This window comes from Vanellus vanellus (genome assembly GCF_965231255.1).
Source record: "Vanellus vanellus genome assembly, chromosome: Z".
Lineage (NCBI taxonomy): Eukaryota > Metazoa > Chordata > Aves > Charadriiformes > Charadriidae > Vanellus > Vanellus vanellus.
The window spans coordinates 24,001,876-24,072,481 of NC_138908.1; the positions used below are offsets into that span (position 1 = coordinate 24,001,876).

Genomic DNA, 70,606 nt, shown 5'->3' on the forward strand with positions numbered 1-70,606 from the left:
CCAATACAGATGAGCCTAAAGGTAAGGATTGGAAGCCCACGTGCTTATGTTGTAGTATCGGAGGCTTATTTGCAAGCCAAGATGAGTCCACACTTAATTCTGACAGCAGGATGAAATAGATCAGCCTTTCAAGGTCCACAGGCCACTTGCTGTGCTTGTTGGGGACGGCAAACACTCCTTCATTAATGAACGTGTACAGAGTTGGAAGTTTAATGCTGCTTTACAGTCTTACTCTTTTCCATGCTGCAAAAAGGAAAAAGCAGACCTCGAAATCAATGCGAGTTCCTCTTTTCCCCAAATTAATCCTCAGGCCTCCTCTTTTGAGAGTGAGGGGAACAGGTCTCTGAAGAGCAGCAACAGTGACACCCAGTGGCCACCTACAAATTAGACTTGAAACAGCCCTCAGGGCACAGGAGGTCCATGTTGTCTACCACTGAAAGTGAACAGCTCGAAAGAGTAGTTTAAAGTCACAACGTCCTGGGCAACCTGTTGTAGGTGACCCTGCTTGAGCAGAGGGTTGGAGTACGCAATGACCGGAGGTCTCTGCCAACCTCGGTCACTCTGGGATCTTGGATCCAAATTCTGAGATGTGATAATCAGCTGTGATCGAGTTTGCAATGTTTAGCACTGATGGCAAGTAGCCCAAACTGGTTTGTGACCACATAACAGTTATTTCCTAATAGAAAAAAAGAAAGATGAGTGTCTCTAGACCTACTTTACTTGACTGCCTTTGTCTCCCATTTATCTTGAAAACTTTATGCAATTTTCACATTGAAATAAGTAAATGAACTAATACTGTTGTTACCATTCCATAGTAAGAGAAAGCAACTCATCACAATTAATCAAACATGCATGGGTAGTCTGAATATACCCTACTAGAAAACTTGCATTTTCATTTCCTCAGACTGGCAGACTCACTTGAAAAAAAAAAAAAAAACAACCCAGAAAATTCCATGAGATGGAATTCAAGTAGGGCCACTGCAAGAGCACGGGGCCGGGTGCCATGGCACTGTGCTCAAGGGAAATGGGCCCTGCAAGAGCAGAGGGCCAAGACCCAGGGGGCTGTGCTCTGGGGAGAGATGCACTCTGAGAGTAACAGGGGAGTAACTACCCTGGGGTAGTCCAAGCAGGGTAACGAGGTTGTGCCAGACCAGAGGGGGAAGCCCCGTGCTGCTCTTCTAAGAACACAGAGAGGAAACAGCGGGTATAGCACCGGGAAAAGACAGCACGGGTGAGGATAGCAACGCCACCTGCATTGTTAGGAACACGGAGACTGTTTCTGGAGCTTTCGTGCCTTTATTCCTCTCTCTGATCACTACATCCAGACTACTAAGGAGAGGCTTCTGATCTTCCTGGGGGCTGGCACATGCCCCAGATGATGGCCCAGCCCTGGTTTCAGCAGCTCCTGGGTCGTTCTTCTAGCGTTGCTGGTGGGCTGGCCTCTTGCTGGGTGGTGAAGAGTCCTCAGGGCTGCCAGCCCTCCTCTTTGCGGGTCGCTGTGTCTCCCCAGGGGAGCGTTCCCTGCCCTGGCTGGAAGTGGAGGGACCTGGCGCAGTGTCCTCTGGCTCCTCCTGCGGCTCTTCTTGCTCCTCTGGGATGGGAATGGGGGCAGAGGCGGAGCTGCCGGCATCCCCAGCAAGGGCAGCTGTGGGGGTGCTGGGGAGCTGGCCCACGTTGTGTGTGGCAGGGCTTCCGGAGGGGGCTGGGCTGGGTGCAGGAGACCCTCCCCGGGAGGCAACAGGGCTGCCCTCCCACCCCCCAGGAGCATGGATGCCCTCCAGCTCCAGCACATGGTGGGCTGCCCCGGCTGCCCGAACCTGGCAGGGCCAGGGAAAACCAGAACCCATCGCTCAGTGATGTCACTGTCCCTTCCTCGGGGACATGGCAATGGGCTGTCCTTGCCCACGGCGCTTGCCCTGGCAGTGCCTCGGGGGTTACCGCAACGCCACTGCTCATTCCATCTGCCACCTCTGGTCCCGTGCTCAGCGTCAGTGTTTCATGCCAGTCAGTGAGGTCTTGGCTGTGTCTTCCCAGGGTCCCGTCAGGTTCCGGTGGCCGTGGTACATATCTCCAGGCACATACAGCAAGAGGGTTCATTTGATAATGTCCCATGCCTCCCTGGGAGGCTGCAGGACAACGTCCCACAGGCTGTCCACGTACTCCAGGACTGTTGGCCAGCCCTTTGGGCTCCCCTGCTTCCTCCCACAGCACATCGAAGAACCAGCGCCTAAGGACAAATAGAAAGAGGGGAAGAGGCCTCCAAAGGCTGTGCCTCTCGTCCTCTGCCTCACCTCCAGGAATTCTTTTCCAGACTGGGTGGAAAGACATGTTCAGCTGCTGAGAAATATGCGCCTATGACACCATACACGGGAATGGGTGAAATCAATTCTATTTTGAAATAAAAATCTTCCTCCCCGCCTTGCTTTGAACTTTGCAAAATTTTTGAGATTTGTTGCTCCTGTTTACAACAGAGGATTTTATCTGGGATGCCCTGAATACCCCAGGGAATGCTCACAAACTCTGCGTGGAGACCAGTGATGCAACCTGATCAAAACAATTCAAGGATAAGATTACTTACCATATTGCATGGCCCTTCTCCTCGCTCACAGTGCGGTTTAGGGGGCACATTGCTATTCAGGAGTTAAAATCATTCCATTTCTAAATGAATACAGTGTGCTATAGGGAGTCTGGAAGCAAAGCATGGCCTCTACCTGTTTCTATATCCCCAGGTTCTTTATTTGAGTCTGACATTCTAACATATGTTGCCTCACGTTCTAACGTGATATACGTTTCCGCATGGGGAAACATATAGAAAAAAGAGTGAATGCCTTGCACTATCAGAAGCTGTCCTCTAATTTGATGGTATAGTTATAACCTGCTGTGCACGTGGTCACAAAGCAACCAACAAAGACAAGAAAAACAAGCCAGCAAGCAAAGTCTCACAGTCTCTCCCCACGCTTCAGCACTGCTGGCCAGCCCTCTTGGGCTCCCCTGGTTCCCCCCACGGGGAGTCAGGGGCAGCACTTGGCTCTCTTGCAGGGAGTTTTTCCAATTTTTCTCCCCTAGCCAGAGGGCGCAAGGCTGATCACCTCTGCTCAGCACCCATCAGGCCTCATCTGGGCACTGCGTCTTGTTTGGGGTTCAGCAATGGGCCCACGTTTTCTCTAGTGCTTGAGAGAACAGACCGGTGAATGTAGCATTACAGCGTTGGTGGATAAGGGAAGAGCAACTATCACCTACCCGGAAAGGATTTGACGCTGTCACACACAACGTTCACGTCTCCCAGTTGGAGAGACATGGGTTCCACGGATGGACTACTCGGTGGAGAAGGAATTGGCTGGGTGGCTGCACTCAAAGAGTTGCGGTCAACTGATCAATGTCCAAGTGGAGACCAGTGGCGAGCGGCATTCTTCAGGCGTCGCTATTGGGACTGGCGCTGTTTAGCGTCTTTGCCGGTGACATGGGTGTTGGGATGGAGCGCACCCTCGGCAAGTTTGCCAATGGCACCCAGCTGCGTGTTGCAGTCGACACGCTGGAGGGAAGGGATGCCATCCAGAGGGACCTGGACAGGCTGGAGAGGCGGGCCCGTGCCGAGCTCGTGATGTACAACAAGGCCAAGTGCAAGGTCCTGCACGTGGATCAGGGCAATCCCATGCACAAATACAGGCTGGGTGGAGAATGGATTGAGAGCAGCCTCGCCGAGAAGGACTTGGGGGTGCTGGCTGGTGGGAACCTGCTTAGCATGAGGCGGCAATGTGCGCTCACAGCCCAGAAAGCCAACTGCCTCCTTCTGGTACCTTCCTCATCACCACCTACCTGAAATATCAATAGTGGGTAGTAAGCTGATGTCTTAACCAGGGAAGGGAGTTTTCTCTGTATGTCCTTAATTCTGGCGCCAGGCAGGCAGCTGACTTCCCTGTGGGATGGCTCCGGTCTACAGATAGGGCCCTCTGTTCCCCTCAGAAGGGAGTCACCTACTACAATTACCTTGCTTTCTTTCTTGGTTGAGGAAGTCCTGAGGTGTGGGGGTGGGTGCCCAGCACTGGGCATCTCACTGGAGGGATCATCCTTTCCATCCTCAATCGCCTGGTCCTCGATTTCCAAAGCCCCATACCTATTATGCAAGGGCAATTGGGATGGTGAGGGGGGCTGTGAGGGGTTTCGCTTGCCTCTCCGAGGAGGGATCTGACTCCACTCCCCCTTATCCCTTGAGTTCTCTCCTTCTGCAAACTGATGAGCAAACCGATGAGTTGAGCAAACTGATAAACTGTTTGATAAACTAACCAAGGTGGAGGAAAAACTCATTCTTTCCCTGCACAGACCCATGTTGCAGCTGCTAAGAAGAAACGCCCTCCTACTCAAGAGAAAAAACACCCTCTGACTCAAGAGAAATCAAACCCGATACAAGATATCCTGTGGTTTTGCCTCTGTGAATATGGAGAAGACATGAAGAAACGGGATGAAGAACCTACGTCAGCCCTACAGGCACGGGTGCTTGAGTTGCAAAATGAAGCAGATAGAAGAAAGGATTCTTACAGGAGGAAGGCTGCTCTGACCTACGGTAGGCGATCCTACGGACCAGGTAGGAACCGATCTGATAATCGTAGGTACTACGGTCAACGTTAGAGGTGCCCTGCCTCCGGCCAGGAGGAGGAGAGGGACAACCGAATTTATTGGACTGTGTGGATTCGATGGCCTGGCACATCAGAGCCACAAAAGTATAAAGCCCTGGTGGACACTGGTGCACAGTGTACCCTATTGCCCTTGAATCATAAAGGGGCAGAAACTGTCACCATGTCTGGAGTGACAGGCGGATCTCAAGAACTGACTGTATTAGAGGCTGAAGTGAGCCTACCTGGGAATAAATGGGAGAAACACCCCATTGTTACTGGTCCAGATGCTCCGTGCATCCTTGGCATAGACTACCTCAAGAGAGGGTGTTTTAAAGACCAAAAAGGGTATCGGTGGGCTTTTGGTATAGCAGCTGTAGACACTGAGGATGTTACACAGCTGTCTACCTTACCCGGTCTTTCAGATGACCCTTCTGTTGTGGGGCTGCTGAGGGTTGAAGATCAGCAGGTGCCAATTGCTACTGCCACGGTGCATCGACGACAGTATCGCACCAACCGAGACTCCCTGATTCCCATCCATCCCCTGATTCGCCGGCTAGAGAGCCAAGGAGTGATCAGCAAAACTCGCTCACCCTTTAACAGCCCTCTATGGCCAGTGCGAAAGTCTGACGGGGACTGGAGATTAACAGTAGACTGTTGTGGCCTGAATGAAGTCACACCACCACTGAGTGCTGCTGTGCCAGACATGCTACAACTTCAGTATGAACTGGAGTCAAAAGCAGCCCAATGGTATGCTACAATTGACATTGCTAATGCCTTTTTCTCTATTCCTTTAGCAGCAGAGTGCAGGCCACAGTTTGCTTTCACCTGGAGGGGTGTCCAGTACACCTGGAATCGACTGCCCCAGGGGTGGAAACACAGCCCTACTGTTTGCCATGGACTGATCCAGACCGCACTGGAGAAGGGTGGAGCTCCAGAACACCTATAATACATCGATGACATCATTGTGTGGGGTAATTCGGTGGAAGAAGTTTTCCACAAAGGTAGGAAAATAATTAAGATTCTTCTGAAAGCAGGTTTTGCCATTAAAGGAGGTAAGGTCAAGGGACCTGCACGAGAACTCCAGTTCTTGGGAATTAGGTGGCAAGATGGCCGTCACCAGATCCCAACGGATATGATTAACGGAATAACATCTATGTCCCCACCTACTAACAAAAAGGAAAGACAAGCCTTTTTAGGTGTTGTGGGTTTCTGGAGAATGCATATCCCAGGTTATAGCCAGATTGTGAAACCTCTCTATGAAGTGGCTCGAAAGAAAAATGAGTTTCTGTGGGGCCCTGAGCAATGACAAGCCTTTGAGCAAATTAAACAAGAGATTGTGCATGCAGTAGCCCTTGGAGCAGTCCAAACTGGACGGGACATTAGAAATGCGCTCTACACTGCAGCCGGGGACAATGGCCCTACCTGGAGCCTCTGGCAGAAAGCACCAGGGGAGACTCGAGGTCGACCCCTAGGATTCTGGAGTGGAGGATATAAAGGCTCCGAGGCCAACTATGCTCCAACTGAGAAAGAAATCTTGGCAGCATATGAAGGAGTTAGAGCTGCTTCAGAAGTAATTGGTACTGAGGCACAGCTCCTCCTGGCGCCCCGATTACAGTACTGGGCTGGATGTTCAAGGGTAAAGTTCCTTCTACTCATCATGCCGCCGATGCTACCTGGAGTAAGTGGGTTGCCTTAATCACGCAGTGAGCTCGAATAGGAAAGCCATATGGCCCAGGAATCGTAGAAGTCATCACAAATTAGCCCGAAGGCAAAGACTTGGGGAAGGCACTAGAGGAGGTGGTGACACGTGCTGAGGAAGCTGCACCATATAATGAACTCTCAGATAATGAGAAACAGTATGCCTTGTTTACTGATGGGTCTTGTCGTATTCTAGGAAAACATGGAAGGTGGAAAGCTGCTGTGTGGAGTCCTACACGACAAGTCACGGACGCTGCTGAAGGACAAGGTGAATCGAGTCAATTTGCAGAGGTAAAAGCCATCCAGCTGGCGTTAGATGTTGCTGAACGAGAAAAGTGTCCAATACTCTATCTCTATACTGACTCATGGATGGTGGCAAATGCTCTGTGGGGGTGGGTAAAGCAGTGGAAGCAGAGCAACTGGCAGCGCAGAGATAAACCCGTCTGGGCTGCTGAGCTGTGGCAAGACATTGCTGAGCGGCTAGCGAACCTAGTCGTAAAGGTACATCACGTAGATGCCCACGTACCCATGAGTCGGGCCACCGAGGAACATCAAAACAATCAGCAAGCGGATCAGGCTGCTCAAATTTTCCAGACAGACTTGGACTGGGAACATAAAGGTGAACTATTCTTAGCTCAGTGGGCCCGTGACACTTCCGGTCATCAAGGAAGGGATGCAACATATAAATGGGCCCATGACCGAGGGGTGGATTTAACCATGGACACTATTGCGCAGGTTATCCGCGACTGTGAAACATGCGCCGAAATCAAGCAAGCTAAATGGTTAAAACCTTTGTGGTATGGGGGACAGTGGATGAAATATAAGTATGGGGAGGCTTGGCAAACTGATTACATCACGCTCCCTCAAACTCGCCAGGGTAAGCGCTGTGTGCTTACAATGGTGGAAGCAAGCACCGGATGGTTGGAAAGCTCTGCCGTACCCCATGCCACTGCCCGGAATACTATCCTGGGCCTTGAAAAGCAAGTCGTGTGGCGACATGGCGGCCCAGAAAGAATTGAGTCAGACAACGGGACTCATTTTGAAAACAATCTTATAAGTAATTGGGCAAAAGAAGATGGCGTAGAGTGGATATATCCTATCCCCTATCATGCACCAGCTTCTGGGAAGATTGAGCAATACAATGGACTGTTAAAAACCACCCTAAAAGCAATAGGAGGGGTGGAACCTTTAAAAATTGGGACAAGCATTTAGAGCAAGCTACCCGGCTAGTTAACACCAGGGGATCCATCAATCGAGCTGGTCCTGCTCAATCAGACCTTTTACATACTGTAGAAGGGGATAAAGTCCCTGTGGTGCATGGAAGGAATTTGTTAGGGAAAACTCTTTGGGTTTTTCCTGCTTCAGGCAAAAGCAAACCCATTCGTGGGACTGTTTTTGCTCAAGGACCTGGATGTACTTGGTGGGTGATGCTGAAGGATGGAGAAGGTCAATGTGTACCTCAAGGGAATTTAACCCTTGGTGAGAATACTGAATCCTGAGCAGTATGATGCTGATCACTACATAATACTAACAGTGTTCCATACGTGCTTTTCAGGATAATAGAGAGGTGATGAAACCTGAGATAGCTTCATCAAGTGGCATCCAGCAAGCTCTTCAAGATGAACATGCTATCCGTGGGCACAAACCAGAGTGAATTTCGTACCATCTTTCCTGCCCTGAGATGAGATCCTGCAATCATGAACTAAATGGACTTTTGCATATAACTTTTGTAGGTAAATGTAAACCATAGATGAGTGACCTGCATGTATCCATCTCATATATATAATCTGTGTGTGTGTAAATTTGATAGATAAAAGTAATAGTAATCTGAGCAAGATGCAAATGGTATGGAATAAGGGGTGGAATGTCCTGGTTTGAGGTAAAACAGAACCAATTTTGTTCAGTAACTTCGCTTGTTAGCTGGGCCTCTTCTAACTACTGAAATTAACTGCATATTGTGCAGACAGCGTTCACTCTCTCAGAGTGATAAGACCACTTGTTTGTAGCTGATGCCCAGACATGGTATGCAGAGAGGCTCCTGCTTATACTTATTGCTATAACCCCCAAGGCCAACCAACTTTGTTATTTGCCCCGTTGGAGGGTCGGAAGCGGAAAAGCATAGTGGAGTCCCACCTGCAGGGAGAAGCGGACAGGACAGGTGACCCAAAACTCACCAACAGGGTATTCCATCCCATCTGCCTCATGCTCAGTATAAAAGCTGAGGGATCAAAGGGGCAGCTCTTCCTTCAACGGCCGACGTCTGAGGAGGACTCTGTTCATCTGCCTGTGATCCCGATTCTGAATCCAGATCCGGAATCCAGTTCCCGTCCGTCACTGCGTCCAGCCTGGGACTGCCCCAGTGCCAGCCGGTGACGTCATTGTCATCTCGGGAGCTTGATAGGGTTTTGTGTCTATTTTTCATTTTTTCTTTTCTTTTATTATTAATACTTCATTAAAGTACTTTAGTTCCTTCTAAACTCATAAGTCTCTTTTTCCTCCTCTGCCTCTCTCTTTGAAGAGGGGTAGAGGGGAGCATCTGTCGGTGCCATCTGGGGTGCCACAGGTCCCCAGTAGTGGATTTTGGCCTAAACCACGACAGTCCCGTAGCTTGTGAATTTGACTGGTTTCCCTATGCCATGAAGTCGATTTTAACCCGACTAAAGCAAGACATGTATTTAAAGTGAAATCAAAGTGTGCTAACCTTTGTATACAGAAAACAGTTGGAGTTCTTCTCTATCTCAGATCTTTGGCAGCAGAGGCATTGCTTTCTCATGGAGGCCGGCTCCGTGTGTACGTGTGCACAGAAAGCAGGAGCGGTGGGGCAGGGTGTCAGTGCACCCCTGAGAAGCTGTAAAACATTTGGTCCGGTCTCAGTGTGCAGCTGCAATAGGTGGGAAAACAGGAGGAAACCAAAGGCGGCAATGAGAAGACAGCTGTATCAGCCTGAGTATTTGATGAGCCATATACATAGCTCACAGTTAACCTCAAGTGGTAACATGAAGGAAATGAAAATGTTTCTTCTGGGGACAATGGGGCACAGGGGTGCTGACAGTTGGCCTGATGGGTGTTATCAAAAGTTGGAGACAAGTCCCCTTGATTGGCCGGAGCAGACGCCCAAAGGCTGTACTGGGTTGCCCATGGATGGCAGCGGGAGTTGTCCAGGGACGGGATCAATTGTCCCAGCAAAGGCAGTCTGGTTGCCCGGAGTCTGCACTGAGCTGCCCACGGGTGGCCCCGGGTTGCCCATCAAGAGCACCGGGCACCAAAGGGCTGCATCAGGTTGCCATAGCGGCTGCAGGGAGCTGCCCAGGCAGAACCCGGTCCCTGAGCGCCCTGCGCCCCTGGCAACGCTGCCCTGGTTCTGTGTCACACAGGGCACTGGGGACGCTGCAGTGTCTGGCAGTGCTGCCACCGAACCCCACAGCACAGCAGGGAGTAGCCGCCCTCCCGGGCACTCCCAAGCCTCTGGAGGTTTCGGGTGAGTATGTACCATTATGGGAAAGGTTTTTTTATGCAAACTTCCCATTTTTGAAGGACTCAAGTGGCTTTCACGCTGTAACAGATGGGATTGAGCACATGCTTTGTGTCAAACCCCACTCCCACCCAGGCATCTTGTTGCAGCACACCAGTGTCCTCACCTTTCACTGGGCTCTGAGCCAGGCTGGGACCTGTGGGGAGGGGATGGGGTACCTCCTGAGTCGCCTCCTGAGGGTTTGGCCTCAGATGCGGTGTGTTAGGGACATTTGCTGGCCCTCTGCATGATGTTTCTGACAACAACTGACTGATACCCTGAATCTGAAAAGAGCAGTAGCACCCACAATGCCGTATGCAGTTCTCGGTAGCAAAATCTTCACGTGTGGCCATTCCTCCTAGGGCTCCTGCAAGGCTGCTGTTTACACACCCCTCTGAAAAGACTGTCTGGGATTTCTCCTTTCCAAGTGCATCGATTTTACGTCAGGTGAGGCGTAGGCATTTTTCTTCCTTTGCAAGTCAAGAGAGGGCTGTTCTCTTGAGACTGAAATAGCTGGAGGGGGGTCAAATTTGGATATAGATCTGCAAAGCATCAATGCAAGTGAAGGTGGGGGGTGAGGATTGAGTCCCTGACCCACCAATCACACTGGGTTGGTCCAAAGGGGCGCAGCTATCGGGGCTGGAAAGGGCACTTTGAAAGAGAAAAGGACATCTGGAGTACTAGAAGATCAGCACATACGCCAGCCAAAGAAGCCAATGAACACAAGACAATCACCAGCTACACTTTCACGGGATTGACAGATTTGAGGAGAATGAAGGCTAATATCTGTCATTCTCCTGAGCAGCCATGCTTTGCTTTTCTCCGCATTTCAATACTTGAAGCTAGATACTAAACAAATTCAAATCCCTTTCCAGATACAAATGCTTGGGGTGCTGTGAGAAGGCATTTGCTTTCAAGAGTTTTAGGCCTGTACAGGTGACCTGTGGGTGCTGTGTGCGTTGCTGTTTGTGTTAGAAGCTGCATGTGTTGCTGTAAGAAGGAAGGCAAGTGCAGGTGCTGACTGAGGGAAGTTGTCTTCTATCTCCTCCTCTGTGCAGGACAAGTACTTGAAGAGCAGTGGTCAGGAATGGAGGCTGTCGGCTTTCCCTTAACGGCAAGACGTGCCAAGGTTCTGCCTGCCATCAACACCATGACTGCCAGCTATAAGGACCGTTTCCCGTACTACCCGTTGCCTCAGAGCTCCAGCCTCCCCTGGATGCCCAGCACCTACTCTAAAAGAGATGCCATCAAACCAGCTTTGGCTCCCTTTTCCAAAACTTCCCAGGGGATGACCACCAGCGAGAAACTCCCTTACATTTCCAACAGAACAACCCTCTTCACCCGCTACACCCCTGACGACTGGTACAGGTCCAACCTGACCAAGTACAAAGAGTCAGAGACTTCCCGGCACAATGCGGAGGCTCTGAGAGTTGATACCACCCGCATGATTGGGGATAAATACCAGCAGACAAAGAAAACACAAGAAGAAAGCACCAAAAGCCTGGGAGGACGTGTGAATGCTATTGAGTTTTGGAAAGGGGAGCTCTGCCGTGAGCTGGATGAGATGATCGGGGAGACCAACACGCTCACAGACATGAAGAAGAGACTAGAAAGGGCCTTGGCTGAGACGGAGGCCCCTCTCCAGGTAAGCACTCTGTCCAGTGGGCTGCAAGCTGTAGCCTACTGCTGGAACAACTGCAGCCATTCAAATGTCTAAGTTCCACTGCAGCTCCGCAAGACCTAGAGAGTTTTTATGAAGAGACCATAAGTTAAGTTTGCAATGTCTTCCCATCTGCTGCATCCCCTATCAGCCCGTTATGAGCTCATCACAATTCTATTTGCTTAACCAAATATTTGTGTAGGCGGAACATCCAAATTCCTGGACTGGGAGACAGAAGCCCATGTCTTCCTACAACACCCTGGGGAGGTCAGCATCAAGGCTGACACAGGTGCCTGTGCCACAGCTCTGGTTGCAGCTGGGACACGCGTGCTTCCTCATGTTGATTTGATGCATACGGTGCAGTTCGGTTTCTTGTTGTCAGCTGAAGCAGCCGCCCTGGGCACTTTGTTCCCCTGGTGTCCCCTCTGTGCCCGCCTAGAATTTCTTTTCTTCCATTTCTTGAGATGGGGACTCTCTCTATAGAGAGTCCTGCCCCTGCACCCAACAGTGATGGCATGTCCCCAACAGGTCGCTCAGCAGTGCTTGCTTCAGCGGGAGAAGAGGATGGGCATTGACCTCGTCCATGATGATGTGGAGAAAGAGCTCTTCACGGTAAGTTGGGCCACCCAGATCATGTGTTAAAGCCAGTTTTACCTAAACTGCCCTACTGAGGCTTTGCAGCCTTCTTCCCTACCTGGCTCCTTACCGCTGGGGAGGTGCTCAGCTCTTCAACCCCCCCAAAACCTGCTGGGCCAGGGGATGGGGTTCCCCCAGGCAGCAGCATGCCCACGCCGTGTGGGTATGACTTGGCCGTACAGAGGAAGGAATAGCTGAAGAGCAGCTGCGTGTTTGTGTAGCGTGTGGGGGTTCTGTGACCATCTTCAGGGAGTAGTGCACTAAAGACATGCACGCAGTTTGGGGGCACTTTCTCCACTCCCTGCCTGTTTACTCTGGGCAGAAAGACAAGCAGGCAAGTTCTTGCTGTGTGCAGGGTTGGGGAGGTCTGAGGGGACGAGTGGCATCAGGACAACTGAGTACAGACACTGATGATGGGGCCATGTGTCCTTTACCCAGGAAGTCAATGTCATCAGGTCGTGCCAGGAGAAGATGCAGCGGTACCTGGATGAAGCCAAAGCCCAGCTCGCGTAAGGAGGAGCTCCTTATGTCATGCTGTAGGGCTGATGTGCATTTGCAGTTGTGATGTGGACCCCCAGCAGACCCCGACCTCTCCCCACACCCTGCAGATGGAAAAGCCAGGCGGGCTCCCCGGGAAGTGGGCAGAGATGCTCATGGGAGGACAGAGCTGCGTGGGAGGGAGCTGCGGGGAACTGGAGCGGGGAGGAAGCCCTTCCACCTGAACATCCCCAGCGATGGCTGTTGTTTGCATGTTGAAGGTCCAACAGGGCGGCCCAGCACAAGCTGGAGAGGGACCTGGCCCACAAGCAGGCGGCCCACCGCATCGATGACAAGTGTCACCACCTGAGGAGCACCTCCCACGGCATCAGCTACTACCCAGCGGTGGAGCGGGTCGATGCCACGTGAGTGCACGCTGGGCGGCACGCCAGCAGCAAGCTGTGCCCGGGATGCACGGTGCCTCTCCCTGGCAGGGAGCTGCTTGTCCCCAGCCCACTGTCAAGGCACGTCCATCCCGCCTGGAGACAGCTGCCTGAGTGGGACCGTTTCTCTCTGCTTATTGTTATTCTTACTGTTATTGTTATTGTTAACCTTACCTTTATTCTTACCCTTACTCGTACTCTTCTTCTCATTCTTATTTTCTGTTGTTGTTCTATTAAACTGTCTCTATCTCCACCCGTGAGTCCTGTTCTTTCTCTTTCCCCTCCATTGAGAGTGGCTGTGTGGTCCTAGCTGCTGGCCAGAGTTAAACCACAACCTATGCTCAAATTAAAGACGGAGATTTCAGATACGTTTAATCAGTGCTGCTCCCAGGCAGGCTTCATGCCTGCCCACGTCCAGCTTCAGCACTACGGGCTTACCGGGGCCTCTTCTTCCCCCTCACCTCCTGAAGGATCTCGGTGCCGGACTCTTGGGCCAAGATCACAGACGACAACATCCTCCGCTCACAGAGCCAACGGGCGGCCTCCTCCAAGCTGCGGGACAACATCGAGAACCTGCTGGTGGTGGTGGCAAACGAGATGCGGAGCCAGTTCAACAGGGTGAACATCGCCTTCACCAAACGCATCAGCGAGACAGCCGATGCCAAGAGCAAGATCCGGACCCACCTGGCCAAGGTAGTCGGAACCCCTCCCTTTCGGTGTGTCACTGTCACTTCCTAGTGACACCCCTGAGGTGGGACCCTTAGGAGTTGGCACCGTAATTTCATCTCAAGGGGTCTGTTTTTGCTAGGGCATCCTCACTGGCAGCCTGGGAGCACAGGGATTGCCAGCAGAAAATGCCAATGCTGGTTGCATCTCCTGGTAGTTCCTTCAGAAGCGCTGGCTGCCCTCCAGAACGGCCTTGCTGGGCCTCTGCTGGGCTGCCTGCTGGGGGGGTTGCAGGCTTGCTTCTCCTCCAAGGACGTGCTTTCACTCTCCGTGCTCTGGGGCTGCTGCACGGGCATGCGTGTGTTTGCTTTGCCAAGCAGAGTCAGTGGAAATCAGTGATGGACACCTGCCTCAGAGCTGTGGGTCTCATAGAAAGCTTCCTGAAACGTGCCCGACACTGTATTGAGTAACTGAGGGAAGACGGGGCTTGCAGCACTGCGAGCTGATGCCACGTCTTTCAGTGAGGATCCATGAAGAACCTTCCCTCTCTGAGTTACTGTTGATGGATGATTAGTTCCAGCAAGCGGTAATTTTGGGAAGCTGGGAATTCAATAGGTCCATCAGTGCTCCAAAACCTCCTCTGATGTGACAGCAAGAGCCAAGAGAGGTTTTTCCCTGAAGAAAAATTACTCTTGGCTCTGCGCCTTGATGTGTAGCAGAATGACAGGGGTCTGAGCCCAGGGTCTGCTTATTGAACTTGTATTGTTCTGCAGATGGACAAGAGGAAAGGGTAATTATGTTGTCACTTGAGAAGATACATTTAATTTGTGCATGGGTTTCTTTTTTACGCCAGACGCTGCAGGAAATCTTCCAGGTGGAGAAGACCATGGAAGCCATCCAAAAGGCCATTAGGGACCAAGGGCCTCCCTTAAAAGTGGCTCAGAGCCGGCTGGACGAGCGCACACGCAGACCAAACGTGGAGCTGTGCCGGGACACTGCCCAGCTCCGGTAAGGCAGGAGCGTGGGTCTGGTGGGCTCCTTGAGGAGTTACGGCTGGTAGCACCCGGGGGTAGCACTGCATGAAAAATTAAGCATGGGCTTTTCTTTCAACAGTCCTTCCATAAGCGCACTGCTATAATCAAAAGCAATGAGCAGGTATTGCAGCCTTTGGGTGCTGGGAGAGCTCTGCGCCCACAAAGGAGGCTGTACACCATGGCCGGGTATAGCCTGATGGCACCCCATGAGGGGATGGATTCTTCCCGCTTGGGTAAGCCCCATCTTCTCTCCAGCCTGCTTCCCGGCAGTTGGATGTGCTCAGTTTTGAAGGACGAGCCCTTTACTCTCCAACAGGATCCTGCTGAGATCCCTTAGGCCCTTCCTTTTGGGGAACTGCAAGGAAGGGTGCCCCCTATGGAGAAGCAGAAAGGGCTGTCCTCACCTTCTCCGAGGACACTGGAAATCCTTTCAAGGACACAGTGGTCTGTTTGGGATTGCACGCCGAGGAGCTGTGGAGAAGTAGGCTGGCCTGAGCGCCCAGCAGCACCCCCTCTGAGGCACCCCAAAGTTCACCCCTCCTGGGAGCCCGTTGGGCAAGACTCCAGCTGAAGCCTTTTCAGAGCAATTGAAACCCAGCCCCACAGCCTTTGCAGCATCTCGTACAACAAGGGTTTTTTCCATCCTCCCCTTGTTTCACATTCACTTTTAGCCTCTCCCAGATGTCCTGTTTTCTTTGTGTGCATCTGTGGGCATGGGGAGGATGCCTGCACAGGGAAATCCAGGAGGGGGAGCCAACAAACCCCCCAAACCAAGCAGGAACAGGAAACCACACCTGCTCATCCCTCTTCTTGCTGGCCTGAGCTGCTCTGGGAGAGGCGGCTGCGCATTGCCAAAGCCTTTGAGCAGACTTAACCATGCCTCCCCGCTGAGGTCTGGAGGAACTCTGCCCTCAGCTTTCCCATGCGTCTGCCAGAAACAGGGGGTCTGAGTTAGTCTGAGCACGCTGAAGGGGGAAATCCTGTGACCAAGGGGCCCTTCAGCAATGCCACGCTAGAAACCACCCCCACGATGGCACTGTTAACCAGGGTTTCTTGCTGTTTTCCAGCCTTGTCAACGAGGTCCACAAAATCAACGAGACGGTCCAGAGCCTCCAGCAGCGCCTGAGAGACACCGAGGACACCCTGCAAATGCTGGTTCATACCAAGTCGGTCTTGCAGCATGACCTGGCCGTCAAAGCCAACACACTCTTCATTGATGAGGAGAAGTGCATGGGCATGCGCAAGACCTTTCCCAGCACTGTGCGGCTGCTGGGTTCCATTTAGGCTCAGCTGAACTCACTGAATCTGTTGTGGGAGGGATTCCCAGTTTGGCTAAGATGCTTTGGAAATACTTGATTAGAGTTTCACTTCCTGGTGAAAGCCATGAGTAGAAATTAAATGATCTGTTTGTGTGTTATACGGTCTACCGGTATTTTTTTTGCCTTTGGTTTTTCTCTTTCCACTGTACTTTCACGGTGTGCCAGAAAGTCACTGAAAATACTTTGTATGCGACTAAGAGTAAATCCACCCACGGGGATTCAGTCCTACCCTCTCAGTCGGTGATTTTAGGAGAAAAACTGTCGTGTCTGCCTCCTTTTGAGGCACCTTCTTATCACCTTCTTAGAGGAACACCCTTTCATTCCATGGTGTTTCCTTCTTGCCTCATCGCTGGAAGACTTCAGGTGTCCTGCAGCGTAGCCAGCACATCTCAGAGCAACAGCCTGTGGGCCCTCGCTAGCACCCTGTCCCTCTAACCTTGGCGTGTCATCTCACAGCTTGTCACGGGCAAGCCTGATATTGTCCCCCTCTCCCTTCAAGCCTTGTTTTAAGCGCTGTCCGGGAGCCCTGATAGCTAGTGAGCAAAGACCTTCTTCCCCCTTTGATCGCCATAGGAGGACATGTTGCAGCTTCACCACCACACACACGGAAGAGCAATAATGGGTAATAGTCGGAGGGCCGTACCAGGCTTGGAAGTTTCCTAGTAATATCCTTAAGCTGGGGCCCAGGGAGGAAGCAGACATCCCATCGGAAGAATAAGGGTTTGGACCAATTTATGTCATTCATGTTCATGATATGAAAATAATCTTGTATGGTATGAAATAATCTTGCCGGCCAGCTTGGGTCAAGTGCTCACGTCTCACTCCTCCTCATCCCTGCGCCTGGCAAGCTCAAAATCTCTGAGACCTTGAAACCCACACACCATAGCCAGCTATAAAGTACATATTTTCACAAGTTCAGACACTGGAGTCTTCTAAAAGTGCAGGCTTCCCAACTATTAGAAGAGAAGTTAGTCCTGTGTCGCTCAAAGCAGGACACACTATAACATAGTTTTGCATCGCAGGAGAGCATATTCTTCTCTTTGCATAACCTCATGCAAAATGACTGCAATTCAAAGTGCAGAGCACTCAGGCCTGGTGGCCCTATGTCCCATAAGCCCTCAGTTTCACAGCTGCTCACTGAGTTCACGAAAAACACAGAGTTTTTAGTCATTAAGCACAGTCTTTAAGGCAGCTATCTTGTCAGGTTTTGAAAGCCAAGCTCTTGTCCTCAGCTCCTCTGCTCTTCTCCTGGGCACACAGTAGCTACTGGAAGCAGCTGAAGAGGCACTGCTCATTGTGTGTTGCTATCAACATATTTACATTAGTCTAAAATACACCCCGTGATTATGTAAAGGTTTGGAAAGGACCAGGCCAAGTCGGGACAGCTGAGGCCACCTGGGCTAGTATCAAGGCTGATTTGGTATTAGCAGACGATTGTTTCTCTTTGGAAGAGCAATTACACAAAACAGTGAAGGTGATCTGAAGTTTGTTGAGGCGGGTGCACTGCAAACCCTGACCTCTGAGTTCATGATCTGCTTCTCCTCCTAATCAATGGGCAGAAATAGCACTTCTTTGATACAGTTCCAGTGACTTCAGACATTGGTTTTAACAGATTTTGACTTGATGCACAGAGGCACGCGTCTTTCCACTGAAAGAGGGTTTAGTTCATGACGAGGCAGGAAGTTGCAATAATACTGTTAGGTGAGATTGCATCCACTATGAACAGCCATGCAAGGATGATGATGGTTTTGAAAAGAATCAAAATTTTTATCACAGCTCCCATAAAATTCAATAGAGCCCAAAACCTCTGGTGCAAACTGTAGGAACAAATCTCAAGAATGTGGCAAAGTTCAAAGCACGGAGGGGAGGAAGATTTTTATTTCAAGATAAAAGTGATTTCACCCCTTCATGTGCATGCTGTCCTATCCTCCCAGCAGCTAAATGTGTATTTCCACCCAGCCTGGACACAGTTCCCCGAGCCGAGACAGAGGACAAGAGACACAGCTTTGGGAGGCCTCTGCATATCTCCCGGATGGTCCCTGCCTGGGTGAACAACGCTCACATCTGCCCCTTCACACTGGGTTATACCAACAACCAAACCACTCAAGTGCCCCTACTGGAAGAGGCCTCTTGTGCAACTCGGAGACGGCTCAGGGAAGGGTCAACAAGGAATATAGACCTGGATGCTCTGGAGTGTGGCATCGCAGGTCTGGACGGATTGACCTCCAGGCTCAGGGATCCCACAGCCTCTCTGGCAACCCACTCCACTGCTTTATGAGTCTCACAAGGATTTTCTTCTGGATTCCTGCTCTCCAGCCTGAACCTCTCCACTTTCAGGAGATGCCACCAGGCAGTGCTGGCAAGACGTTCCAAGTGATGGGTTCTGTTGTCACCGAGGGATGGGCTCTGATGTCACCAAGCAACGGATTGTGAACACGTGCCCCTCGCTGCTTAAATCCGGGCGCCGAGTCCCATCCAGCTGGTTCATACCCGCATTCCAGCTGAGCAGTTGGCGAGGCTGGAGTGTTGAGCCAAGCCTTGGCGCTGGTGTCCTGACTGGGGAGTTAGTTGCTCGCGGCAGCTCTCCATCTGTGCCCCAGAGCCCGCAAAGGATTTTCCCTGGCCCTGTCAGCTTCAGGCAGCCGGGGCAGTCAGGAGGCACGCTCGCAGCAGCAGAGGTGAGCTGTGTGGGGACACCGCACCCTGGGGAGCTGGGAGGGTTTCTTTCTTGAGGGACCTGGGCATTTCTTCCACCCCTCCTCAGGCCAGCCAGTGACCGTAGCCTCTCTTCCTTTTCCAGCCTGACACCGGCTGCTGCAGCGCCACAGGGAGGGAGCACTTGGTCACCCCCAGCTGCCCCTAGCACGATGCAGCGAGTGGAGAGCATGGCAATGGACCTGGACAACCGCTGCCCAGTGTGCCTGGACAGCTGGGACGATGCCGCCTATGCCATGCCATGCCTCCACCAATTCTGTTACCAGTGCATCCTGCGCTGGGCTAACAGCAAGCCCGAGTGCCCTCTCTGCAAGAGGAGAGTGCGATCCATCGTGCACTCGGTGAGGGCAGACAATGACTTCGAAGAGGTTCCCATCGCGTCATCTGCCTCAGCCCCCGCACCAGTTGGCACCCGGCAGGCCGGAGGAGCGCCCAGGCACCCAGACACCCACAGCTCCCCTCGCCGCTCTGTAACACCTCAGCCGCTGGCAGTGGAGTTGGTGCCCAGGGCTCTGGTGGGCGGCCTCCAGCCCCATACCTGGGCGTTCCTCTTTGACGACCACCCGGCTCTCCTCCAACGCTTTCTGCCCTGGCTCCAACAGCAGCTGGGGCTGATCTTTGCCGAGGAGCCTTCAGCAGCCGTTGTGATGGAGGACCTCATCCTGGCCGTCCTGGGCTTCTTTGGTCTGGACGAAGAGGTCCTGGTCCGGCTGCTGCAGATCAGCCTCCAGGATCACGCGGCGACATTTGTACAGCAGCTTATCAACGTCGCCGTGCAACGCTGCAGCGCGGAGGCCCACCGTCTGCTGGGCCTCGAGGACAGCCATGCTGCCGAGGAGCGGGAGGGCAGCCCCATGGCTGTCCCTCCTCCTGCTGCCTCCAGAAGGGGGTCTCCTGGCCCTGGCCAAGGCACCTCCCGCAGCCCTGCTGCAGACAATGAAGAGGAGCGACCCAACACCTCCACCGCTGCTCTTCATGGGGCTCCCGGCAGCTCCCCCGATGCCCCTGTTCCAACCAACGGGGAACAGGAGGAGCTGCATGAGGATCCAGGGGAGGTTGCCGCAGGTCCCTCTACTCCCAGCCGCAGCAGGGACCTCTCCCGTGGGGGGCCACGGCGAGGCCCGAAGAGGAGGGCCAGCAGCTCCCAACATTCACCTCAGCCACCCAAGAGGCCACCCCGCCGGCACAACTAGAACAAGGCCCCAGGAGCTGCCAAAACCAGGGCCAGGCCAGCAGCTGGGACACATGCCGGCCAACGGTTCAGTCAGAAGGGGGACTCCAGGGCTGGACCATGCCCCACTGCTAAACGTCCCATGCCTGGTCTCCTCCTCACCACATCATCTGCCCCCACGTCCCGGGGATCTGCTCTCCTACCAGCCTCTACTGCCCCGTCATGCCCTGCAACACTGGCACCCAAATCTTTCCTCCTGCTCAGAGTCTGCACCACTTGGCTCTGCCCTCTGCATCACCCCATGCTCACACCCTGCCAAGGCAGGAGCCACAAGAAGTTCAACAGGAGAAAGAAGTGAAGTCCAGAACCTGGCGAGGGACAACCCCAGGAACCAGCACATTTGGCGCGCTGCTCGGCTGGAAAGCAGCTTGGCGTAAAAAGCCCTGCAGGTCCTGGTGGCCACCCAGCTGATCATGAGCCAACAGTGTGCCCTTGCCACCAGGAGCACTGATGGTGTCCTGGGCTGGACTGGAGAGAGAGTCTGGAGAGAGAGTCTGGCAAAGGAGTGTGAAGATGATAAAGGCACTGCAGCATCTCTCCTCTGAGGAAGGGCTGAGCGAGCTGGCACCGCTTAGCCTGGTGAAGAGAAGGCTCGCAGGGGAATTGATCAATGCATAAAAAGCCTGATGGGAGGCTGCAGAGAAGATGGAGCCAGACCCTGGCTGAGCGGCGCTGGCTGTCTCTGCTGCAGCAGGTGGCTATCGCAAGACGACATCCAGAGGTCCCTTCCAACCTCAGCCTTTCTGTCATTCAGTGAAAGTATTTGAATTGCCTAAAGAATCTATATGAATAACTTCAGTGCTGTTCTATAAAGTCAATAAAGAAAAGAAAGTAGTACAAACTTGCTGACGTTCCTCAAACTCTATTGATCGAATCATTAATACTGTGAAGTTCCAACACGCAGGGACGTCCCCAAATTCACTTATATGTTCTGGAAGACTGCCTCAGCTCAGTGAGCATGACCCCGACATGGGGTACAATTCTGCTGTGCTTATACTTAGTTGCCATCCTCAGGACACGTACCAGATGTATGACACAGGTGCAGGTTCTGCTGCTGAATAAAAGGACTGTAATCTAGGGCTGCTAAGAAAGACCCATAACAATTATGCTATAGAAGAAATATTTCCTCTCTCTTCTGCTGATCTTGCAATTTTTAGTTTAGTGGAAACTGCTCAGTTTTCTTCACCTTACTTTGAGTATTTCCCACTGTTATGCCTGTCCTCAAGGATAAAAAAAACAACAGCAACAAAATCACACATCTCTACTTCCACTATTACACGTAAAACCATTCTGGGAGCTCAATACAGTTTTGTATATATTCATTATTTCCTTTTTATTTTATTCTTAACGTTTTAGTCAAGTAGTTCAGTTCCTTCTGAAATCCTGAGTCTCTCTTTCTCTCTCCTGCCTCTCTTTGAAGACACATTGACGAGAGCATCTGTCCTGCCACCCAGTGGCCAATCCGGCCCAAACCACAACAGCCATAGAGAATCATACCTCCAGTATCAACTCTGTGCTACAGCTCATAATCAAACCTTACCAGCTATTTAGTCCTCTCAGTTTTTATTGACACAGAGCAAGTTTTGCAGACCCAGTCCAGTTTTGTTCCGGGGAAATTCTATCTGGCCTCATCTTTCCAGGGCCAGGCATCACACACCGCAGCAGGTAAAACATCCTGTCCTGCAGAACGCCCGTTTTCATGGGGGAGGGAAACAGCACTGCGGGTAGCATGATAACGTAGACCACAGAAGCAAGCGGGCAGAGCTCCATGAAAACACTGCCAGGCTTTTTGCCACACAAGGACTACCCCTGCAGTCTTGTCAGAGGTTGCTTACTTAGCTTATAGCAGCCCACCCCTCCAACGTCAAAGGTGTCGCTGCAAGACTGAGACCCCAGAGATGCCACAGAAAGCACCATCTCCACCCCTTTACCAAAGCGGTTCCCGGTTAAGTACCAACAGCAGGAATTGCTGCTGCCCACTGCTCTGGGCATCCGCCACCATCCACCCCACACAAAGGGCCAGCTGGGTATCTCCCCCATGGGCACGCCAACTCTGCAGACTCCTTTCAGGTGTCTTTTCAGGCAGAGCAGACACAGACCAGATGAGTTTCAAGCTGAAACACGACTTTGTCATGCAGGCAGAGAAAAAAGCTCTCAGAACTTGAGAGTTTTATTTCACAATCTGAAAAATGACACACAGCGTAGGTACAAAGACAAGGAGACGCTACAGTCCACAGCAGGAGCGGTGGTCAGGCACTCTCCCTGCACCTCTTTGCCAGGGACGGTGCTCTTGCACAGGCAGAGGTATCTTCTCCCCTCCCCAAAAGCGCACCGACCCCACAGACAGACATTTCTCCCACACCTCCTTTGAAGGAAGGCTACCAGCGACCCACCTGCAGAATTAGCCAGAGACTTCTCAGCACCTTATCATGCCGCTGTGCTTTCAGTCAGAACGGCATTTTTGATTATAAGCAACTAAGGGCAGAACTAAAGTAAATCTCTATCAAAATGCAGCAAAACCATGACACTGTTCTTATTCCTCTGGCTTCTTTCCAGAGTCATTTACAAAATACCATTCCTCTCTAGGCCACTCCTAATGGACAGCCTTTCAAGAAAATCCACAGCAGCATCTTCTTTAAGAGTTTAGCACCCAACACAGAGCTGAAGGCATTTCTCCTTCTCCTAAGAAAGCCCAGCTCAATCTCTACTTTGCTTCCCATCTTCCCCACCCCAACTCACACCAACACAGCGCACGTACCTCCTCAAGCAACACTTTCTTTCACCAAAACACAGGACCTGTTTCTGAAGTCAACTGCCGGAGGGACCAGCGAGAACTGCTTGGGCTCTTCTACCTGTGACATTGAAAGGGATGTTGAAGTGGGATTTCAGTAGTGAACTCAACATGACAAACTCCAGCAGAGGTAAGAAAAACACATTTTTTAAGAACTAGTTCAAAACAGGGCCCAGGAGCACCACTAAGTGTTTCAGTGCCACATCCCCCCTCTCCAGTAACACCAGAGTCGCAGCAGAACTCTAATCTGTAACAATAAACGTACGAGGCACATACTGCCTGTAAAAGCAGAATATCCAAAACTGCAGGCAAATCCTCACTGGCACAGAGCAGCACACTTCAGTCCTCCTCAGGGTCTCTGTTGAAAGGGTGGTAACTGGAGCAACGGGATTTGCCACTGCCTCCTTTCTTCCTACAGAAGAAAGCTATCGAGTATTGCCATACATTTGCCTTTCTGCTCTGGCAGAGCCCTTTCTTCCGCAGGCCTCTCTGAAGTCCTTGGGAAGTGCGGAGTGCCCACAGCTCTCCTGTCCCACCCCCAGCGCTGGAGGCAACCCAGGGGAGAATTAGAGCAGTCGAGAAGCTGCTCTGGCTTGCGTTGCTGTGTGAACGCATGCTGACCACCTCCACAGACGCAAGGCTAACGGCAACCCACCAGCAAGGAACGCTTCTTGCACCAGCCTTCTTCAATACCTACATACTTTCGTGGGCCTAAGCCCAGGTCTCCCATGACAATTTTCATTAAGCTGCATTCTAAGTGATGATTTTTCAAAACACTCTGGAGATTGTCCTTTCTTAGCAGCTTTCTAACTGCTCAATCAATGCAAAGTATTATTTTTCCCACACAAATGGAAACTCATTGGTCTCAACCTGATATTACTCGGTGTTCCTCAAGAGTATCAGCCTTTTCTCCCAGCTGACACTTCAAGAGCAGATGCAGCAGCTCAGCCATTTCCCAAGAAATTCTACACAAATTTGCAGTACCTGGAACTAGGTGCCTACACAGAAGTCACATCTCATGGGAAAACACACGTTTAAGGCCATCCCTCACACTCTGGTGTTGCTGGCCTTCTTTTGCATACATTTGTTTTCCTAGGTATAAGGATTAACAAAACCATGAATCATTTGGGTCAGTCTGCCACACCCTGCAGGTAATACTGCATAGCATGTTTTCCAAGTGTTCACGGCCCTGGGAGTCACGCTTGCCCACATTGAACAATAAATGCTCAATAATGCCCAGATCACAAAGCCAATACGCTGCTTGTGTGCACCAAATAGAAGGCAAAAGCACAGGAACTCCTATGCAACAAGGGTCCGAAGAAGCAGAAGAAGCTGCAAGTCGAAACCTGAGTCATCAGATCCCAAATTTGGTCCAGTTGTTTTGTGAGTACGAGTAGCAATGAAGACACACAGAGCGACAAACACAGCAATCCTCTTGGTGTCTTCAGGAAGAACCTAAATCATTAGGCACAGTCAGAAATGGTGAGCGTCCTCAGATCATGTGCCTGAGCTCAAAAAGGAAACGTTTCTCCTCCAGACTGGCACAACCTGTGGAAATAAGACTATCAGGAATGCTGCTGAGAAGGAGAGAGATTAAGATGGGCAGATCAAAAGTCAGCATGTTGCACCTTAACCTGCGGAGGGACAAGGGCAAAAGGTTACAGAATTTGCAAACGCGTGCTCAGGGAACAAAGAAATACTGGAAGCAAAGCCGCGGCTCCCCAAGGCTTGTGTCCTGGGCTCATGGGAAGGAAGCACGGCTAGCAGCTTGGAAACCTGCCAACCTGATGCTCAGGCTTTCCTGAGATAAGGCTCCAAGGCAATCCTCAACAGCTGTCTTTTCCCTCTACTTCCAGGAGCTGCAACAACAGAGAGGAAAGAAGGAGGAGAGAGACAATGGAGGAAAGAGGAATGAAACCAAGCCCACCAAGTGCCAAGGTATAGCCATCCCTGCTGAAAGGAGCACTCCCCCATTGTTTAAATCCTTCCTTTCTGCTCCTTGGCTCCGTCAGGATCCTGCCAGCCTGTGCTTTCAGCAGCAGCCTTTCTCTCCCGGGTGAAAGCAGAGCGCTCCAGCTCGCTCTTAGCTGCCCTTGAGCATCTGCCCGTGACAGCACACACACCCAACTTCACGCATCTCCTGCCACGGGCAGCCGAATCCCAGAGGCGTGCATGCAGCAGCTCTCTTCTCCCCCAAACACTCTTGCTGGCATGTTACCCACCTGCCTACTCAGAGGTCGACAACTGCTTAGAGGGTCTGCTATCTTAACCGGCAGTCAAGTAGTGCCAGACTATCCAGTCCACAAGCCAGCTGTAGCTCGCAAATCTCTGGGTGGGGGTTCAGCACACAAGTAAAAATTTTGCTGCCACCCACCCACTGATGCTCCGTGGATTCCCTCCTGTGCTGCAGCCCTGACTTCTGTGGCTCCCTTTGCTCAGGGGCACTTCAGACTTGCAGCAAATTGTGCTCAGATTCCAGCCCTTCAAATACAAGCCGCATGTTTTAGTCATTCCACATAGGGGAATCAACCCAAGATCACAGTACATCATCAATCAAGTTCATAAAGAAAAAGGCTGTTAGTAGGTGAGGGGTTTGGGGGTATTTTATAGGAAAGAGCACCTGCTCTTCCAGGTGTCTCAGCCTTCCAAGACCAAAGCGTGGAATACTAAGAACTACGTAGATACAGCATTTCCATCGCTTGAGCCTGCACTTGTTTGTGGCCTCAGAAGGGTCCGCACAGCTCCGTCATTTAAGAGAGCTGCTGCTCTAAAGGCAGGCACTCCAATGAAGAATTCTCAAGCAGTTCACCACACTCCATCATGAAGCTGCCTCTCCTGAACAATGCAGAAAAACAGGCTGCATATAAGGTGTTTCTAAGGAATCATTTTTCTGGTACTGGTTCAATAAGTCACACACCTACCTAAGCACTAAGGCTCTGCCTAAGAAAGCAACGACACAGAGAATTGCTCACACCACAACTAGAAAGTACAAAGTTAAATCTTATCAAAATGAAACGGAAATATTGGAACGGTCACAGGTTTGTTGTTGTTTTAGTTTTGTTTTTTTTTTTTAATTTATTGGATGTCACCAGGTCTCTCTTTAAGCCATAAAGCACTGATTCAGCTGATGAAGAACATGACATGACATCATTGAGGCAATGAGCTCTGTGCTTGAGTTCTCTTCCCTCAACTCTGAAGGCACAGAGAGTCCCCACCAAGCAGCAGATCTTCTCTGTGCAACACCAGGGTGGGTCTGGCGTCATCTTCAACCACCCATTGGGTAGCTGAGGCAAGAACCGGCCGGGGACAGCAACCCGCCATGGGCCTTCCTGTCTGCAGACTGAACACCCCTCCTCCAGGCCCCAAGGACCTCGGTGGCCCTACAATGGACTCCTCCTGTCGCCCCTGCGCAGCAGCATGCACCAGGCCAGGCCCTCTGACACTGTGGCCGCTGTCCTGTTGAGGCCTGGCACAAGGAGGGGGCTGGAGCCCAGGGCACACCAGGGGACATGGAGGGCAGACCCACTGCTCCAGGGGCAGCCTTTCTCTCTGGAAGCAAAAGGGCCGCCCGCAATGGGGCCTTCAGGGCCTCAGGGGCCCCCCTCCCAGCCACAGCAACGTCCGTTGGTGACATCACCGGCTGGCCGTTAGGCAAGCAGGCAGCCCTGTGGCTGGCCCACAGCTCGCTCAGCAGCCGGACACAGTCACGCCAAGCCTGCTTGCGAGAGGAGGAGGCGGCCAAGGGAGGCGAGTGCCCACAGTGAGTGGCAACAGTGCCTACATTGAGTGGGCCCAGGGCCAAGAGGCTCATTGGAAGCCCTGAGGATGCCTCCCCAGACCAGGAAACGCCAGTGGGCTGGTGCCAGCAGCAGCAGCCCTGCCCAGAGAGATGAGCCCATGGAGGTCGACCCGCCACAGAAGAGGGATGAGGAAGAGCCCATGGAGGTGGATCCCCCCACAGATGACACAGAGCCCATGGAGGTGGATCCATCTCCCGCAGGCCTGGTGGGGCACACCACCACCACGGCCAGGCTGCCTCCAGCAGCACGCTGTCCAAAGCGCCGCAGGACCCTCGCAGGCTGCCAGGGACAGCCACAGCGCAACAAGCGGCGCCAGCCGCGCAGACGACGCTAGCCGTAAGTGGGCAGCGGATGGAGGGAGGTGATGGGTGCCCTCTGCTGTGTCCTGCTCTGGGTTCCCCCGTGCCAGACAGAGATGGCCATAGTGGAGAAAAGCCATGCCCCGGTGCCTCCCGGTAACCACCCAGCTTCCGTTGAGCTCCCAGTGTTTGTCAGTTGCAGCCAAGAGCCACCAGAGACAGCAGGATGGAGCTGTGCTGGCCCAAAGCAGCACCAGCAGCAGCACCCCGCATCCCATCCTTACTGTGGCTGCCTGGGCCGTGTCCTTGGGGCACGGCCAGGGTCCTCCAGTCCCGGGTGGAATGGGCCAGGCCAACTGCTGCTGTGGCTCTAGGTGGGCTCTCCCTGGGGCTCGGGGACACGCGGGCATGGCCGGGCCCCACAGCAGCAGCCTTTCACATACCCACCGCTCTCTGCTCTGCAGGGAGCCTCTCAGAAAGGGCACGGCGGTGCTGAGCATGGATGTATGGTTGAGCCAGGGCTGCAAGAGAAGCCAGAGGTGCCTTTGCCTCCTCCAGCAGAAGCTGCTCATTGCCAAGTTGCAGTAAGTGCCTGCAAGCCCAGCCGCCTTTCCCCCAGCCCTGTCCCTGGCAGCGGGGCAGGGACACCCTGGCACCAGCCTCAGCCCCCGGGGGCACCTTGCTGCTGGATGCACCCATGTCTGCCCCAACGGCAGGCGGGGGACAGGGCTCCGGCAGGCTCCACCTCCAGCTCCCTGCCTGCCTCTCCGCTCTTCAGATGTGGCACCACCCTGCGCCCACGGCTCTGCCTGGCCCTGGACCAGCTGTGGGTGCTGAGTGCTGACAAGGAGGCAGCAAGAGCAGAAAAGGAAGGAAGTGATGAGGATGGGACCTCCATCATCCTCTCCTGGCCCAGCAGCTCCTGTGTTGCCCCTTTCAGGTGAGTCATGGTGCCACGTCCCATGACTGGGCAGGAGAGGTTCCCAACTGGGCCCATGGCATCCTGTGAATGGCCTCTGCCCTCCGAGCAGAGCCTGAGCAGGGAGCAGGCAGCACGCTGGCACGGAGGAATAGGGGCATTTCTACATCCTGAATCCCCTGGTCACCTTTTGGTGCCCAGAAGGGAAGGGCAGAAGAAGCTGCAATGCCAAGAGAAAGGGAGAAGAGGCAGCTTGGGCTTGACCCAGCTCCCTCCCTGTCCCTTCCTGGTGCACAGGACACCAGAAGGAGACAAGAGAGCACGGGTGAGCTGCCTCCCATCCATCAAGCACCTGGAGAAGGAGCTGAGCCGCTGCCACGCTGTGAGTGTTTCTGTCCCTAACAACCGCTCCTCCAGCCGAGCAGCAGATGCATCGCTGCTCACCTTCTTCCACTCCTTCTTGCCCAGTGGAGGACATTCAATCCCAGGAGCCTGGAGAAGCTGCTAGAGGTGAGAATGGCCTTTCCCCCACCCATGGCTGTGCAGGATGTGTGGTGAGTGGGGTGAGCCCCGGAAGGCAGAGGGTCCCACCGCTAATGCTCTCAGGCTGCTGGTGCCGCCTGGCAGCTTGCCAGTGGCCCTTTCTGCTGTGAGGCTGCTCTCTAACCGCTCTCTGATTCTTGTAGGATGATCCCAAGCAAGCACCGCTGCTTGCCCCATCTGTCAATAAAGGAGGACATCACCGCTCAGGTAAGTTTTGGAAAGAAAGGCAGGGAGGGCCTTTTGTCCTCCTGCAAGCGGCACGTCTGCAGAATTGAGGATTCTGCTGCCCTTCACCCGGAGGATATCTGTGCCCATCACGCTGCAGCAGGAGAGAGCTCAGCCCTTGGTACCCTTCGACATTGCGGAGCGCTTGAGGTGCTTCCTGCTTCACTCCGTCCCCAGAACTAAATTGACCTCTGCTCCTCGGCCAGAGCCGGGAGGAGCCATGCTCACTTGTCCCTTGAGTGTCCCTATGCAGGTGTGGCAGCCCAAGGGAGGATGTCACCTGGAGGAGCAAGGGGACCCGCTGGGCAGCGGCTGCTGGACCTGGTTCTGCGGGGACACGGAGCCTCTGCTGCTGCCCACAGCTTGGAGGAGGAGGGCAGGGCGAGGGCTGGGCAGGGCTGTCGTGGTGGCATGCCGGCTCTCAGGAGCATCCCAGCTGGAACTGCTGAGCCAGAGCCGCGGTTCCAGCTGCTGGCCCCCTGCCCGTCCTGCCCCATCGCACCACGCTGCAGGCAGGGCAGGGCAGGGCAGGCTCTGGGAGCGCTGGGCTGGTGGTCTCCATTGACGGGCTCTTACTCTGTTTTCCTTTGCAGCGGGAGGGAGCAGCAGCAGCAGGAGGAGGAGGGGGCTGCCCTTCCCCCAGGTACAGGGGTAGCAGACGTGGTGTACCAGGCAAAAGCTTTCCTGGAGGCACCACCCTCTCTGCTAGTCCTCAAGGAAGTAGAAGTGGCAGATACGGAGGCAGGATTGGAAATAGCAGAGGTATGGCAGGTCCACAAACACTGCAACAATGTGTCTCGTGGAGGAGGGTATGTCTTAATGAGTCCAAGGAGCTGCTGTGCCTCTTCCCAGCATTCATTGCCTTCTGGCTTTGTGTGGGTTTTTTTTATCCCCCAGAACAGGGCAGTGTAAGTGAAAGTGGAAAGGTGGTTTCTCCAATGTGTTAGGAATGTGCTTAGTCAAAGGAAATACCTACAAAATACCTGCCAAGGACAGACTCCAAAAGCAAAGCCTGCCACCACAGAAGGGGGTGTTGCACCAAAGGGGTATCTGCAGAGTTCTGTCTCGGGAGGGCAGAAGAAACGGCAGGAGAAAGAAGTGGGCAAGCCTTTTCTTGCCCGCAGGGGACCGCAGGGTGTCTGCTGAATGGCCCCTGCAAATTAGCAGAGTGTCACACACCTGTGAGAACGTTGTGTTCGAAAGTGAGGCCCTTGGAAGAAAGGGCTAATGCCAACCAGCCCAAGGCACCTTCTCTAGAGAGCTAAGGGAGCAATTTGCCAAAAAGTCGCTTACTCCTCCAGGGCATCCCTTGCCACCTGCTAACGCCAACATTTCTGGTTTAGGACACGACCACTTTTCCTCCAACCGCCCCCGAGACCACGACAGAGTCCCTGCGATGTGCAGAAGATCAAAAGAACCTTTCAAAGGCACAAAGGTAAAAGGAGTGAGCTTGGGTTAAATGGAGAACTGATTGATCCAGTTGATCCTGGCTTTACCTCTCCAATCCACTGTGGGATGGAAAGGTTTGCAGGCTCCCTCCAGGAAACCGAAAACCAAAGCAAAAGGAAGAGACCAGAGGCCTGGGAAGAGGAGATGGAATGTAAACAAGAAGAAAAAAGAAGGAAGAGAGGAAGAAGACTGCGACTGAAGAGAAGAAGAAAGGTCCAGATGGTGAAGAAGCCCAGGTGAGTCCCAGGCTCTGCTGCCCATCTTTCCCAACTCCTTAAACTGCGCTAAGTCAGTCCAAGGGGCTGGCAAGGGTCGGCCAGGGATGGTGCCGTGCAGGCTTTGGGAAGAAGTCCATGGCAGCTCCCCAGGGGCTCCCGATGGAGCCCTGCTGCGTGGCACAGGCGCACTGTGCATCCCTGCAGACGCACAGTCTCAAAGCGCGTTCCCCATGGGGACAAGGCGCCAGAGCCACCCCCTGCTCAATGCCAGCTGGGCTAGAAACCCTTCCTTGCCGGCTGTGTTTCCCAAAGGAAGGGGAACCAAGTCCTGTCTCGTCCTGCCTTTGGGCTTTACCAGCGTTTTCTGACTCTGTCCTTGTAGGTGCCCGTTTCCTGTTAGTGCCTGAACCCCTGTGACTCCTGGGCTCCCGCATGCCATGTTCACAATAAAAGGATCTTTTCTCTCTTAATACAGTTGTGGATATAGTGTGCATGTGTCTTTAGTTTCTCTCTTTTTTTTGGTTGAGGCTTTCATTAAAGTAATTTAATTTGTTTTTTAAACTGGTGAGTCTCTTTTCTCTCTCATCCTCTCCCTCAGAGAGTTAAACTTACTGGAGTTGTGGGAACTTGTGCTGTGTGCCCAACTGCAAAAGATAACTTATGACGCCCTGGCAGAAACGCGTATGACATATCCTGCACCACAAAAGGGGTAACCTGTCCGGCCTTCCCCACCCAGACCGTTCCTGTTTTCTGTCTTTTTAACAGACATGATGTACTCCACCAATGCCATCATGGGACAAATAGCATCTGTCCTTGTTTGAAGTAAAACGGAACCGATTCTCTCTTCAGTCACTTCACTTTTTAGCTAAGCCTCTTCTAACTACTGCAGTGAGCAGCCTATTGTGCAGAAACCGTTCACTCTCAGAGTGACGAGACCTGTGTTGATAGTTGATGCCAGGCATGGTATGCAGAGAGGCTCTTGCTTAGACTTAGGGCTATAACACCCAAGGGCAGATAACGTGGTTATTTGCCCCGTTGGAGGGTGGGAAGCGGAAAAGCGCAGAGGGGTCGCACCTGCGGGGAGGAGCGGACTAGACAGGTGACCCAAAATTGCCCAACAGGGGATTCCATCCCATCTGCCTCACGCGCAGTAGAAAAGCTGAGGGATCAAAGGGTCAGCCCTCTTTCTTCGATGGTCGACGCCTGAGGAGGACTCTGTCTGTTCGTGTGCATTTGGTCTCGATCCTGAATGCAGCTCCGGAATCCAGTTCCCATCCGTCACTGAGTCCAGTCTGGGGCTTCCCCAGGGCCAGCTGGCGAGGTGACTGTCATCCTGGGAGCTCGATACGGTTTTCTATACATTTCATTATTTCCTTTTTACTTTTCTATTAATATTTCATTAAAGCAGTTTAGTTCCTTCTAAACTCGTATGTCTCTCTCTCTCTCTCTCCTGCCTCTCTTTTTTTTTTTACAGAAGAGAGGGAGCGGGGAGCATCTGTCACTTGCCTTGTGGCCGTTTTGGCCCAAACCATGAGAGGCAGGTAGAGTGTTTACAGGAGAGAGAGCAATATTCAAAAGTGGCATGAAAACGGCGACTTGGCAATGTTATGGGTACGTGTAGACTCATGACGGATGCTATAAAAGATCTGGATCGGGGTATTTTCAGAAGGGCAGCTTATGAGCCAGTGTAATCCTGTAGTAACGGACAGCAAGAACGTAGCGCTGCAACAGAAAGATGGACAGCTTTTGGCAGTCAATTTTGTGCTTAGGTTTCTAAGTAGTTAGATTCTCAGGGAGATACTTAGAGAAGTACTACTTGAACTAAGTAGTTTCGATAACTAGGCAGACCTGGGCCGATGTGCAGAAAATTGGCGCCCCTGCTTAGTATCTGCCGCACGTTTGCACCCATGGTTTCTTTTTTGGTGAGCTAAAATGGTCGAGGCTTTGGGACAAACTGTCTCCTCCCATGTCTATCAAAACTGGACATGCCTTAGCACAACTGGGAGTGGTAGTTTTGTAATTTTAGTGAATTTGCTGCTGTTGGAGCTGTAGTCAAAATTAAGGAAGGAGTTTAATTACTTGCATAAAGGGAGAGCATGCGAGTAGTCTACTGACTTTGGTGTGGTCCCCAGAGCACGAGGGATTTGGGGACCACTTACTACTGGGTGTAGTTGAGAACTTCGTGCTGGAGAGTCACTGTCCTGGTTTGAGGTAAAACAGAACCAATTTTGTTCAGTAACTTCACTTCTTAGCTGGGCCTCTTCTAACTACTGAAGTTAACTGCATATTGTGCAGACAATGTTCACTCTCAGAGTGATAAGACCAATTGTTTGTAGCTGATGCCCAGACATGGTATGCAGAGAAGATCCTGTTCATACTTATTGCTATAACCCCCAAGGCCAACCAACTTTGTTATTTGCCCCGTTGGAGGGTCAGAAGTGGAAAAGCATAGTGGAGTCCCACCTGCAGGGAGGAGCGGACAGGACAGGTGACCCAAAATTCACCAACAGGGTATTCCATCCCATCTGCCTCATGCTCAGTATAAAAGCTGAGGGATCAAAGGGTCAGCTCTTCCTTCAACGGCCGACGTCTGAGGAGGACTCTGTTCATCTGACTGTGATCCCGATCCTGAATCCAGATCCAGAATCCAGTTCCCGTCCAGCCTGGGACTGCCCCAGTGCCAGCCAGTGACATCATTGTCATCTTGGGAGCTTGATACGGTTTTGTATATATTTTTCATTATTTCTTTTTATATTATTAATAATATTTCATCAAAGTACTTTAGTTCCTTCTAAACTCATAAGTCTCTTTTTCCTCCTCTGCCTCTCTCTTTGAAGAAGGGTAGAGGGGAGCACCTGTCGGTGCCATCTGGGGTGCCTCAGGTCCCCAGTAGTGGATTTTGGCCTAAACCACGACAGATTAATTGGCGCCCAACGTGGGGCCCAAGCAGTGCTCGATCAGACCTGTGATAAATTGCCCAAATAGTTTGAGTTCCAGCTTGCTCAGAGATTAGAACAGACAGCTTGCATCGTGTCATTCTTAGACGAAATCTTGTATCATGCCTTTAAGCAGCTTTGTTCGACCTTAATGCAGTCAGCTTGGTTTAACCTGCCAAATGTGTTTCAAAGTTCATTTATTCTTTGGCTTTTTATGCGAAGGTTTAAAGGTGCTGTTTTGGTGTGGTTCGCAATTCAGATGTATAACACGATGAGTTGGGTAAGGGCTCTACCTGTATATCTCGGGCCTCTCGTGATGGATTCTGTGATTAATTATACTTTCGGTTCTACCTGGGGAATGTTTACTTCGCCCTTTGATAATTATGCTAATGTGACACCATCAGAGGTGGGGCACGGCAACCTTCTGGGCTCTGAGGATAAGGATTGGTGCCCTGTTAAGACCGTGCTTTTGTTGTCAGTTTTCCTGAATGTGATGCAGGGGTGGTTTCATGTGAAACACCGGTGCAGGGAGAGCAGTAGGGGGACCGGGCGCTGCCGCCACTCAGACCCGCGCAGCCGCTCGGCGATCTGCAGCGGCGCAAACCGCGGCCCCGCCCGGCCCGGCCGCAGCCGCCCCCCCCACCGCAACGGCACAGGCGCCTGCACCGCCGCGCCGCCGCCGCCTGCAGCGGCACCGGTACCACCGGCAGCCGACCCCCCCCCCCCCCCCCCCACACACACACCGCAACGGCACAGGCGCCTCCGCCGCCTGCAGCGGCACCGGTACCACCGGCAGCCGACCCCCCCCACACACACACACCGCAACGGCACAGGCGCCTCCGCCGCCTGCAGCGGCACCGGTACCACCGGCAGCCGACCCCCCCCCACACACACACCGCAACGGCACAGGCGCCTCCGCCGCCCGTCCCGGCGCAAGCCCTGCCCCCGCCCTGCAGCGGCACAAGCCACGCCGCCGCCTGTCCCGGCACAAGCTACTCCAGCCACTACGAGCAGTACCAAAACTACTCAATCTCCATCAAAATCGGTACAAGCTGCCCCAGTAACCAGGAAGAAGAGAAAGCAGTCAGATCGTTCCCCTGTCGCTCACGACAAGGACCAGCTGTCCCAAGACAGCTTGGGAGGGAGTTCTGAAGGAGATCCAGGAGAAGGCCCTTCTAGAGTAGATCCAGGAGAGGGTCCTTCAAGCAGCCAGGGACCAGGTTAGGAAAGCTAAAGGCCTGAAAGAATTAAATCTTGCCAGAGAGGTCAAGGGCAACAAGAAAAGCTTCTACAGGTATGTCGGTAATAAAAGCAAGACTAGGGAAAATGAAAGGAAGAGGAAAACATTAAAAATAGAAATGATCCAGAAAAAGCCAGGTCACTGAAGCCTACAAACAACTTAATACCTTGCAAATGGATAATGTTAGTTATACACGAATTTCAAGTCTTTGATCTAAAACACAGGACACAATTATAGTGTTGATCTTCTCTGCTAAAAGTTTGCTCCTAGCAAGAAAAAAAGCTCCTATAGAAAGTTCTTATTTCGGACAAAAGATGCTTAAGCACAAGGTGCATTAAACACAGTCGAACCACATCCATTTTTAGAAACACTTCGTGTCTGTTTCACAGATATTTATGGCCTACACAGTTGATTTGATTTCTCAGGCGCAAAGGATATTGCATTCTTCCTGACCTACACTATGTATTTTGAACCTGGGGCGTTTCCACACAAACAGATTGTTGAACCGAGTCCTGTGAAAGTCAGTGTGCCTCTGAGCAGGTGAAGAGCCTGCCAATACAGATGAGCCTAAAGGTAAGGATTGGAAGCCCACGTGCTTATGTTGTAGTATCGGAGGCTTATTTGCAAGCCAAGATGAGTCCACACTTAATTCTGACAGCAGGATGAAATAGATCAGCCTTTCAAGGTCCACAGGCCACTTGCTGTGCTTGTTGGGGACGGCAAACACTCCTTCATTAATGAGCGTGTACAGAGTTGGAAGTTTAACTTTAACGCTGCTTTACAGTTTGGGGATTTTCACTGCATCTCTTTTTTACGCCAAACTCTGTCTTTATTTTAAGAACTGCAACGTGACAGCGTCCTCCTTTATTCCCTTAACAATCAAACCAACTTTCGATTTAACTTAAATGGACATTTGTTCCTTAATGGAAAACTTTATCATAATTTTGTCAATATCGTCCCAGAGCAGTTCCGTTTACCTATACAGATCGGACCTTGCAGACTATCTATGGAAACGACATCTCAGTTACTGTGGCTCTTCTCCTTTACTGATATCGGTCAGTGCTGTCTTGTCTCTCTGTCTTACTCTTTTCCATGCTGCAAAAAGGAAAAAGCAGACCTCGAAATCAATGCGAGTTCCTCTTTTCCCCAAATTAATCCTCAGGCCTCCTCTTTTGAGAATGAGGGGAACAGGTCTCTCTGAAGAGCAGCAACAGTGACACCCAATGGCCACCTACAAATTAGACTTGAAACAGCCCTCAGGGCACAGGAGGTCTGTGTTGTCTACCACTGAAAGTGAACAGCTCGAAAGAGTAGTTTAAAGTCACAACGTCCTGGGCAACCTGTTGTAGGTGACCCTGCTTGAGCAGAGGGTTGGAGTACGCAATGACCGGAGGTCTCTGCCAACCTCGGTCACTCTGGGATCTTGGATCCAAATTCTGAGATGTGATAATCAGCTGTGATCGAGTTTGGAATGTTTAGCACTGATGGCAAGTAGCCCAAACTGGTTTGTGACCACATAACAGTTATTTCCTAATAGAAAAAAAGAAAGATGAGTGTCTCTAGACCTACTTTACTTGACAGCCTTTGTCTCCCATTTATCTTGAAAACTTTATGCAATTTTCACATTGAAATAAGTAAATGAACTAATACTGTTGTTACCACTCCATAGTAAGAGAAAGCAACTCATCACAATTAATCAAACATGCATGGGTAGTCTGAATATACCCTACTAGAAAACTTGCATTTTCATTTCCTCAGACTGGCAGACTCACTTGAAAAAAAAAAAAAAACAACCCAGAAAATTCCATGAGATGGAATTCAAGTAGGGCCACTGTAAGAGCACGGGGCCAGGTGCCATGGCACTGTGCTCAAGGGAAATGGGCCCTGCAAGAGCAGAGGGCCAAGACCCAGGGGGCTGTGCTCTGGGGAGAGATGCACTCTGAGAGTAACAGGGGAGTAACTACCCTGGGGTAGTCCAAGCAGGGTAACGAGGTTGTGCCAGACCAGAGGGGGAAGCCCCGTGCTGCTCTTCTAAGAACACAGAGAGGAAACAGCGGGTATAGCACCGGGAAAAGACAGCACGGGTGAGGATAGCAACGCCACCTGCATTGTTAGGAACACGGAGACTGTTTCTGGAGCTTTCGTGCCTTTATTCCTCTCTCTGATCACTACATCCAGACTACTAAGGAGAGGCTTCTGATCTTCCTGGGGGCTGGCACATGCCCCAGATGATGGCCCAGCCCTGGTTTCAGCAGCTCCTGGGTCGTTCTTCTAGCGTTGCTGGTGGGCTGGCCTCTTGTTGGGTGGTGAAGAGTCCTCAGGGCTGCCAGCCCTCCTCTTTGCGGGTCGCTGTGTCTCCCCAGGGGAGCGTTCCCTGCCCTGGCTGGAAGTGGAGGGACCTGGCGCAGTGTCCTCTGGCTCCTCCTGCAGCTCTTCTTGCTCCTCTGGGATGGGAATGGGGGCAGAGGCGGAGCTGCCGGCATCCCCAGCAAGGGCAGCTGTGGGGGTGCTGGGGAGCTGGCCCACGTTGTGTATGGCAGGGCTTCTGGAGGGGGCTGGGCTGGGTGCAGGAGACCCTCCCCGGGAGGCAACAGGGCTGCCCTCCCACCCCCCAGGAGCATGGATGCCCTCCAGCTCCAGCACATGGTGGGCTGCCCCGGCTGCCCGAACCTGGCAGGGCCGGGGAAAAGCAGAACCCATCGCTCAGTGATGTCACTGTCCCTTCCTCGGGGACATGGCAATGGGCTGTCCTTGCCCACGGCGCTTGCCCTGGCAGTGCTGCAGACCCAGCACATGCCTCGGGGGTTACCGCAACGCCACTGCTCATTCCGTCTGCCACCTCTGGTCCCGTGCTCGGCGTCAGTGTTTCATGCCAGTCAGTGAGGTCTTGGCTGTGTCTTCCCAGGGTCCCGTCAGGTTCCGGTGGCCGTGGTACATATCTCCAGGCACATACAGCAAGAGGGTTCATTTGATAATGTCCCATGCCTCCCTGGGAGGCTGCAGGACAACGTCCCACAGGCTGTCCACGTACTCCAGGACTGTTGGCCAGCCCTTTGGGCTCCCCTGCTTCCTCCCACAGCACATCGAAGAACCAGCGCCTAAGGACAAATAGAAAGAGGGGAAGAGGCCTCCAAAGGCTGTGCCTCTCGTCCTCTGCCTCACCTCCAGGAATTCTTTTCCAGACTGGGTGGAAAGACATGTTCAGCTGCTGAGAAATATGCGCCTATGACACCATACACGGGAATGGGTGAAATCAGTTCTATTTTGAAATAAAAATCTTCCTCCCCGCCTTGCTTTGAACTTTGCAAAATTTTTGAGATTTGTTGCTCCTGTTTACAACAGAGGATTTTATCTGGGATGCCCTGAATACCCCAGGGAATGCTCACAAACTCTGCGTGGAGACCAGTGATGCAACTTGATCAAAACAATTCAAGGATAAGATTACTTACCATATTGCATGGCCCTTCTCCTCGCTCACAGTGCGTTTTAGGGGGCACATTGCTCTTCAGGAGTTAAAATCATTCCATTTCTAAATGAATACAGTGTGCTATAGGGAGTCTGGAAGCAAAGCATGGCCTCTACCTGTTTCTATATCCCCAGGTTCTTTATTTGAGTCTGACATTCTAACATATGTTGCCTCACGTTCTAACGTGATATACGTTTCCGCATGGGGAAACATATAGAAAAAAGAGCGAATGCCTTGCACTATGAGAAGCTGTCCTCTAATTTGATGGTATAGTTATAACCTGCTGTGCACGTGGTCACAAAGCAACCAACAAAGACAAGAAAAACAAGCCAGCAAGCAAAGTCTCACAGTCTCTCCCCACGCTTCAGCACTGCTGGCCAGCCCTCTTGGGCTCCCCTGGTTCCCCCCACGGGGAGTCAGGGGCAGCACTTGGCTCTCTTGCAGGGAGTTTTTCCAATTTTTCTCCCCTAGCCAGAGGGCACAAGGCTGATCACCTCTGCTCAGCACCCATCAGGCCTCATCTGGGCACTGCGTCTTGTTTGGGGTTCAGCAATGGGCCCACGTTTTCTCTAGTGCTTGAGAGAACAGACCGGTGAATGTAGCATTACAGCGTTGGTGGATAAGGGAAGAGCAACTATCACCTACCCGGAAAGGATTTGACGCTGTCACACACAACGTTCACGTCTCCCAGTTGGAGAGACATGGGTTCCACGGATGGACTACTCGGTGGAGAAGGAATTGGCTGGGTGGCTGCACTCAAAGAGTTGCGGTCAACTGATCAATGTCCAAGTAGAGACCAGTGAGGAGCGGCATTCTTCAGGCGTCGCTATTGGGACTGGCGCTGTTTAGCGTCTTTGCCGGTGACATGGGTGTTGGGATGGAGCGCACCCTCGGCAAGTTTGCCAATGGCACCCAGCTGCGTGTTGCAGTCGACACGCTGGAGGGAAGGGATGCCATCCAGAGGGACCTGGACAGGCTGGAGAGGCGGGCCCGTGCCGAGCTCGTGATGTACAACAAGGCCAAGTGCAAGGTCCTGCACGTGGATCAGGGCAATCCCATGCACAAATACAGGCTGGGTGGAGAATGGATTGAGAGCAGCCTCGCCGAGAAGGACTTGGGGGTGCTGGCTGGTGGGAACCTGCTTAGCATGAGGCGGCAATGTGCGCTCACAGCCCAGAAAGCCAACTGCCTCCTTCTGGTACCTTCCTCATCACCACCTACCTGAAATATCAATAGTGGGTAGTAAGCTGATGTCTTAACCAGGGAAGGGAGTTTTCTCTGTATGTCCTTAATTCTGGCGCCAGGCAGGCAGCTGACTTCCCTGTGGGATGGCTCCGGTCTACAGATAGGGCCCTCTGTTCCCCTCAGAAGGGAGTCACCTACTAGAATTACCTTGCTTTCTTTCTTGGTTGAGGAAGTCCTGAGGCGTGGGGGTGGGTGCCCAGCACTGGGCATCTCACTGGAGGGATCATCCTTTCCATCCTCAATCGCCTGGTCCTCGATTTCCAAAGCCCCATACCTATTATGCAAGGGCAATTGGGATGGTGAGGGGGGCTGTGAGGGGTTTCGCTTGCCTCTCCGAGGAGGGATCTGACTCCACTCCCCCTTATCCCTTGAGTTCTCTCCTTCTGCAAACTGATGAGCAAACCGATGAGTTGAGCAAACTGATAAACTGTTTGATAAACTAACCAAGGTGGAGGAAAAACTCATTCTTTCCCTGCACAGACCCATGTTGCAGCTGCTAAGAAGAAACGCCCTCCTACTCAAGAGAAAAAACACCCTCTGACTCAAGAGAAATCAAACCCGATACGAGATATCCTGTGGTTTTGCCTCTGTGAATATGGAGAAGACATGAAGAAACGGGATGAAGAACCTACGTCAGCCCTACAGGCACGGGTGCTTGAGTTGCAAAATGAAGCAGATAGAAGAAAGGATTCTTACAGGAGGAAGGCTGCTCTGACCTACGGTAGGCGATCCTACGGACCAGGTAGGAACCGATCTGATAATCGTAGGTACTACGGTCAACGTTAGAGGTGCCCTGCCTCCGGCCAGGAGGAGGAGAGGGACAACCGAATTTATTGGACTGTGTGGATTCGATGGCCTGGCACATTAGAGCCACAAAAGTATAAAGCCCTGGTGGACACTGGTGCACAGTGTACCCTATTGCCCTTGAATCATAAAGGGGCAGAAACTGTCACCATGTCTGGAGTGACAGGCGGATCTCAAGAACTGACTGTATTAGAGGCTGAAGTGAGCCTACCTGGGAATAAATGGGAGAAACACCCCATTGTTACTGGTCCAGATGCTCCGTGCATCCTTGGCATAGACTACCTCAAGAGAGGGTGTTTTAAAGACCAAAAAGGGTATCGGTGGGCTTTTGGTATAGCAGCTGTAGACACTGAGGATGTTACACAGCTGTCTACCTTACCCGGTCTTTCAGATGACCCTTCTGTTGTGGGACTGCTGAGGGTTGAAGATCAGCAGGTGCCAATTGCTACTGCCACGGTGCATCGACAACAGTATCGCACCAACCGAGACTCCCTGATTCCCATCCATCCCCTGATTCGCCGGCTAGAGAGCCAAGGAGTGATCAGCAAAACTCGCTCACCCTTTAACAGCCCTCTATGGCCAGTGCGAAAGTCTGACGGGGGACTGGAGATTAACAGTAGACTGTCGTGGCCTGAATGAAGTCACACCACCACTGAGTGCTGCTGTGCCAGACATGCTACAACTTCAGTATGAACTGGAGTCAAAGGCAGCCCAATGGTATGCTACAATTGTCATTGCTAATGCCTTTTTCTCTATTCCTTTAGCAGCAGAGTGCAGGCCACAGTTTGCTTTCACCTGGAGGGGTGTCCAGTACACCTGGAATCGACTGCCCCAGGGGTGGAAACACAGCCCTACTGTTTGCCATGGACTGATCCAGACCGCACTGGAGAAGGGTGGAGCTCCAGAACACCTACAATACATCGATGACATCATTGTGTGGGGTAATTTGGTGGAAGAAGTTTTCCACAAAGGTAGGAAAATAATTAAGATTCTTCTGAAAGCAGGTTTTGCCATTAAAGGAGGTAAGGTCAAGGGACCTGCACGAGAACTCCAGTTCTTGGGAATTAAGTGGCAAGATGGCCGTCACCAGATCCCAACGGATATGATTAACGGAATAACATCTATGTCCCCACCTACTAACAAAAAGGAAAGACAAGCCTTTTTAGGTGTTGTGGGTTTCTGGAGAATGCATATCCCAGGTTATAGCCAGATTGTGAAACCTCTCTATGAAGTGGCTCGAAAGAAAAATGAGTTTCTGTGGGGCCCTGAGCAATGACAAGCCTTTGAGCAAATTAAACAAGAGATTGTGCATGCAGTAGCCCTTGGAGCAGTCCAAACTGGACGGGACATTAGAAATGCGCTCTACACTGCAGCCGGGGACAATGGCCCTACCTGGAGCCTCTGGCAGAAAGCACCAGGGGAGACTCGAGGTCGACCCCTAGGATTCTGGAGTGGAGGATATAAAGGCTCCGAGGCCAACTATGCTCCAACTGAGAAAGAAATCTTGGCAGCATATGAAGGAGTTAGAGCTGCTTCAGAAGTAATTGGTACTGAGGCACAGCTCCTCCTGGCGCCCCGATTACAGTACTGGGCTGGATGTTCAAGGGTAAAGTTCCTTCTACTCATCATGCCGCCGATGCTACCTGGAGTAAGTGGGTTGCCTTAATCACGCAGTGAGCTCGAATAGGAAAGCCAGATGGCCCAGGAATCGTAGAAGTCATCACAAATTGGCCCGAAGGCAAAGACTTGGGGAAGGCACTAGAGGAGGTGGTGACACGTGCTGAGGAAGCTGCACCATATAATGAACTGTCAGATAATGAGAAACAGTATGCCTTGTTTACTGATGGGTCTTGTCGTATTCTAGGAAAACATGGAAGGTGGAAAGCTGCTGTGTGGAGTCCTACACGACAAGTCACGGAAGCTGCTGAAGGACAAGGTGAATCGAGTCAATTTGCAGAGGTAAAAGCCATCCAGCTGGCGTTAGATGTTGCTGAACGAGAAAAGTGTCCAATACTCTATCTCTATACTGACTCATGGATGGTGGCAAATGCTCTGTGGGGGTGGGTAAAGCAGTGGAAGCAGAGCAACTGGCAGCGCAGAGATAAACCCGTCTGGGCTGCTGAGCTGTGGCAAGACATTGCTGAGCGGCTAGCGAACCTAGTCGTAAAGGTACATCACGTAGATGCCCACGTACCCATGAGTCGGGCCACCGAGGAACATCAAAACAATCAGCAAGCGGATCAGGCTGCTCAAATTTTCCAGACAGACTTGGACTGGGAACATAAAGGTGAACTATTCTTAGCTCAGTGGGCCCGTGACACTTCCGGTCATCAAGGAAGGGATGCAACATATAAATGGGCCCATGACCGAGGGGTGGATTTAACCATGGACACTATTGCGCAGGTTATCCGCGACTGTGAAACATGCGCCGAAATCAAGCAAGCTAAATGGTTAAAACCTTTGTGGTATGGGGGACAGTGGCTGAAATATAAGTATGGGGAGGCTTGGCAAACTGATTACATCACGCTCCCTCAAACTCGCCAGGGTAAGCGCTATGTGCTTACAATGGTGGAAGCAAGCACCGGATGGTTGGAAAGCTCTGCCGTACCCCATGCCACTGCCCGGAATACTATCCTGGGCCTTGAAAAGCAAGTCGTGTGGCGACATGGCGGCCCAGAAAGAATTGAGTCAGACAACGGGACTCATTTTGAAAACAATCTTATAAGTAATTGGGCAAAAGAAGATGGCGTAGAGTGGATATATCCTATCCCCTATCATGCACCAGCTTCTGGGAAGATTGAGCGATACAATGGACTGTTAAAAACCACCCTAAAAGCAATAGGAGGGGTGGAACTTTTAAAAATTGGGACAAGCATTTAGAGCAAGCTACCCGGCTAGTTAACACCAGGGGATCCATCAATCGAGCTGGTCCTGCTCAATCAGACCTTTTACATACTGTAGAAGGGGATCAAGTCCCTGTGGTGCATGGAAGGAATTTGTTAGGGAAAGCTGTTTGGGTTTTTCCTGCTTCAGGCAAAAGCAAACCCATTTGTGGGACTGTTTTTGCTCAAGGACCTGGATGTACTTGGTGGGTGATGCTGAAGGATGGAGAAGTTCAATGTGTACCTCAAGGGAATTTAACCCTTGGTGAGAATACTCAATCCAGAGCAGTATGATGCTGATCACTACATAATACTAACAGTGTTCCATACGTGCTTTTCAGGATAATAGAGAGGTGATGAAACCTGAGATAGCTTCATCAAGTGGCATCCAGCAAGCTCTTCAAGATGAACATGCTATCCGTGGGCACAAACCAGAGTGAATTTCGTACCATCTTTCCTGCCCTGAGATGAGATCCTGCAATCATGAACTAAATGGACTTTTGCATATAACTTTTGTAGGTAAATGTAAACCATAGATGAGTGACCTGCATGTATCCATCTCATATATATAATCTCTGTGTGTGTAAATTTGATAGATAAAAGTAATAGTAATCTGAGCAAGATGCAAATGGTATGGAATAAGGGGTGGAATGTCCTGGTTTGAGGTAAAACAGAACCAATTTTGTTCAGTAACTTCGCTTGTTAGCTGGGCCTCTTCTAACTACTGAAATTAACTGCATATTGTGCAGACAGCGTTCACTCTCTCAGAGTGATAAGACCACTTGTTTGTAGCTGATGCCCAGACATGGTATGCAGAGAGGCTCCTGCTTATACTTATTGCTATAACCCCCAAGGCCAACCAACTTTGTTATTTGCCCCGTTGGAGGGTCAGAAGCGGAAAAGCATAGTGGAGTCCCACCTGCAGGGAGGAGCGGACAGGACAGGTGACCCAAAACTCACCAACAGGGTATTCCATCCCATCTGCCTCATGCTCAGTATAAAAGCTGAGGGATCAAAGGGTCAGCTCTTCCTTCAACGGCCGACGTCTGAGGAGGACTCTGTTCATCTGCCTGTGATCCCGATCCTGAATCCAGATCCAGAATCCAGTTCCCGTCCGTCACTGCGTCCAGCCTGGGACTGCCCCAGTGCCAGCCGGTGACGTCATTGTCATCTCGGGAGCTTGATAGGGTTTTGTGTCTATTTTTCATTTTTTCTTTTCTTTTATTATTAATACTTCATTAAAGTACTTTAGTTCCTTCTAAACTCATAAGTCTCTTTTTCCTCCTCTGCCTCTCTCTTTGAAGAGGGGTAGAGGGGAGCATCTGTCGGTGCCATCTGGGGTGCCTCAGGTCCCCAGTAGTGGATTTTGGCCTAAACCACGACAGTCCCGTAGCTTGTGAATTTGACTGGTTTCCCTGTGCCATGAAGTCGATTTTAACCCGACTAAAGCAAGACATGTATTTAAAGTGAAATCAAAGTGTGCTAACCTTTGTATACAGAAAACAGTTGGAGTTCTTCTCTATCTCAGATCTTTGGCAGCAGAGGCATTGCTTTCTCATGGAGGCCGGCTCCGTGTGTACGTGTGCACAGAAAGGAGGAGCGGTGGGGCAGGGTGTCAGTGCACTCCTGAGAAGCTGTAAAACATTTGGTCCGGTCTCAGTGCGCAGCTGCAATAGCTGGGAAAACGGGAGGAAACCAAAGGCGGCAATGAGAAGACAGCTGTATCAGCCTGAGTATTTGATGAGCCATATACATAGCTCACAGTTAACCTCAAGTGGTAACATGAAGGAAATGAAAATGTTTCTTCTGGGGACAATGGGGCACAGGGGTGCTGACAGTTGGCCTGATGGGTGTTATTAAAAGTTGGAGACAAGTCCCCTTGATTGGCCGGAGCAGACGCCCAAAGGCTGTACTGGGTTGCCCATGGATGGCAGCGGGAGCTGTCCAGGGACGGGATCAATTGTCCCAGCAAAGGCAGTCTGGTTGCCCAGAGTCTGCACTGAGCTGCCCACGGGTGGCCCCGGGTTGCCCATCAAGAGCACCGGGCACCAAAGGGCTGCATCAGGTTGCCATAGCGGCTGCAGGGAGCTGCCCAGGCAGAACCCGGTCCCTGAGCGCCCTGCGCCCCTGGCAACGCTGCCCTGGTTCTGTGTCACACAGGGCACTGGGGACGCTGCAGTGTCTGGCAGTGCTGCCACCGAACCCCACAGCACAGCAGGGAGTAGCCGCCCTCCCGGGCACTCCCAAGCCTCTGGAGGTTTCAGGTGAGTATGTACCATTATGGGAAAGTATTTTTTATGCAAACTTCCCATTTTTGAAGGACTCAAGTGGCTTTCATGCTGTAACAGATGGGATTGAGCACATGCTTTGAGTCAAACCCCACTCCCACCCAGGCATCTTGTTGCAGCACACCAGTGTCCTCACCTTTCACTGGGCTCTGAGCCAGGCTGGGAGCCGTGGGGAGGGGATGGGGTACCTCCTGAGTCCCCTCCTGAGGGTTTGGCCTCAGATGCGGTGTGTTAGGGACATTTGCTGGCCCTCTGCATGATGTTTCTGACAACAACTGACTGATACCCTGAATCTGAAAAGAGCAGTAGCACCCACAATGCCGTATGCAGTTCTCGGTAGCAAAATCTTCACGTGTGGCCATTCCTCCTAGGGCTCCTGCAAGGCTGCTGTTTACACACCCCTCTGAAAAGACTGTCTGGGATTTCTCCTTTCCAAGTGCATCGATTTTACGTCAGGTGAGGCGTAGGCATTTTTCTTCCTTTGCAAGTCAAGAGAGGGCTGTTCTCTTGAGACTGAAATAGCTGGAGGGGGGTCAAATTTGGATATAGATCTGCAAAGCATCAATGCAAGTGAAGGTGGGGGGTGAGGATTGAGTCCCTGACCCACCAATCACACTGGGTTGGTCCAAAGGGGCGCAGCTATCGGGGCTGGAAAGGGCACTTTGAAAGAGAAAAGGACATCTGGAGTACTAGAAGATCAGCACATACGCCAACCAAAAGAAGCCAATGAACACAAGACAATCACCAGCTACACTTTCACGGGATTGACAGATTTGAGGAGAATGAAGGCTAATATCTGTCATTCTCCTGAGCAGCCATGCTTTGCTTTTCTCCGCATTTCAATACTTGAGGCTAGATACTAAACAAATTCAAATCCCTTTCCGGATACAAATGCTTGGGGTGCTGTGAGAAGGCATTTGCTTTCAAGAGTTTTAGGCCTGTACAGGTGACCTGTGGGTGCTGTGTGCATTGCTGTTTGTGTTAGAAGCTGCATGTGTTGCTGTAAGAAGGAAGGCAAGTGCAGGAGCTGACTGAGGGAAGTTGTCTTCTATCTCCTCCTCTGTGCAGGACAAGTACTTGAAGAGCAGTGGTCAGGAATGGAGGCTGTCGGCTTTCCCTTAACGGCAAGACATGCCAAGGTTCTGCCTGCCATCAACACCATGACTGCCAGCTATAAAGACCGTTTCCCGTACTACCCGTTGCCTCAGAGCTCCAGCCTCCCCTGGATGCCCAGCACCTACTCTAAAAGAGATGCCATCAAACCAACTTTGGCTCCCTTTTCCAAAACTTCCCAGGGGATGACCACCAGCGAGAAGCTCCCTTACATTTCCAACAGAACAACCCTCTTCACCCGCTACACCCCTGATGACTGGTACAGGTCCAACCTGACCAAGTACAAAGAGTCAGAGACTTCCCGGCACAATGCGGAGGCTCTGAGAGTTGATACCACCCGCATGATTGGGGATAAATACCAGCAGACAAAGAAAACACAAGAAGAAAGCACCAAAAGCCTGGGAGGACGTGTGAATGCTATTGAGTTTTGGAAAGGGGAGCTCTGCCGTGAGCTGGATTAGATGATCGGGGAGACCAACACGCTCACAGACATGAAGAAGAGACTAGAAAGAGCCTTGGCCGAGACGGAGGCCCCTCTCCAGGTAAGCACTCTGTCCAGTGGGCTGCAAGCTGTAGCCTACTGCTGGAACAACTGCAGCCATTCAAATGTCTAACTAAGTTCCACTGCAGCTCCGCAAGACCTAGAGAGTTTTTATGAAGAGACCATAAGTTAAGTTTGCAATGTCTTCCCATCTGCTACATCCCCTATCAGCCCGTTATGAGCTCATCACAACTCCATTTGCTTAACCAAATATTTGTGTAGGCGGAACATCCAAATTCCTGGACTGGGATACAGAAGCCCATGTTTTCCTACAACACCCTGGGGAGGTCAGCATCAAGGCTGACACAGGTGCCTGTGCCACAGCTCTGGTTGCAGCCGGGACATGTGGGCTCCCTCATGTTGATTTGATGTGTATGGTGCAGTTCGGTTGCTTGTAGTCAGCTGAAGCAGCCGCCCTGGGCACTTTGTTCCCCTGGTGTCCCCTCTGTGCCCGCCTAGAATTTCTTTTCTTGCATTTCTTGAGATGGGGACTCTCTCTATAGAGAATCCTGCCCCTGCACCGACAGTGATGGCATGTCCCCAACAGGTCGCTCAGCAGTGCTTGCTTCAGCGGGAGAAGAGGATGGGCATTGACCTCGTCCATGATGATGTGGAGAAAGAGCTCTTCACGGTAAGTTGGGCCACCCAGATCATGTGTTAAAGCCAGTTTTACTTAAACTGCCCTACAGAGGCTTTGCAGCCTTCTTCCCTACCTGGCTCCTTACTGCTGGGGAGGTGCTCAGCTCTTCAACCCCCCAAAACCTGCTGGGCCAGGGGATGGTGTTCCCCCAGGCAGCAGCATGCCCACGCCATGTGGGTATGACTTGGCCGTACAGAGGATGGAATAGCTGAAGAGCAGCTGCGTGTTTGTGTAGCGTGTGGGGGTTCTGTGTCCCTCTTCAGGGAGTAGTGCACTAAAGACATGCACGCAGTTTGGGGGCACTTTCTCCACTCCCTGCCTGTTTACTCTGGGCAGAAAGACAAGCAGGCAAGTTCTTGCTGTGTGCTTGGTTGGGGAGGTCTGAGGGGACGAGTGGCATCAGGACAACTGAGTACAGACACTGATGATGGGGCCATGTGTCCTTTACCCAGGAAGTCAATGTCATCAGGTCGTGCCAGGAGAAGATGCAGCGGTACCTGGATGAAGCCAAAGCCCAGCTCACGTAAGGAGGAGCTCCTTATGTCATGCCCTAGGGCTGATGTGCATTTGCAGTTGTGATGTGGACCCCCAGCAGACCCCGACCTCTCCCCACACCCTGCAGATGGAAAAGCCAGGCGGGCTCCCCGGGAAGTGGGCAGTGATGCTCATGGGAGGACAGAGCTGCGTGGGAGGGAGCTGCGGGGAACTGGAGCGGGGAGGAAGCCCTTCCACCTGAACATCCCCAGCGATGGCTGTTGTTTGCATGTTGAAGGTCCAACAGGGCGGCCCAGCACGAGCTGGAGAGGGACCTGGCCCACAAGCAGGCGGCCCACCGCATCGATGACAAGTGTCACCACCTGAGGAGCACCTCCCACGGCATCAGCTACTACCCAGCGGTGGAGCGGGTCGATGCCACGTGAGTGCACGCTGGGCGGCACGCCAGCAGCAAGCTGTGCCCGGGATGCACGGTGCCTCTCCCTGGCAGGGAGCTGCTTGTCCCCAGCCCACTGTCAAGGCACGTGCATCCCGCCTGGAGACAGCTGCCTGAGTGGGACCGTTTCTCTCTGCTTATTGTTATTCTTACTGTTATTGTTATTGTTAACCTTACCTTTATTCTTACCCTTACTCGTACTCTTCTTCTCATTCCTATTTTCTGTTGTTGTTGTATTAAACTGTCTCTATCTCCACCCGTGAGTCCTGGTCTTTCTCTTTCCCCTCCATTGAGAGTGGCTGTGTGGTCCTAGCTGCTGGCCAGAGTTAAACCACAACCTATGCTCAAATTAAAGACGGAGATTTCAGATACATTTAATCAGTGCTGCTCCCAGGCAGGCTTCATGCCTGCCCACGTCCAGCTTCAGCACTACGGGCTTACCGGGGCTTCTTCTTCCCCCTCACCTCCTGAAGGATCTCGGTGCCGGACTCTTGGGCCAAGATCACAGACGACAACATCCTCCGCTCACAGAGCCAACGGGCGGCCTCCTCCAAGCTGCGGGACAACATCGAGAACCTGCTGGTGGTGGCGGCAAACGAGATGTGGAGCCAGTTCAACAGGGTGAACATCGCCTTCACCAAACGCATCAGCGAGACAGCCGATGCCAAGAGCAAGATCCGGACCCACCTGGCCAAGGTAGTCGGAACCCCTCCCTTTCGGTGTGTCACTGTCACTTCCTAGTGACACCCCTGAGGTGGGACCCTTAGGAGTTGGCACCGTAATTTCATCTCAAGGGATCTGTTTTTGCTAGGACGTCCTCACTGGCAGCCTGGAAGCACAGGGATTGCCAGCAGAAAATGCCAATGCTGGTTGCATCTCCTGGTAGTTCCTTCAGAAGCGCTGGCTGCCCTCCAGAACGGCCTTGCTGGGCCTCTGCTGGGCTGCCTGCTGGGGGGGTTGCAGGCTTGCTTCTCCTCCAAGGACGTGCTTTCACTCTCCGTGCTCTGGGGCTGCTGCATGGGCATGCGTGTGTTTGCTTTGCCGAGCAGAGTCAGTGGAAATCAGTGATGGACACCTGCCTCAGAGCTGTGGGTCTCATAGAAAGCTTCCTGAAACGTGCCCGACACTGTATTGAGTAACTGAGGGAAGACGGGGCTTGCAGCACTGCGAGCTGATGCCACGTCTTTCAGTGAGGATCCATGAAGAACCTTCCCTCTCTGAGTTACTGTTGATGGATAATTAGTTCCAGCAAGCGGTAATTTTGGGAAGCTGGGAATTCAATAGGTCCATCAGTGCTCCAAAACCTCCTCTGATGTGACAGCAAGAGCCAAGAGAGGTTTTTCCCTGAAGAAAAATTACTCTTGGCTCTGCGCCTTGATGTGTAGCAGAATGACAGGGGTCTGAGCCCAGGGTCTGCTTATTGAACTTGTTTTGTTCTGCAGATGGACAAGAGGAAAGGGTAATTATGTTGTCACTTGAGAAGATACTTTTTAATTTGTGCATGGGTTTCTTTTTTACGCCAGACGCTGCAGGAAATCTTCCAGGTGGAGAAGACCATAGAAGCCATCCAAAAGGCCATTAGGGACCAAGGGCCTTCCTTAAAAGTGGCTCAGAGCCGGCTGGACGAGCGCACACGCAGACCAAACGTGGAGCTGTGCCGGGACACTGCCCAGCTCCGGTAAGGCAGGAGTGTGGGTCTGGTGGGCTCCTTGAGGAGTTACGGCTGGTAGCACCCGAGGGTAGCACCCGGGAGTAGCACTGCATGAAAAATTAAGCATGGGCTTTTTTTTCAACAGTCCTTCCATAAGTGCACTGCTATAATCAAAAGCAATGAGCAGGTATTGCAGCCTTTGGGTGCTGGGAGAGCTCTGCGCCCATAAAGGAGGCTGTACACCATGGCCGGGTATAGCCTGATGGCACCCCATGAGGGGATGGATTCTTCCCGCTTGGGTAAGCCCCATCTTCTCTCCAGCCTGCTTCCCGGCAGTTGGATGTGCTCAGTTTTGAAGGACGAGCCCTTTACTCTCCAACAGGATCCTGCTGAGATCCCTTAGGCCCTTCCTTTTGGGGAACTGCAAGGAAGGGTGCCCCCTATGGAGAAGCAGAAAGGGCTGTCCTCACCTTCTCCGAGGACACTGGAAATCCTTTCAAGGACACAGTGGTCTGTTTGGGATTGCACGCCGAGGAGCTGTGGAGGAGTAGGCTGGCCTGAGCGCCCAGCAGCACCCCCTCTGAGGCACCCCAAAGTTCACCCCTCCTGGGAGCCCGTTGGGCAAGACTCCAGCTGAAGCCTTTTCAGAGCAATTGAAACCCAGCCCCACAGCCTTTGCAGCATCTCGTACAACAAGGGTTTTTTCCATCCTCCCCTTGTTTCACATTCACTTTTAGCCTCTCCCAGATGTCCTGTTTTCTTTGTGTGCATCTGTGGGCATGGGGAGGATGCCTGCACAGGGAAATCCAGGAGGGGGAGCCAACAAACCCCCCAAACCAAGCAGGAACAGGAAACCACACCTGCTCATCCCTCTTCTTGCTGGCCCGAGCTGCTCTGGGAGAGGCGGCTGCGCGTTGCCAAAGCCTTTGAGCAGACTTAACCATGCCTCCCCGCTGAGGTCTGGAGGAGCTCTGCCCTCAGCTTTCCCATGCGTCTGCCAGAAACGGGGGGTCTGAGTTAGTCTGAGCACGCTGAAGGGGGAAATCCTGTGACCAAGGGGCCCTTCAGCAATGCCACGGTAGAAACCACCCCCATGATGGCACTGTTAACCAGGGTTTCTTGCTGTTTTCCAGCCTTGTCAACGAGGTCCACAAAATCAACGAGACGGTCCAGAGCCTCCAGCAGCGCCTGAGAGACACCGAGGACACCCTGCAAATGCTGGTTCATACCAAGTCGGTCTTGCAGCATGACCTGGCCGTCAAAGCCAACACACTCTTCATTGATGAGGAGAAGTGCATGGGCATGCGCAAGACCTTTCCCAGCACGGTGCGGCTGCTGGGTTCCATTTAGGCTCAGCTGAACTCACTGAATCTGTTGTGGGAGGGATTCCCAGTTTGGCTAAGATGCTTTGGAAATACTTGATTAGAGTTTCACTTCCTGGTGAAAGCCATGAGTAGAAATTAAATGATCTTTTTGTGTGTTATACGGTCTACCGGTATTTTTTTTGCCTTTGGTTTTTCTCTTTCCACTGTACTTTCACGGTGTGCCAGAAAGTCACTGAAAATACTTTGTAAGCGACTAAGAGTAAATCCACCCACGGGGATTCAGTCCTACCCTCTCAGTCGGTGATTTTAGGAGAAAAACTGTCGTGTCTGCCTCCTTTTGAGTCTGTCTGATGTGGGAAAAGCACAGGGTGAAGCCATGCCGGCTGTCTCGAATCACCTCCCTGTCCTCCACGGGCCTTAGCATAGCTTCAAGGAGAGTCCGTTCCAGGATCTTCCCAGGCACAGAGGTGAGGCTGACAGCTGGGGACTTCCCAGGCTCCCCCTTTCCCCCTTTTTCAAAAATGGGTGCCACATTTCCCTTCTTCCAGTCACTGGGGACTTCCCCTGACTGCCATGACTTTTCAAATATCACCTTCTTAGGTGATATCACCCTTTCATTCCTTGGAGGTATTTCACTGGTGTTTCCTTCTTGCCTCATCGCTGGAAGACTTCAGGTGTCCTGCAGCGTAGCCAGCACATCTCAGAGCAACAGCCTGTGGGCCCTCGCTAGCACCCTGTCCCTCTAACCTTGGCGTGTCATCTCACAGCTTGTCACCGGGCAAGCCTGATATTGTCCCCCTCTCCCTTCAAGCCTTGTTTTAAGCGCTGTCAGGGAGCCCTGATAGCTGGTGAGCAAAGACCTTCTTCCCCCTTTGAGACAAGTGAATCCCATCTGACGCCGGCAAGCCTGGTGCTGTGTAGGCCATCCCCTTATCAAAAAAAAACAAAATTCTGTTGGTCACACCAGCCACGGATCCACCTATTAATAGACTGGGCCTGTCTGTATGTTTCTTCCAATGTCGCTGCCTGTAACTGGAAGGAAAGAGGAAAAAATAACCTGTGCCCCACATCCCCTTACCAACCGTCCCAAGGCCCTGAAGTCTCTTTTGATCGCCATTGGAGGACATGTTGCAGCTTCACCACCACACACACGGAAGAGTAATAATGGGTAATAGTCCGAGGGCCGTACCAGGCTTGGAAGTTTCCTAGTGATGACCTTAAGCTGGGGCCCAGGGAGGAAGCAGACATCCCATCGGAAGAATAAGGGTTTGGACCAATTTATGTCATTCATGTTCATGGTATGAAAATAATCTTGTATGTTATGAAATAATCTTGCCGGCCAGCTTGGGTCAAGTGCTCACGTCTCACTCCTCCTCATCCCTGCGCCTGGCAAGCTCAAAATCTCTGAGCCCTTGAAACCCACACACCATAGCCAGCTATAAAGTACATATTTTCACAAGTTCAGACACTGGAGTCTTCTAAAAGTGCAGGCTTCCCAACTATTAGAAGAGAAGTTAGTCCTGTGTCGCTCAAAGCAGGACACACTATAACAGTTTTTCATCGCAGGAGAGAGCATATTATTCTCTTTGCATAACCTCATGCAAAATGACTGCAATTCAAAGTGCAGAGCACTCAGGCCTGGTGGCCCTATCTCCCTTAAGCTCTCAGTTTCGCAGCTGCTCACTGAGTTCACGAAAAACACAGTCAGAGTTTTTATTCATTAAGCACAGTCTTTAAGGCAGCTATCTTGTCAGGTTTTGAAAGCCGAGCTCTTGTCCTCAGCTCCTCTGCTCTTCTCCTGGGCACACAGTAGCTACTGGAAACAGCTGAAGAGGCACTGCTCATTGTGTGTTGCTATCAACATATTTACATTAGTTTAGTCTAAAATACACCCCGTGATTATGTAAAGGTTTGGAAAGGACCAGGCCAAGTCGGGACAGCTGAGGCCACCTGGGCTAGTATCAAGGCTGATTTGGTACTAGCAGACGATTGTTTCTCTTTGGAAGAGCAATTACACAAAACAGTGAAGGTGATCTGAAGCTTTGTTGAGGCGGGTGCACTGCATACCCTGACCTCTGAGTTCATGATCTGCTTCCCCTCCTAATCAATGGGCAGAAATAGCACTTCTTTGATACAGTTCCAGTGACTTCAGACATTGGTTTTAACAGATTTTGACTTGACGCACAGAGGCACGCGTCTTTCCACTGAAAGAGGATTTAGTTCATGACGAGGCAGGAAGTTGCAATAATACTGTTAGGTGAGATTGCATCCACTATGAACAGCCATGCAAGGATGATGATGGTTTTGAAAAGAATCAAAATTTTTATCACAGCTCCCATAAAATTCAATAGAGCCCAAAACCTCTGGTGCAAACTGTAAAACAAATCTCAAGAATGTGGCAAAGTTCAAAGCAACGAGGGGAGGAAGATTTTTATTTCAAGATAAAAGTGATTTCACCCCTTCATGTGCATGCTGTCCTATCCTCCCAGCAGCTAAATGTGTATTTCCACCCAGCCTGGACACAATTCCCCGAGCCGAGACAGAGGACAAGAGACACAGCTTTGGGAGGCCTCTGCATATCTCCCGGATGGTCCCTGCCTGGGTGAACAACGCTCACATCTGCCCCTTCACACTGGGTTATACCAACAACCAAACCACTCAAGTGCCCCTACTGGAAGAGGCCTCTTGTGCAACTCGGAGACGGCTCAGGGAAGGGTCAACAAGGAATATAGACCTGGATGCTCTGGAGTGTGGCATCGCAGGTCTGGACGGATTGACCTCCAGGCTCAGGGATCCCACAGCCTCTCTGGCAACCCACTCCACTGCTTTATGAGTCTCACAAGGATTTTCTTCTGGATTCCTGCTCTCCAGCCTGAACCTCTCCACTTTCAGGAGATGCCACCAGGCAGTGCTGGCAAGACGTTCCAAGTGATGGGTTCTGTTGTCACCGAGGGATGGGCTCTGATGTCACCAAGCAACGGATTGTGAACACGTGCCCCTCGCTGCTTAAATCCGGGCGCCGAGTCCCATCCAGCTGGTTCATACCCGCATTCCAGCTGAGCAGTTGGCGAGGCTGGAGTGTTGAGCCAAGCCTTGGCGCTGGTGTCCTGACTGGGGAGTTAGTTGCTCGCGGCAGCTCTCCATCTGTGCCCCAGAGCCCGCAAAGGATTTTCCCTGGCCCTGTCAGCTTCAGGCAGCCGGGGCAGTCAGGAGGCACGCTCGCAGCAGCAGAGGTGAGCTGTGTGGGGACACCGCACCCTGGGGAGCTGGGAGGGTTTCTTTCTTGAGGGACCTGGGCATTTCTTCCAGCCCTCCTCAGGCCAGCCAGTGACCGTGGCCTCTCTTCCTTTTCCAGCCTGACACCGGCTGCTGCAGCGCCACAGGGAGGGAGCACTTTGTCACCCCCAGCTGCCCCTAGCACGATGCAGCGAGTGGAGAGCATGGCAATGGACCTGGACAACCGCTGCCCAGTGTGCCTGGACAACTGGGACGATGCCGCCTATGCCATGCCATGCCTCCACCAATTCTGTTACCAGTGCATCCTGCGCTGGGCTAACAGCAAGCCCGAGTGCCCTCTCTGCAAGAGGAGAGTGCGATCCATCGTGCACTCGGTGAGGGCAGACAATGACTTCGAAGAGGTTCCCATCGCGTCATCTGCCTCAGCCCCCGCACCAGTTGGCACCCGGCAGGCCGGAGGAGCGCCCAGGCACCCAGACACCCACAGCCCCCCTCGCCGCTCTGTAACACCTCAGCCGCTGGCAGTGGAGTCAGTGCCCAGGGCTCTGGTGGGCGGCCTCCAGCCCCATACCTGGGCGTTCCTCTTTGACGACCACCCGGCTCTCCTCCAACGCTTTCTGCCCTGGCTCCAACAGCAGCTGGGGCTGATCTTTGCCGAGGAGCCTTCAGCAGCCGTTGTGATGGAGGACCTCATCCTGGCCGTCCTGGGCTTCTTTGGTCTGGACGAAGAGGTCCTGGTCCGGCTGCTGCAGGTCAGCCTCCAGGATCGCGCGGCGACATTTGTACAGCAGCTTATCAACGTCGCCGTGCAACGCTGCAGCGCGGAGGCCCACCGTCTGCTGGGCCTCGAGGACAGCCATGCTGCCGAGGAGCGGGAGGGCAGCCCCGTGGCTGTCCCTCCTCCTGCTGCCTCCAGAAGGGGGTCTCCTGGCCCTGGCCAAGCCACCTCCCGCAGCCCTGCTGCAGACGATGAAGAGGAGCGACCCAACACCTCCACCGCTGCTCTTCATGGGGCTCCCGGCAGCTCCCCCGATGCCCCTGTTCCAACCAACGGGGAACAGGAGGAGCTGCATGAGGATCCAGGGGAGGTTGCCGCAGGTCCCTCTACTCCCAGCCGCAGCAGGGACCTCTCCCGTGGGGGGCCATGGCGAGGCACGAAGAGGAGGGCCAGCAGCTCCCAACATTCACCTCAGCCACCCAAGAGGCCACCCCGCCGGCACAACTAGAACAAGGCCCCAGGAGCTGCCAAAACCAGGGCCAGGCCAGCAGCTGGGACACATGCTCAATACAGTTTTGTATATATTTCATTATTTCCTTTTTATTTTATTCTTAACGTTTTAGTCAAGTAGTTCAGTTCCTTCTGAAATCCTGAGTCTCTCTTTCTCTCTCCTGCCTCTCTTTGAAGACACGTTGACGAGAGCATCTGTCCTGCCACCCAGTGGCCAATCCGGCCCAAACCACAACAGCCATAGAGAATCATACCTCCAGTATCAACTCTGTGCTACAGCTCATAATCAAACCTTACCAGCTATTTAGTCCTCTCAGTTTTTATTGACACAGAGCAAGTTTTGCAGACCCAGTCCAGTTTTGTTCCGGGGAAATTCTATCTGGCCTCATCTTTCCAGGGCCAGGCATCACACACCGCAGCAGGTAAAACATCCTGTCCTGCAGAACGCCCGTTTTCATGGGGGAGGGAAACAGCACTGCGGGTAGCACTGATAACGTAGACCACAGAAGCAAGTGGGCAGAGCTCCATGAAAACACTGCCAGGCTTTTTGCCACACAAGGACTACCCCTGCAGTCTTGTCAGAGGTTGCTTACTTAGCTTATAGCAGTCCACCCCTCCAACATCAAAGGTGTCGCCGCAAGACTGAGACCCCAGAGATGCCACAGAAAGCACCATCTCCACCCCTTTACCAAAGCGGTTCCCGGTTAAGTACCAACAGCAGGAATTGCTGCTGCCCACTGCTCTGGGCATCCGCCACCATCCACCCCACACAAAGGGCCAGCTGGGTATCTCCCCCATGGGCACGCCAACTCTGCAGACTCCTTTCAGGTGTCTTTTCAGGCAGAGCAGACACAGACCAGATGAGTTTCAAGCTGAAACACGACTTTGTCATGCAGGCAGAGAAAAAAGCTCTCAGAACTTGAGAGTTTTATTTCTCAATCTGAAAAATGACACACAGCGTAGGTACAAAGACAAGGAGACGCTACAGTCCACAGCAGGAGCGGTGGTCAGGCACTCTCCCTGCACCTCTTTGCCAGGGACGGTGCTCTTGCACAGGCAGAGGTATCTTCTCCCCTCCCCAAAAGCGCACCGACCCCACAGACAGACATTTCTCCCACACCTCCTTTGAAGGAAGGCTACCAGCGACCCACCTGCAGAATTAGCCAGAGACTTCTCAGCACCTTATCATGCCGCTGTGCTTTCAGTCAGAACGGCATTTTTGATTATAAGCAACTAAGGGCAGAACTAAAGTAAATCTCTATCAAAATGCAGCAAAACCATGACACTGTTCTTATTCCTCTGGCTTCTTTCCAGAGTCATTTACAAAATACCATTCCTCTCTAGGCCACTCCTAATGGACAGCCTTTCAAGATTTTTCAAATCTACATCAGCATCTTCTTTAAGAGTTTAGCACCCAACACAGAGCTGAAGGCATTTCTCCTTCTCCTAAGAAAGCCCAGCTCAATCTCTACTTTGCTTCCCGTCTTCCCCACCCCAACTCACACCAACACAGCGCACGCACCTCCTCAAGCAACACTTTCTTTCACCAAAACACAGGACCTGTTTCTGAAGTCAACTGCCGGAGGGACCAGCGAGAACTGCTTGGGCTCTTCTACCTGTGACATTGAAAGGGATGTTGAAGTGGGATTTCAGTAGTGAACTCAACATGACAAACTCCAGCAGAGGTAAGAAAAACACATTTTTTAGGAACTAGTTCAAAACAGGGCCCAGGAGCACCACTAAGTGTTTCAGTGCCACATCCCCCCTCTCCAGTAACACCAGAGTCGCAGCAGAACTCTAATCTGTAACAATAAACGTACGAGGCACATACTGCCTGTAAAAGCAGAATATCCAAAACTGCAGGCAAATCCTCACTGGCACAGAGCAGCACACTTCAGTCCTCCTCAGGGTCTCTGTTGAAAGGGTGGTAACTGGAGCAACGGGATTTGCCACTGCCTCCTTTCTTCCTACAGAAGAAAGCTATCGAGTATTGCCATACATTTGCCTTTCTGCTCTGGCAGAGCCCTTTCTTCCGCAGGCCTCTCTGAAGTCCTTGGGAAGTGCGGAGTGCCCACAGCTCTCCTGTTCCACCCCCAGCGCTGGAGGCAACCCAGGGGAGAATTAGAGCAGTCGAGAAGCTGCTCTGGCTTGCGTTGCTGTGTGAACGCATGCCGACCACCTCCACAGACGCAAGGCTAACGGCAACCCACCAGCAAGGAAAGCTTCTTGCACCAGCCTTCTTCAATACCTACATACTTTTGTGGGCCTAAGCCCAGGTCTCCCATGACAATTTTCATTAAGCTGCATTCTAAGTGATGATTTTTCAAAACACTCTGGAGATTGTCCTTTCTTAGCAGCTTTCTAACTGCTCAATCAATGCAAAGTATTATTTTTCCCACACAAATGGAAACTCATTGGTCTCAACCTGATATTACTCGGTGTTCCTCAAGAGTATCAGCCTTTTCTCCCAGCTGACACTTCAAGAGCAGATGCAGCAGCTCAGCCATTTCCCAAGAAATTCTACACAAATTTGCAGTACCTGGAACTAGGTGCCTACACAGAAGTCACATCTCATGGGAAAACACACGTTTAAGGCCATCCCTCACACTCTGGTGTTGCTGGCCTTCTTTTGCATACATTTGTTTTCCTAGGTATAAGGATTAACAAAACCATGAATCATTTGGGTCAGTCTGCCACACCCTGCAGGTAATACTGCATAGCATGTTTTCCAAGTGTTCACGGCCCTGGGAGTCACGCTTGCCCACATTGAACAATAAATGCTCAATAATGCCCAGATCACAAAGCCAATACGCTGCTTGTGTGCACCAAATAGAAGGCAAAAGCACAGGAACTCCTATGCAACAAGGGTCCGAAGAAGCAGAAGAAGCTGCAAGTCGAAACCTGAGTCATCAGATCCCAAATTTGGTCCAGTTGTTTTGTGAGTACGAGTAGCAATGAAGACACACAGAGCGACAAACACAGCAATCCTCTTGGTGTCTTCAGGAAGAACCTAAATCATTAGGCATAGTCAGAAATGGTGAGCGTCCTCAGATCATGTGCCTGAGCTCAAAAAGGAAACGTTTCTCCTCCAGACTGGCACAACCTGTGGAAATAAGACTATCAGGAATGCTGCTGAGAAGGAGAGAGATTAAGATGGGCAGATCAAAAGTCAGCCTGTTGCACCTTAACCTGCGGAGGGACAAGGGCAAAAGGTTACAGAATTTGCAAACGCGTGCTCAGGGAACAAAGAAATACTGGAAGCAAAGCCGCGGCTCCCCAAGGCTTGTGTCCTGGGCTCATGGGAAGGAAGCACGGCTAGCAGCTTGGAAACCTGCCAACCTGATGCTCAGGCTTTCCTGAGATAAGGCTCCAAGGCAATCCTCAACAGCTGTCTTTTCCCTCTACTTCCAGGAGCTGCAACAACAGAGAGGAAAGAAGGAGGAGAGAGACAATGGAGGAAAGAGGAATGAAACCAAGCCCACCAGATGCCAAGGTATAGCCATCCCTGCTGAAAGGAGCACTCCCCCATTGTTTAAATCCTTCCTTTCTGCTCCTTGGCTCCGTCAGGATCCTGCCAGCCTGTGCTTTCAGCAGCAGCCTTTCTCTCCCGGGTGAAAGCAGAGCGCTCCAGCTCGCTCTTAGCTGCCCTTGAGCATCTGCCCGTGACAGCACACACACCCAACTTCACGCATCTCCTGCCACGGGCAGCTGAATCCCAGAGGCGTGCATGCAGCAGCTCTCTTCTCCCCCAAACACTCTTGCTGGCATGTTACCCACCTGCCTACTCAGAGGTCGACAACTGCTTAGAGGGTCTGCTATCTTAACCGGCAGTCAAGTAGTGCCAGACTATCCAGTCCACAAGCCAGCTGTAGCTCGCAAATCTCTGGGTGGGGGTTCAGCACACCAGTAAAACTTTTGCTGCCACCCACCCACTGATGCTCCGTGGATTCCCTCCTGTGCTGCAGCCCTGACTTCTGTGGCTCCCTTTGCTCAGGGGCACTTCAGACTTGCAGCAAATTGTGCTCAGATTCCAGCCCTTCAAATACAAGCCGCATGTTTTAGTCATTCCACATAGGGGAATCAACCCAAGATCACAGTACATCATCAATCAAGTTCATAAAGAAAAAGGCTGTTAGTAGGTGAGGGGTTTGGGGGTATTTTATAGGATAGAGCACCTGCTCTTCCAGGTGTCTCAGCCTTCCAAGACCGAAGCGTGGAATACTAAGAACTACGTAGATACAGCATTTCCATCGCTTGAGCCTGCACTTGTTTGTGGCCTCAGAAGGGTCCGCACAGCTCCGTCATTTAAGAGAGCTGCTGCTCTAAAGGCAGGCACTCCAATGAAGAATTCTCAAGCAGTTCACCACACTCCATCATGAAGCTGCCTCTCCTGAACAATGCAGAAAACCAGGCTGCATATAAGGTCTTTCTAAGGAATCATTTTTCTGGTACTGGTTCAATAAGTCACACACCTACCTAAGCACTAAGGCTCTGCCTAAGAAAGCAACGACACAGAGAATTGCTCACACCACAACTAGAAAGTACAAAGTTAAATCTTATCAAAATGAAACGGAAATATTGGAACGGTCACAGGTTTGTTGTTGTTTTAGTTTTTAGGTTTTTTTTAAATTTATTGGATGTCACCAGGTCTCTCTTTAAACCATAAAGCACTGATTCAGCTGATGAAGAACATGACATGACATCACTGAGGCAATGAGCTCTGTGCTTGAGTTCTCTTCCCTCAACTCTGAAGGCACAGAGAGTCCCCACCAAGCAGCAGATCTTCTCTGTGCAACACCAGGGTGGGTCTGGCGTCATCTTCAACCACCCATTGGGTAGCTGAGGCAAGAACCGGCCGGGGACAGCAACCCGCCATGGGCCTTCCCGTCCGCAGACTGAACACCCCTCCTCCAGGCCCCAAGGACCTCGGTGGCCCTACAATGGACTCCTCCTGTCGCCCCTGCGCAGCAGCATGCACCAGGCCAGGCCCTCTGACACTGTGGCCGCTGTCCTGTTGAGGCCTGGCACAAGGAGGGGGCTGGAGCCCAGGGCACACCAGGGGAGATGGAGGGCAGACCCACTGCTCCAGGGGCAGCCTTTCTCTCTGGAAGCAAAAGGGCCGCCCGCAATGGGGCCTTCAGGGCCTCAGGGGCCCCCCTCCCAGCCACAGCAACGTCCGTTGGTGACATCACCGGCTGGCCGTTAGGCAAGCAGGCAGCCCTGTGGCTGGCCCACAGCTCGCTCAGCAGCCGGACACACTCACGCCAAGCCTGCTTGCGAGAGGAGGAGGCGGCCAAGGGAGGCGAGTGCCCACAGTGAGTGGCAACAGTGCCTACATTGAGTGGGCCCAGGGCCAAGAGGCTCATTGGAAGCCCTGAGGATGCCTCCCCAGACCAGGAAACGCCAGTGGGCTGGCGCCAGCAGCAGCAGCCCTGCCCGGCGAGATGAGCCCATGGAGGTCGACCCGCCACAGAAGAGGGATGAGGAAGAGCCCATGGAGGTGGATCCCCCTGCAGATGACACAGAGCCCATGGAGGTGGATCCATCTCCCGCAGGCCTGGTGGGGCACACCACCACCACGGCCAGGCTGCCTCCAGCAGCACGCTGTCCAAAGCGCCGCAGGACCCTCGCGGGCTGCCAGGGACAGCCACAGCGCAACAAGCGGCGCCAGCCGCGCAGACGACGCTAGCCGTAAGTGGGCAGCGGATGGAGGGAGGTGATGGGTGCCCTCTGCTGTGTCCTGCTCTGGGTTCCCCCGTGCCAGACAGAGATGGCCATAGTGGAGAAAAGCCATGCCCCGGTGCCTCCTGGTAACCACCCAGCTTCCGTTGAGCTCCCAGTGTTTGTCAGTTGCAGCCAAGAGCCACCAGAGACAGCAGGATGGAGCTGTGCTGGCCCAAAGCAGCACCAGCAGCAGCACCCCGCATCCCATCCTTACTGTGGCTGACTGGGCCGTGTCCTTTGGGCACGGCCAGGGTCCTCCAGTCCCGGGTGGAATGGGCCAGGCCAACTGCTGCTGTGGCTCTAGGTGGGCTCTCCCTGGGGCTCGGGGACACGCGGGCATGGCCGGGCCCCACAGCAGCAGCCTTTCACATACCCACCACTCTCTGCTCTGCAGGGAGCCTCTCAGAAAGGGCACGGCGGTGCTGAGCGTGGATGTGTGGTTGAGCCAGGGCTGCAAGAGAAGCCAGAGGTGCCTTTGCCTCCTCCAGCAGAAGCTGCTCATTGCCAAGTTGCAGTAAGTGCCTGCAAGCCCAGCCGCCTTTCCCCCAGCCCTGTCCCTGGCAGCGGGGCAGGGACACCCTGGCACCAGCCTCAGCCCCCGGGGGCACCTTGCTGCTGGATGCACCCATGTCTGCCCCAACGGCAGGCGGGGGACAGGGCTCCGGCAGGCTCCACCTCCAGCTCCCTGCCTGCCTCTCCGCTCTTCAGATGTGGCACCACCCTGCGCCCACGGCTCTGCCTGGCCCTGGACCAGCTGTGGGTGCTGAGTGCTGACAAGGAGGCAGCAAGAGCAGAAAAGGAAGGAAGTGATGAGGATGGGACCTCCATCATCCTCTCCTGGCCCAGCAGCTCCTGTGTTGCCCCTTTCAGGTGAGTCATGGTGCCACGTCCCATGACTGGGCAGGAGAGGTTCCCAACTGGGCCCATGGCATCCTGTGAATGGCCTCTGCCCTCCGAGCAGAGCCTGAGCAGGGAGCAGGCAGCACGCTGGCACGGAGGAATAGGGGCATTTCTACATCCTGAATCCCCTGGTCACCTTTTGGTGCCCAGAAGGGAAGGGCAGAAGAAGCTGCAATGCCAAGAGAAAGGGAGAAGAGGCAGCTTGGGCTTGACCCAGCTCCCTCCCTGTCCCTTCCTGGTGCACAGGACACCAGAAGGAGACAAGAGAGCACGGGTGAGCTGCCTCCCATCCATCAAGCACCTGGAGAAGGAGCTGAGCGGCTGCCACCATGTGAGTGTTTCTGTCCCTAACAACCGCTCCTCCAGCCGAGCAGCAGAGGCATCGCTGCTCACCTTCTTCCACTCCTTCTTGCCCAGTGGAGGACATTCAATCCCAGGAGCCTGGAGAAGCTGCTAGAGGTCCAGGCAGAGGTGAGAATGGCCTTTCCCCCACCCATTGCTGTGCAGGATGTGTGGTGAGTGGGTTGAGCCCCGGAAGGCAGAGGGTCTCACCGCTAATGCTCTCAGGCTGCTGGTGTCACGTGGCAGCTTGCCAGTGGCCCTTTCTGCTGTGAGGCTGCTCTCTAACCGCTCTCTGATTCTTGTAGGATGATCCCAAGCAAGCACCGCTGCTTACCCCATCTGTCAATAAAGGAGGACATCACCGCTCAGGTAAGTTTTGGAAAGAAAGGCAGGGAGGGCCTTTTGTCCTCCTGCAAGCGGCACGTCTGCAGAATTGAGGATGCTGCTGCCCTTCACCCGGAGGAAGTCTGTGCCCATCACGCTGCAGCAGGAGAGAGCTCAGCCCTTGGTACCCTTCGACATTGCGGAGCACTTGAGGTGCTTCCTGCTTCACTCCGTCCCCAGAACTAAATTGACCTCTGCTCCTCGGCCAGAGCCGGGAGGAGCCATGCTCACTTGTCCCTTGAGTGTCCCTATGCAGGTGTGGCAGCCCAAGGGAGGACGTCACCTGGAGGAGCAAGGGGACCCGCTGGGCAGCGGCTGCTGGACCTGGTTCTGCGGGGACACGGAGCCTCTGCTGCTGCCCACAGCTTGGAGGAGGAGGGCAGGGCGAGGGCTGGGCAGGGCTGTCGTGGTGGCATGCCGGCTCTCAGGAGCATCCCAGCTGGAACTGCTGAGCCAGAGCCGCGGTTCCAGCTGCTGGCCCCCTGCCCATCCTGCCCCATCGCACCACGCTGCAGGCAGGGCAGGGTAGGGCAGGCTCTGGGAGCGCTGGGCTGGTGGTCTCCATTGACGGGCTCTTACTCTGTTTTCCTTTGCAGCGGGAGGGAGCAGCAGCAGGAGGAGGAGGAGGGGGCTGCCCTTCCCCCAGGTACAGGGGTAGCAGCCATGGTGCACCAGGCAAAAGGTTTCCTGGAGGCACCACCCTCTCTGCTAGTCCTCAAGGAAGTAGAAGTGGCAGATACGGAGGCAGGATTGGAAATAGCAGAGGTATGGCAGGTCCACAAACACTGCAACAATGTGTCTCGTGGAGGAGGGTATGTCTTAATTAGTCCAAGGAGCTGCTGTGCCTCTTCCCAGCATTCATTGCCTTCTGGCTTTGTGTGGGTTTTTTTTATCCCCCAGAACAGGGCAGTGTAAGTGAAAGTGGAAAGGTGGTTTCTCCAATGTGTTAGGAATGTGCTTATTCAAAGGAAATACCTACAAAATACCTGCCAAGGACAGACTCCAAAAGCAAAGCCTGCCACCGCAGAAGGGGGTGTTGCACCAAAGGGGTATCTGCAGAGTTCTGTCTCAGGAGGGCAGAAGAAACGGCAGGAGAAAGAATTGGGCAAGCCTTTTCTTGCCCGCAGGGGACCGCAGGGTGTCTGCTGAATGGCCCCTGCAAATTAGCAGAGTGTCACACACCTGTGAGAACGTTGTGTTCGAAAGTGAGGCCCTTGGAAGAAAGGGCTAATGCCAACCAGCCCAAGGCACCTTCTCTAGAGAGCTAAGGGAGCAATTTGCCAAAAAATTGCTTACTCCTCCAGGGCATCCCTTGCCACCTGCTAACGCCAACATTTCTGGTTTAGGCAACCACCACTTTTCCTCCAACCGCCCCCGAGACCACGACAGAGTCCCTGCGATGTGCAGAAGATCAAAAGAACCTTTCAAAGGCACAAAGGTAAAAGGAGTGAGCTTGGGTTAAATGGAGAACTGATTGATCCAGTTGATCCTGGCTTTACCTCTCCAATCCACTGTGGGATGGAAAGGTTTGCAGGCTCCCTCCAGGAAACCGAAAACCAAAGCAAAAGGAAGAGACCAGAGGCCTGGGAAGAGGAGATGGAATGTAAACAAGAAGAAAAAAGAAGGAAGAGAGGAAGAAGACTGCGACTGAAGAGAAGAAGAAAGGTCCAGATGGTGAAGAAGCCCAGGTGAGTCCCAGGCTCTGCTGCCCATCTTTCCCAACTCCTTAAACTGCGCTAAGTCAGTCCAAGGGGCTGGCAAGGGACGGCCAGGGATGGTGCCGTGCAGGCTTTGGGAAGAAGTCCATGGCAGCTCCCCAGGGGCTCCCGATGGAGCCCTGCTGCGTGGCACAGGCGCACTGTGCATCCCTGCAGACGCACAGTCTCAAAGGGCGTTCCCCATGGGGACAAGGCGCCAGAGCCACCCCCTGCTCAATGCCAGCTGGGCTAGAAACCCTTCCTTGCCGGCTGTGTTTCCCAAAGGAAGGGGAACCAAGTCCTGTCTCGTCCTGCCTTTGGGCTTTACCAGCGTTTTCTGACTCTGTCCTTGTAGGTGCCCGTTTCCTGTTAGTGCCTGAACCCCTGTGACTCCTGGGCTCCCGCACGCCATGTTCACAATAAAAGGATCTTTTCTCTCTTAATACAGTTGTGGATATAGTGTGCATGTGTCTTTAGTTTCTCTCTTTTTTTTGGTTGAGGTTTTCATTAAAGTAATTTAATTTGTTTTTTAAACGTGTAAGTCTCTTTTCTCTCTCATCCCTTCCCTCAGAGAGTTAAACTTACTGGAGTTGTGGGAACTTGTGCTGTGTGCCCAACTGCAAAAGATAACTTATGACGCCCTGGCAGAAACGCGTATGACATATCCTGCACCACAAAAGGGGTAACCTGTCCGGCCTTCCCCACCCAGACCGTTCCTGTTTTCTGTCTTTTTAACAGACATGATGTACTCCACCAATGCCATCATGGGACAAATAGCATCTGTCCTTGTTTGAAGTAAAACGGAACCGATTCTCTCTTCAGTCACTTCACTTTTTAGCTAAGCCTCTTCTAACTACTGCAGTGAGCAGCCTATTGTGCAGAAACCGTTCACTCTCAGAGTGACGAGACCTGTGTTGATAGTTGATGCCAGGCATGGTATGCAGAGAGGCTCTTGCTTAGACTTAGGGCTATAACACCCAAGGGCAGATAACGTGGTTATTTGCCCCGTTGGAGGGTGGGAAGCGGAAAAGCGCAGAGGGGTCGCACCTGCGGGGAGGAGCGGACTAGACAGGTGACCCAAAATTGCCCAACAGGGGATTCCATCCCATCTGCCTCACGCGCAGTAGAAAAGCTGAGGGATCAAAGGGTCAGCCCTCTTTCTTCGATGGCCGATGCCTGAGGAGGACTCTGTCTGTTCGTGTGCATTTGGTCTCGATCCTGAATGCAGCTCCGGAATCCAGTTCCCATCCGTCACTGATTCCGGTCTGGGACTTCCCCAGGGCCAGCTGGTGAGGTGACTGTCATCCTGGGAGCTCGATACGGTTTTCTATACATTTCATTATTTCCTTTTTACTTTTCTATTAATATTTCATTAAAGCAGTTTAGTTCCTTCTAAACTCGTATGTCTCTCTCTCTCTCTCTCTCTCCTGCCTCTCTCTTTTTTTTTACAGAAGAGAGGGAGTGGGGAGCATCTGTCACTTGCCTTGTGGCCGTTTTGGCCCAAACCATGAGAGGCAGGTAGAGTGTTTACAGGAGAGAGAGCAATATTCAAAAGTTGCATGAAAACGGCGACTTGGCAATATTATGGGTACGTGTAGACTCATGACGGATGCTATAAAAGATCTGGATCGGGGTATTTTCAGAAGGGCAGCTTATGAGCCAGTGTAATCCTGTAGTAACGGACAGCAAGAACGTAGCGCTGCAACAGAAAGATGGACAGCTTTTGGCAGTCAATTTTGTGCTTAGGTGTCTAAGTAGTTAGATTCTCAGGGAGATACTTAGAGAAGTACTACTTGAACTAAGTAGTTTCGATAACTAGGCAGACCTGGGCCGATGTGCAGAAAATTGGCGCCCCTGCTTAGTATCTGCCGCACGTTTTCACCCTGGGTTTTCTTTTTTGGTGAGCTAAAATGGTCGAGGCTTTGGGACAAACTGTCTCCTCCCATGTCTATCAAAACTGGACATGCCTTAGCACAACTGGGAGTGGTAGTTTTGTAATTTTAGTGAATTTGCTGCTGTTGGAGCTGTAGTCAAAATTAAGGAAGGAGTTTAATTACTTGCATAAAGGGAGAGCATGCGAGTAGTCTACTGACTTTGGTGTGGTCCCCAGAGCACAAGGGATTTGGGGACCACTTACTACTGGGTGTAGTTGAGAACTTTGTGCTGGAGAGTCACTGTCCTGGTTTGAGGTAAAACAGAAACAATTTTGTTCAGTAACTTCACTTCTTAGCTGGGCCTCTTCTAACTACTGAAATTAACTGCATATTGTGCAGACAATGTTCACTCTCAGAGTGATAAGACCAATTGTTTGTAGCTGATGCCCAGACATGGTATGCAGAGAGGCTCCTGTTTATACTTATTGCTATAACCCCCAAGGCCAACCAACTTTGTTATTTGCCCCGTTGGAGGGTCAGAAGTGGAAAAGCATAGTGTAGTCCCACCTGCAGAGAGGAGCTGACGGGACAGGTGACCCAAAACTCACCAACAGGGTATTCCATCCCATCTGCCTCATGCTCAGTATAAAAGCTGAGGGATCAAAGGGGCAGGTCTCTTCCTTCAATGGCTGACGTCTGAGGAGGACTCTGTTTGTCTGCCTGTGATCCCGATCCTGAATCCAGATCCAGAATCCAGTTCCCGTCCGTCACTGCGTCCAGCCTGGGACTGCCCCAGTGCCAGCCGGTGACGTCATTGTCATCTCGGGAGCTTGATACGGTTTTGTATATATTTTTCATTTTTTCTTTTCTTTTATTATTAATACTTCATTAAAGTACTTTAGTTCCTTCTAAACTCATAAGTCTCTTTTTCCTCCTCTGCCTCTCTCTTTGAAGAGGGGTAGAGGGGAGCATCTGTCGGTGCCATTTGGGGTGCCACAGGTCCCCAGTAGTGGATTTTGGCCTAAACCACGACAGTCCCGTAGCTTGTGAATTTGACTGGTTTCCCTGTGCCATGAAGTCGATTTTATCCTGACTAGAGCAAGACATGTATTTAAAGTGAAATCAAAGTGTGCTAACCTTTGTATACAGAAAACAGTTGGAGTTCTTCTCTATCTCAGAACTTTGGCAGCAGAGGCATTGCTTTCTCATGGAGGCCGGCTCCGTGTGTATGTGTGCACAGAAAGCAGGAGCGGTGGGGCAGGGTGTCAGTGCACCCCTGAGAAGCTGTAAAACATTTGGTCCGGTCTCAGTGTGCAGCTGCAATAGGTGGGAAAACAGGAGGAAACCAAAGGCGGCAATGAGAAGACAGCTGTATCAGCCTGAGTATTTGATGAGCCATACACATAGCTCACAGTTAACCTCAAGTGGTAACATGAAGGAAATGAAAATGTTTCCTCTGGGGACAATGGGGCACAGGGGTGCTGACAGTTGGCCTGATGGGTGTTATCAAAAGTTGGAGAGAAGTCCCCTTGATTGGCCGGAGCAGACGCCCAAAGGCTGTACTGGGTTGCCCATGGATGGCAGCGGGAGCTGTCCAGGGACGGGATCAATTGTCCCAGCAAAGGCAGTCTGGTTGCCCAGAGTCTGCACTGAGCTGCCCACGGGTGGCCCCGGGTTGCCCATCAAGAGCACCGGGCACCAAAGGGCTGCATCAGGTTGCCATAGCGGCTGCAGGGAGCTGCCCGGGCAGAACCCGGTCCCTGAGCGCCCTGCGCCCCTGGCAAAGCTGCCCCGGTTCTGTGTCACACAGGGCACTGGGGACGCTGCAGTGTCTAGCAGTGCTGCCACCGAACCCCACAGCACAGCAGGGAGTAGCCGCCCTCCCGGACACTCCCAAGCCTCTGGAGGTTTCGGGTGAGTATATACCATTATGGGAAAGGTTTTTTTATGCAAACTACCCATTTTTGAAGGACTCAAGTGGCTTTCACGCTGTAACAGATGGGATTGAGCACATGCTTTGAGTCAAACCCCACTCCCACCCAGGCATCTTGTTGCAGCACACCAGTGTCCTCACCTTTCACTGGGCTCTGAGCCAGGCTGGGAGCTGTGGGGAGGGGATGGGGTACCTCCTGAGTCGCCTCATGAGGGTTTGGCCTCAGATGCGGTGTGTTAGGGACATTTGCTGGCCCTCTGCATGATGTTTCTGACAACAACTGACTGATACCCTGAATCTGAAAAGAGCAGTAGCACCCACAATGCCGTATGCAGTTCTCGGTAGCAAAATCTTCACGTGTGGCCATTCCTCCTAGGGCTCCTGCAAGGCTGCTGTTTACACACCCTTCTGAAAAGACTGTCTGGGATTTCTCCTTTCCAAGTGCATCGATTTTACATCAGGTGAGGCATAGGCATTTTTCTTCCTTTGCAAGTCAAGAGAGGGCTGTTCTCTTGAGACTGAAATAGCTGGAGGGGGTCAAATTTGGATATAGATCTGCAAAGCATTAATGCAAGTGAAGGTGGGGGGTGAGGATTGAGTCCCTGACCCACCAATCACACTGGGTTGGTCCAAAGGGGCGCAGCTATCGGGGCTGGAAAGGGCACTTTGAAAGAGAAAAGGACATCTGGAGTACTAGAAGATCAGCACATACGCCAACCAAAAGAAGCCAATGAACACAAGACAATCACCAGCTACACTTTCACGGGATTGACAGATTTGAGGAGAATGAAGGCCTAATATCTGTCATTCTCCTGAGCAGCCACGCTTTGCTTTTCTCCGCATTTCAATACTTGAGGCTAGATACTAACAACAAATTCAAATCCCTTTCCAGATACAAATGCTTGGGGTGCTGTGAGAAGGCATTTGCTTTCAAGAGTTTTAGGCCTGTACAGGTGACCTGTGGGTGCTGTGTGCGTTGCAGTTTGTGTTAGAAGCTGCATGTGTTGCTGTAAGAAGGAAGGCAAGTGCAGGAGCTGACTGAGGGAAGTTGTCTTCTATCTCCTCCTCTGTGCAGGATAAGTACTTGAAGAGCAGTGGTCAGGAATGGAGGCTGTCGGCTCTCGCTTAACGGCAAGACGTGCCAAGGTTCTGCCTGCCATCAACACCATGGCTTCCAGCTATAACGACCGTTTCCCGTACTACCCATTGCCTCAGAGCTCCAGCCTCCCCTGGATGCCCAGCACCTACTCTAAAAGAGATGCCATCAAACCAACTTTGGCTCCCTTTTCCAAAACTTCCCAGGGGATGACCACCAGCGAGAAGCTCCCTTATATTTCCAACAGAACAACCCTCTTCACCCGCTACACCCCTGACGACTGGTACAGGTCCAACCTGACCAAGTACAAAGAGTCAGAGACTTCCCAGCACAATGCGGAGGCTCTGAGAGTTGATACCACCCGCATGATTGGGGATAAATACCAGCAGACAAAGAAAACACAAGAAGAAAGCACCAAAAGCCTGGGAGGACGTGTGAATGCTATTGAGTTTTGGAAAGGGGAGCTCTGCCGTGAGCTGGATGAGATGATCGGGGAGACCAACACGCTCACAGACATGAAGAAGAGACTAGAAAGAGCCTTGGCTGAGAAGGAGGCCCCTCTCCAGGTAAGCACTCTGTCCAGTGGGCTGCAAGCTGTAGCCTACTGCTGGAACAACTGCAGCCATTCAAATGTCTAAGTTCCACTGCAGCTCCGCAAGACCTAGAGAGTTTTTATGAAGAGACCATAAGTTAAGTTTGCAATGTCTTCCCATCTGCTACATCCCCTATCAGCCCGTTATGAGCTCATCACAACTCCATTTGCTTAACCAAATATTTGTGTAGGCGGAACATCCAAATTCCTGGACTGGGAGACAGAAGCCCATGTCTTCCTACAACACCCTGGGGAGGTCAGCATCAAGGCTGACACAGGTGCCTGTGCCA

General features: G+C 52.3%; 2 protein-coding genes and 1 pseudogene across 3 annotated transcripts in view; all 3 read left to right on the forward strand.

Annotated features, from left to right (window-relative positions):
* Nucleotides 1-10,909: 10,909 nt before the first annotated feature.
* LOC309683145 (tektin-3-like) lies at nt 10,910-16,022 on the forward strand (the record flags this gene model as incomplete). The annotated part of the gene is made up of 7 exons (XM_082497347.1): nt 10,910-11,467; nt 12,011-12,094; nt 12,557-12,627; nt 12,877-13,020; nt 13,509-13,731; nt 14,558-14,712; nt 15,806-16,022. 7 exons carry the CDS (start codon nt 10,910-10,912, stop codon nt 16,020-16,022), a joined length of 1,452 nt encoding a protein of 483 aa, XP_082353473.1.
* A 30,183-nt stretch (nt 16,023-46,205) lies between these two features.
* Nucleotides 46,206-51,334, forward strand: LOC309683146 (tektin-3-like; annotated as a pseudogene). Its single transcript has 7 exons — nt 46,206-46,763; nt 47,310-47,393; nt 47,855-47,925; nt 48,175-48,318; nt 48,807-49,029; nt 49,857-50,011; nt 51,118-51,334. The product of its transcript is annotated as a tektin-3-like (transcript).
* Nucleotides 51,335-69,732: 18,398 nt separating this feature from the next.
* Nucleotides 69,733-70,606, forward strand: part of LOC309683147 (tektin-3-like) — a gene marked incomplete at both ends in the record, with an annotated part of 5,127 nt that continues 4,253 nt past the window's right edge. Inside the window, one exon of the mRNA XM_082497348.1 lies at nt 69,733-70,290. Within this exon, the coding sequence (XP_082353474.1) occupies nt 69,733-70,290 (558 nt within the window). The remainder of the gene's footprint in view (nt 70,291-70,606) is intronic.